Consider the following 72,089-nt stretch of genomic DNA (forward strand, 5'->3'; position numbering starts at 1 on the left):
ATGATTTTTTATTTAAATGTGTTACCTCTATTGGTTATAAGCTTTTGAGCGCATGGACTGTGCTAGACACATAGGTGGTATTTGATTAAGCTTCAGTGATTGGCGGAGTCTATATCACACCCCAAGTTCCAAAGACACGAGGAATTTTTTCCTTTTTTGTTTTGTTTTCTGAGATCATCAGTGCGTGCTGAGGCAGTCCCTAATGCTTCACTTGCTACTTTCCCTTTTTTTTTTTAATCTCCCTACCCTTTTCTTCAGCTACTAAACACTCCTCTCACCTCTCACCATGCCTCTCTTGCTTTCTGAACGCCAGACAACATTTTTCTTCCTAGAGAGAATGTCAGGAAGACAAAGCGGGGCCCATCCCTGGGGAAGAGGTGGTTCCGCCTCATCCATCTGCTCATTTTCAGCCAAACCTAAATATAAACCATGCTGTCAAGGAGGAGGCTGGAAACCACTCGTGTGGAGTTGTAGCCAGAGATAACGCCGTAGAGCGAGGAGTAAGAGACATGGGGGTCAAGCCCAGAGGTCCCAAGGCCAGGCCTGAGTATGAAGGTTGCTCCTGATGTTGAGCATCTAGGAGGAGAAGAGAAGGCCTCTATGAGGTCACTGAGTGACACACCTGGCAATGGGTGGGGGAGCTGGTTGCCATGAGGGAACATACCGTGAACCTGTTCCAGCCCAGGCACAGAATATGTAGTCCAGGGATAAGAAGGAGGTATTTCTGGGTTGGGTTGGGTTGATGAATGGTGGGGAGCTGGCTGCAACTGTTCATGATGTAAGGACTCCATTTTTAGCACGTGTGACTCTTTGGGTTGCTTGAGACAAAACAAAACAAGACTCAAGCCCCATAATCTTGTAGAATCCTAGGAAGGATGTGAAGGGCATGGTACTGGCCATACAAGGGAGCTGGGATATGGGAGTTTCCCATCTGGCTGCAGAAAGGACCCTCTGTGAACGAGGCTCACAGAAAAGTAAATTTCTCTTGAGTTCAGCCGCCGTCAGATCCAGCCTCCATGTTGTGTGACAAGGAATGGGGAATCTTATCAGGAAAGATGGGTATGTGTCAGCCTGGTACTGAGACCCTCCTTCTGTTCTCAGGGATGTTCAGTAGGCAGGTCCCCTAGTGAGATCATGGCCATCTTCAAAGGAACACAGTAGAACCTGGGCTTGGGGTGCCTGGGTGGTCGAATTTGTTAAGCGTCCAACTCTTGATCTCAGCTTGGGTCTTGATCTCAGGGTTGTGAGTTCAAGCCCCATGTATAAGTTCAAGCTCTATACTGGCCATGGAACCTACTTAAACAACAGCAACAACTAAAGAAGAAGAATTTGGGCTTTACCAGATACTCTGGCTTGTGGGTTCTTCTCGAATATCTAGTGCTGTTGGGTTAGCTCATTAATACCTAGAATTCATAGACTTGGAATATCAACTAGGGAAAGACCACTGTTCTACCACAAGCAGTATGCAGCTTGTCACTAGTAATTAAGAGATAAGGGAATTAAAGGCTTCAAAGGTCAATAAACTTGCATAATTCTCAGACCTCAAAAGCTTAAGTGGGGAGTCTAGAATCCCCCACTCCCCACTCAATTATGAATGAAGCTATCTTAAGTATAATTGGTACACATTTTCTAAGTGGATAGCTGTAAAAAATCCACTCCATTCTGGACCCTAGAATCCCAACTCAACCTCCCTCAGTGTCCTTGAGCCCCAAAGCCTCCAGGGCACAGTCAGGTTTCAGTCCAATTCACCCCGGGCAGTGTTAGCTCACAAAGCAGCCAGACAGAGACCTTCATGGGCTTTTCCCAAGTCCTTTCCTCTTGCCGGAAGTTGTTCTTACTGAGACCCAGCTCTGTTCAGGAGCTTGGTACTGCCCTATTTCCATGGCTGCCCTAGGCTTCCTTACAGAGTTTTCTCCAGAGGTTCTGTTTTCGTTATCTATTGTTGTATAACAAATCATCCCCAAACATAGTGGCTCAAAACAACTATATCTTATTTGTCCTAGTTCTGCGATCAGTAACTCAGGTTGGGTTGGGTGGGCAGTTCTTTTGTGGGAATTGTCTGGGCTCACACATGTCACTGCGGTCATTTGGCAACTCTATGAGGACTCATGAGGGTAAATTCCCCTTATTCACATGTCTTGAGATTCGGTGCTGATTACTGGCCTGGTCTTGTCTCTGTATGGTTACTCTGTATGGCAGCAAAAGCATTCCAACAAGGGGAAGCTGGAAGCTTCAAGACCTCCTGGGACTGAGCCTTTGGAATTAACCCATCATTTCTGACATATTCTGAGGTCAAAGCAAGTTACAATACCAGCCCAGATTTCAGAGATGGGAAAATAAACTCTAGCTCTTACAGAGAAGAGCTGCAAAATACCATGCCCTTGTTTTCCAAATTCCCATAGCTCCCCACTGTACTTAGCATGAAGTTCAAATTTCCTCTTGTTTATGGCCCTGCATAACGTAGGCCCTGCCTCTCTAAATTGATCTAAAACCCACCTCTCCTTGACTCGCTACAAACAGTTCTCCTTTTAGGGCTTTCATATGTGCTGTTTCCTCTGCCAGGGATGCTCTTGTCTCAGATCTTTGTGAGACTGAATTCTCTTTTAAGTCTAAATGTCAGCTCCTCAAGGAGACCTTCCCTGAGTACGTCTCCCAGTTCCTTCCTACCACATTACCCTGTCTTATCCTCATGTAGCCATTAGCACTATCAGAAACCAGTCATTCATTCCTGATCTTCTCACTAAAATTTAAACACCATGAGAGTATAGCTGTTGATTCTCGGGTTCACTTTTGTATCCCCAGTGCCTAGAACAGTGCCTGTTGGCGTGTAGGTGCTTAATGTTTGTTGAATAAATTAACTATGTGGTGAAAATCTGTATCAGCTTAGAAGATAGGACAAAAGAGGGAAAAGAAGAATCTCCATTCTCAAAGTTGAGATTTAAAAAAAAAAAAAAAAAGTGGGTTCTTTTCCTGTAATTAGCATACATTGCCACCAAGTGGCAGTAGATGTCTTAAGCATCTGGGGCAATTTACTGGTCAATGTTTTTCTTTAGATTCAAATGATGTTTGCCCAGGTCCAAACTAACAGATTAATAGTAACTTATTTTCTAAGACTTTTTAATTTCATTTTAAAGATTGACTTTTTATTATTTGAGAGAGAGAGAGAAAGCACGAGAGAGCATAGGGGAGGGGCAGGGAGAGGGAGAGAGAGAATCCCAAGCAAACTCCCTACCCAGCACAGAGCCCAATGGGGCTCAAGCCCATAACCCTGAAATCACCACCTGAGCTAAAATCAATCGGATGCTTAGCTGACTGGGCCACACAGGAACCCCTTAATAAACTTTTTAAAATTGCTGACTTAAAACAATAGACAATAAAGCTATTTATCCTTAGAGAACAAACATTTTTCTTAGAGAAGCACCTTTTTGCTCTATTTCATTAGTTACCAATTATCATTAAATAGAACTCTTCTCCCATAGCCACATCCTGATTATTATGTTCCTTTTACTTTATTACAAATTCTACCTTACAGTCACTGTGCCTCAGGGCCGACATGTGGAGCTGGACCTTCAGGCTAGATTTATATTGCAAAGTTTTATGGCTTCTCTCAGCGACTAGCTCTATCCTCATTTAAAGCCTGCTGATGGCTTCGTTCCCCACGTGTTTCAACTCCCTTTTTCTCAACCCTAGCTCTTTTATTTCTCTTCCCTGTATCAGAATTAGGAAGCGAGAAAAATACACCTGTTCCTTTATCTTGAACACATGATTCTGCCCCAGGTTCTTCCTAATACAAAGAAAGTAATTTCCACTTGTCCTTAAATAAGAGTCAAATATATCCCTCTATTCAGTTTTCTCATTGGGAGTTCTTTAAACTAGTGATTATGTACAATAGGACTTATCTTAGCGAAGCCATTGCAATGGTTCCACAAGAGGCAGTTTATATGAAGTGTTTTTGTGATAAGAGTTCCTCTGAAACTCTTTTTCTATAGAAAGAGATAGCACTCTTAAACAGAAAAATGAAGCAACATTTAGACAAAGCTCCTGATTGGGCATTTAAGCTCCTCAGAAGAGCGGCGGTCCCATACGGCGGATGGACCTCGTGAGTCAGCAGCCGGGTTCTGCTGTGAGTCACCTTAACATCTCTGGGACCACGTCCTCTCCTCAGCTCACACTCCTTCACTAGGCATGCTAGGGGTACAGTAAATGCTTCCTGAGCTCTGTACAGGAATGACCCGGACCCAGGCATTCCGCAGCACAGCTGCCTAATCCAACCTGAAGAGTGACTTTTTTCTTCTTTCTGCAGCCATGGCCCACTCAGACTTTTGCATATTGCTAACAAAATCTGATCACCCTGAGGCTAAATGTGTTTTAGAATATATATGCAATCAACAGTCATTAAGACAATATTTGTGTGCAACAAATCTTCATTGAATGAATGAAGGAAAATGACCAGGGTTCATAGTGTTAATTTATATTAGCGTCTTCTGATATTTTCGTATTGCATGCCCCATTAGTTAAAAAGTAAACAATCCTCAAAATGTATATTATGTTATAATAAGTTATTCAAATGTACTATTGTACCAATGTTTTCTGTACATAAAAATATATACAAAATATAAACTTTAAAAAGGGTAAGATTAAAAAGTAATGCTTTTAAGTAATGATCTTATTACTGGTAAATTTTTATTCTCACTAAAGTCTTTTACATATCATTAATATTTTTTATGAGAACAACACAGTTGAATATGCTGCTTTATGTTTTAAAATCTTGGTTTAGGACTTTGTGATAAAATCATTCAATGGTCTAGTTCTGAGTTTGGTTGGTTTTCTCACTTGGATTTAATTGCTGTCCCAGTGAAAAAAGATACTTTGTAGCTTCAAATGGAAGCCTTGCACCATCAAACTCTCTTATCAAATCATGGTACTCATTACTCAGTAGGCTCACCAATTATGCAAATGTTTTGGTGGAAAGTCTATGGAAAGGAAATTCACCTTTCTCTGTTCTCTGATCTCAACCTAATTTTCTTACAAAGAATCGGAAAGGGCACTGATGGAATACAGCTATGTTTTCATATTTTTATAAAATATGTTGATGGTTGACTGTGTGATTGATTTTTTTTTAAAGCTAGAAAATCCGGTTTCTTAGTGTGAAGAGATGAAAGATTTCATAAGGTGGTACCTATGTCGTGTTCAACAACATCACATAATGATGATAACTATGCTTTCTCCATAGAACCAGCTGCTTCTGAAGGGCAGTTTCTATTTTTTTTTAAAGAATTTTTTAAAAATTTATTTGAGACAAAGAGCCAGCACAAGTGGGGTGGGGGAGGTTGTTGGCAGAGGGAGAGGGAGAAGCAGACTCTCGTCTGAGCAGGGAGTAGACTCTGGGCTTGAACCTAGGACCCTGAGATTATGACTCGAGCCAAAGGCAGACATTTAACCAACTGAGCCACCAGTGTCCCCTAAAAAGCAGTTACTTTCTCAGTCATTGTTAAATTGTCACTTTTACCCTGAAGAGCAGATTAGGTGTATGTGTATATTATGTATGTATTTATTCTATCGGTTAGGCTGAAATCTAGTAGTTATTTGTCATTTATTTAAAAGGGAAAATATTTGGATGAAATTGTCAATCCCCAGCACATCCTCCTGAATGACCACTCTTAAGGACTTTGCCGGAAGATAACCAGCAAACTTCTCGATGGTGCACATGGATTGCATGATCACTCCACCTGTCATTACAAAATAAATATTTTACTATATTGTAGAGGATCTTATTTTTGTAAAATTAATCCCAAACCTAACATTCTCTATTTCTTTATGGTCTCACCAGTCAAAGCGTGGTTCGTTAACCAATAGCATCAGCATCAGCTGAAAGCATGTTAAAAATGGGGAATTCTGGGTGCCTGGGTGGCTCAGTCAGTGAAACGTCGGCCTTCGGCTCAGGTCATGATCCCAGGGTCCTGGGATTGAGCCCCACATCCAGCTCCCTACTCAGTGGAGAGTCTGCTTCTCCCTTTCCCTCTGCCTGCTGCCCCCCTGCTTGTGCTCTCTTTCTCTCTGGATCAAATAAAGAAATAAAATCTGAAGGAAAGAAAGAGAAAGAAAGAAAGAGAGGGAGGGAGGGAGGAAGAAAGAAAGAAAAAGAATCTCAAGACAAGCCAGAATAACTCAATCAAAATCCGCATTTTAACAAGACATCAGGTGACCCACACATATACTCAGGTTCGAAAGTCCTGCCCTATGAAATTGTGGCTTCCATTTCTTGGTTATAATACCTTGTTTAGGAAAAATCAATTTAAAAATTTCACACATGGGGCAAATCCATAGCCTGACTGGTGAATCTTTTCTTCCTCCAAATCAAAATTCTTTTTTCTACCACTCCTTTGGTGGTAACACTCACTAAGTTTTCAAGAAGTCATTTTCTGTGGACAATTACATCTTCCTCAGCATCTCTTTCCGTTAGTACCTCTCTCTCTCATGCACAACACACGATAGTTCTTACACAGTTATTATTGAAAAAGAACCTAGTAATACCCTTAACTCAGACATGTGTACTTTCACCCCAAGGATAACAAACCTCCTACTCAGTATAATTTGTTCCATACACATTTCTTTGAACCTTCAACCATGTTTCTTAAGCATCTGTTAACATTTGCTGGGGAAGGAATCCATTCTAGTTTGTGGCCGTATTCTCTTCCACATCTGTTTCAGTCATTTTTACCACAGACGGAAGAAGACAGAAGATGTGTGATATTTTGCTTCTAAGAAATCTTTAAAGCTGCTCCTTTACTGCTGCACACGGATGTTTAAAAAAAATACTGGATTGGGTGTCACCCAACCTAAAATATTTGCCAAGGCTTTTGTAGAAGTCTGTGTCTGCACGCTGAATGCTTAACTCTGGGGCATTCTACTACTCCTGGTGCCTTCCTACTCACATGGGGCGTACGGCCAGGTACAACACACACCTAGGGCAAACTAACGATAATTCATGATAGTGGATGTACATATGTATTTTAAAGACTCATCGAGTCCATGTTTCTCATTTGACTGCTTTCACATCAGAAGTGATCAGATCGGGTGCCTGGGTGACTCAGTGGGTTAAGCCGCTGCCTTCAGCTCAGGTCATGATCTCAGGGTCCTGGGATCGAGACCTGCATCAGGCTCTCTGCTCAGCAGGGAGCCTGCTTCCCTCTCTCTCTGCCTGCCTCTCTGTCTACTTGCGATCTCTCTCTGTCAAATAAATAAATAAAATCTTAAAAAAAAAAAAAAGAAGTGATCAGATCCCCACTATTGTGCCTTGCATGGTGGCGGACCCAGAGCCCCTTCACGTGCAGGGCTAATGGTCACCTGGGCCACTTCCACACTGTGTGTGCAAATCTTTTACCAGTTATTTCTCTGCAGGAAACGTTTAAAGCTGAGTGAAAGGAGAGGGCATGCCACGTGTAGACCCCTGATTTATATCAGTGTAAGACTCAAGGGGGACAACCGTGTACGTCTTGGCTAATTGTTTGTAAAATCCACAGCAGCACACTTCAGTCCCGCTTCGAAAGCAGAGGGAGGTATTTGTAGAATGGATCTGCCTGGACATCGAAAGGAGGAAGAAGGGCAGGTGATGGACTGTTGGGTTGGCTGAAGCGGATGGGGACAGCTGCCTCATCCCAGACTTGCCTTCCTGCCCCCTGAGCTACCCCTTCGGTTTGGCCCCGGGGGATCTGACTTTGTGGATCTAGGAGATCATTTCTTGGCCATGCAGGTATAATATGGATGTAACACACAGCGGTCTTGTTCTCCCTTTGGCAAACACTCCTGTCTCCCCACATACACTCTTACCCTCTCTCACAGTTCAATAGTCCTTTCTTGTAAACAAGATTTGGAGAGAATATTTTTTATTTTACCCAAAAGCTGATTCTACCTACTCCGTTGAGGCGGCAGAGGGCTGTTCCCCTATCTACAATAGCAATAAAGCCGACTTTGCTGTCCTTAAGTTTTATATGGTAGTGCTGACCCTCTCACGAAGGATTCTCCTCCAGAAGGCTTTACTCATTAACCAAAGCTGAGTGTTAACCTTTGCAGACATAAATAATACAGCAGCACCTTGGCCTGAACGGAAGAGGGAATGGCTAAGCCTTTAATTTGTCTTTTTTCCCTTGGATACTTGTGAGCTTCTTTTTCTTGTGTTTGACAAAATGTCAAAACAGTATTTCTCTTTGTGTTAAGAAATTCTTCATCCAGCCCTGAACCGGTGCTCTCTGCCATTTAACTCTGCAATGTGTGTGGTGGGGTGGGGGTGGGGGTGCATGTGGGGCTCGAGACCAGGCTCAGACATGATGTACTCTGGCCAGAGGGATGTTAGCAGATGTGACAGACAGGCTGCGCATGTGCACGGGCATGGCGCTTGCTTCCTTGCACCCCTGCGATCACCTGGGGAAAGACAAGCTGTGCCAGCCCAGGGTCCCAGGATGGAGCTGAGGGTCAGGTGGAATAGAGCCCAAGCACGCCCGTCGCTCCAGTTACCACAGACTCATCCCAATGGGCTGATAATGCTGAGAATCAGACAAGTGAGTCCGGCCAAGATCAGTGAGTGGAGCCGCTTAGCTCACCCCAACTTGATTCCAGAAGTAGACACCTACTGGAGAAGAAGACCCCTGGGTTTCCACGGCTGTTGGTTCACTGGCTCTGGTCTACCCTCTTGCCCAAAGCCTGCTCCCCTTGCTTTGCCACGACACTCTGGACCCACGCAAGCCCCCTCATCAGGGGCCCCTCCCTAATCATCATCCCCGACTCCTACTTCACAAACCTCTTCCTTATTGGCTCTCTCTCATCAGCATGGGAATCATCTCAGGTCTCTCCTGTCATTTGGCCCTATGTCTTATCACCCTCTTCCACTCACCAGCTCACCTCCTCCGCAGGTACAGTCTTTTTTTTTTTTAATATATATTTTTTTAAGATTTTATTTGTTTTTGTCAGAAAGAGAGAGAGAGCGAGAGTGAGCACAGGCAGACAGAGTGGCAGGCAGAGTCAGAGGGGGAAGCAGGCTCCCCGCGGAGCAAGGAGCCCGATGTGGGACTCAATCCCAGGATGCCGGGATCATGACCTGAGCCGAAGGCAGCTGCTTAACCAACTGAGCCACCCAGGCGTCCCCGCAGGTACAGTCTTGAAGGAGAAGCTTAGCCCTGCTTCCAGGCTCCATTCCCACTTCCCATTCTCTCTGCGGTTGATCTCCTGTCCTATCACGGAAACGGCTCCTACCCAGGCCTTTAGCGATGCTCTAGTTGTTGAATCATGGACCCCTGCCCTCCTCCCCTCCTGTACCCTTCTCTCCCTCCCCCTACTCCTCTTCCCCCTGCTGTCTACCCTTCCTTCTTTCCCCACCCCTTCCTACTCCTTCGGCCCCCTCCTCCCCCTCTTTTCTCTTCTCCTCCCCGCCCCTCCCCCACCTACTCCCTCTAGCATCGTGCTTTCCTAGGTCCACTTCTCTGCTGCCCCTCCAGCTGCCTCGTGGGCTTCTCATCCTTATTCCGGCCTGCTTGGTTCCCTCGCTCCTCAGACCTCTCCTCTCTACCCTGTCCTTAGAATCATCTCATCCCATTCTCATTGTCTCTGATACCAACAATAGGCTGGGGACTCCCCAATTTTTTAAGTCCTGCCAATTCCCTGTACTGAGTTCCAGAGACATAGGTCGAAGGGTCTGCTGGATATGCCAGAGATAAATGTGAGATCTCTAAAATGTAATGCACTCTTGTCCCCCTTACACTTCCTCTCTCCCCCGTGTCCACCATGTCAGCCAGCAGTACTACCCCACCCACCCAGTAACAGAAGCATTAGCCGCAGCTTCTCTCCTGCTTCCTTTTCCCACACTCACCTCATTCTCAAGTCCTGTTAATTCTACCTTCCTAACACATCTTCAGTCTGTTCGCTGCTCTCTATCCCATGTCAGCTACCTTAGTTCAGGCCATTTTTAATCCTTTGACTTGATTACTTTTCCAGGCTCCTAACTTGCCTCTTAGTCTTCACCTTTCCTGGCCCTAAGCCATTCCCATACTGCTACTGACACCATCCTTCCGAAATGAATATTTGGTCCCCTCATTCCCCTACTGAGAAGCTTTTAATGATTTACCATTGCCAGGAACCACGGAAGGCTCATTGTGATGGGGATCCTGGTTAACCTCTTGGCGTTCCCTTCCTCAAACCAGTGGAAACCACCGACAACTACTCACAGCTGCTCAAGGACAACCTGCTTTCTCCCTCTTGCAGCTTTTGTACTTCTAGCTCTGCCTGCTTGGGACAGCCCAGGTCAAGTAGAAGCATCCTGTATCCCTCACATGCATGGGCACATCACCCCCTGCCTTTTCTAGCACTTACCCCCTCTGCTTGCCCTCAGTGGCCTCCTTCCTGGTCTATCATCCATATGCAAGTCCTTGAAGTAGGGACTGTGTCTCATTCATCCCCATATTCCCAGAATCCACCTCATCTGGGAACATGGTAGGCACTCGGTCCGTGTTGATTGACTGATTTGCGTGAGGAAATAAATGATTAAATTAACACAGATATGAGCCACAGACCTTTCACCTTGTATACCGGAGCGGGAAGACCTTTTAATTCCTCTCACCTATCATCTACAAATGGGTTTCATCCTTATTCTATTGGTGATATCTTCAGGTCCTATAAAAATGTCTTCAATTCTTTTACTAGCTATCTCGGAGCACTATGCCCCTCAAGCTTTCCCTGTCTCTAATGGTTGCCATATGGGGACAAGAGACACTAATGCTCGCTTCAATAAGCCGAAGTTATTGTTAAAACAAACTGAACTACCTTTAGCTCACCTCCCATTCTAAAGGGCCCACTAAAATTGATTCTGTGAAATAGGCTTTTAAAAATATCCTCCTTAAGGAGAAAATATAAACAGGGGAAGGCTGTTGGCTCAGCAAACACAGGCCTCTTTGGGGGCACAGCTTGTTTCCCTTGAGCGCACAGGAGGAGGTGGTAACACCATGGGCCCAGCGCCCTCTGTGCCTGTTCTCATCCACACTGGTGGACCCAGGCTTCTCAAGGATCTTGAGGACAAGAGGATACCAGATTCAGCTCTGACTGACTTAAGGAATGACCCAACTATGACCTGCCCACAACTCATATGTCTGTGGGTAGATGGAGAACAGAAGCCTGGAAGCACAAAATTTCTTGTTCATTGTGTCATGGGTTCTCCATATTGATAAACCAGACTTATCACAATTCTGCATCTAAAAACGTTTCTTAGGGGCGCCTGGGTGGTGAAGTGGGTTAAAGCGTCTGCCTTCGGCTCAGGTCATAATTCCAGGATCCTGGGATCGAGCCCCGAATTGGACTCTCTTCTCAGTGGGGAGCCTGCTTCCCTTCCTCTCTCTCTGCCTGCCTCTCTGCCTACTTGTGATCTCTGTCTGTCAAATAAATAAATAAAATCTTAAAAAAAAAAACATTTTTAAAAAATAAAAACTGAAAACGTTTCTTAGGACTTCATGAAATCTGTGCATTTGACCAATTTATACACACACACACACACACACACACACACACATTTTATAATATTTGTTGTCTAAGCCTTCTGTTTACTATCTTCTAAGACTGTAAGCTGTAAATAGCTCCAGACAGCATTTTCTGGCAGTATGATCCATTTGGGGTCATATTGTGAATCAAGGGTCCTGGAATCACCATCAGGAATGTACTTCAAGACTAGAACTCAGTGGGGGTGCCGGGGTGGCTCAGTCAGTTAAGTGTCTGCCTTTGGCTCAGGTCACGATCCCAGGGTCCTGGGATAGAGTTCTGCTTTGGGCTCCCTGTTCAGTGGGAAGCCTGCTTCTCTCTCTCCTACTCTCTCTGCTTGTGTTCCCTGTATCACTGTGTCTCTGTCAAATAAATAAATAAAATCTTAAAATTAAAAAAAAAAAAGACTGGAGTTTCAAAATGGGGAAGAAAGTTTTGACTCTCTAACTCCTGCTGGTAGACATCCTTGGCAGTGGTCACTTGGCTAGGTGGTTTCCTGAAACTCTTATGGCTTGTGTCCCCTGCCAGGGTGAACTGTGTTTTCAGAATCCTGAAAACACACCCCAGACAGAGAGTAAAGAAGGACAGGCTAAGGAAATGCATCAAGGAGAGCTGGAGGAGCAGTGGAAGCTCAGAGCAAAGAGCCCCAGGTAAGGTACGAGGAGGAGAACCCGTGAGAGCTCTGAGTGGGACCGGGAGCTGTCAACTGCCTTTGGGGGTGCTGAGATATATGTATATGTCATGTCAATTCTATTTTGAGTCAAAAGGTGTGGAAGAACATATGTAGTAGAGAGCACTGTTAAGATGAGAAACTACAGGGTATAGCAGAGGAGCAGAAATGAGTTTCAGAGAATCAGGCTATCCAAGGGTCAACCACAGTGTCCCCACCTTGGGCCTAGCAGGCACATTCCCTGCTCCAACTGACACAAGGTGTGTTGTCATAACCCATGCCAGACCTTCTGGTTTTGGACAAAAGTAGAGTTCGGTGTGTGCAAAGTTCTGAATGAATGTTTTCTCTCCAGCCACGAAAATCATAAGAACATAGAGAATGGCTCCCAGGGGCTTCAAAAGATAGTAGAGTGTCTCAACCTTCATGACTATCCAACCCCATCAGGTTAAAGATGTATATTAGTTTATTAATAGATTGCAAGCATGCATTACTATACTAATATAATATGCACGTGATAAACTATATACAAAAAATAGAAACTAAGCAATATATGAGATAAACGTACAGACCTTTTAACACCATACTTTCTTCCCACGTGATAGCAGATTGCCGTTTGTGCCTCCTGTTGTGGGGAGGGTGGGTCCCCGCCAACAGTGAAGAGCTTATAAAAGGAAGATCAAGAGAGTGAGAAGCCGGCAAGTTCTTCACAGAGGGGATGTATGTGTTGATGAGGACTTCCATTTCTGGAAATATAATGGACTAGAAATCCTGACAGCCTTTCCATTCCAAAATAATAAGCAAGCAAACAACAACAATTTAAAAAATTGAATAACAATTTAAAAAATTCAGAACCCTTGGGGTAGTGGATAAAGACCCAGGATGTAAAAACAAAGTGACGAAGGAGGTAGCAACTGCCCTCAAGGGTTCGTTGCCCCCCGTCATCCATTCCAGTGTCTTGGGTTTTGTCACCATGCTGGGGATGCAGGGAGTTGGAATGACAGGGATTCCCCACACATTACACTCTCAGCAAAAGAATAAGAGGAGGGGTGTGTGGGGGGTGGGGTATTGCTCTTCCCAAGGACACAAACAAGGAAACTCGTCTGAAGTTGCCTTGGCCCTAGGAAGAAGAACAATCTCTCCTCAATAAATATCCCATTTTCCCTATTTCCATACAGGTTTGGAGCTGGAATTCACACTATCTTTACAGACCAAAAAGTACGGACATTAGTTATTGGGAAGTTAGTTCAGAGCAGTCCAATGTTGAAAGCATCCCTGGCAGATGGAAGAAGCAAATGTAAATTCTTTCTGGGGGAGCACACTTCAGCCCCAGTCCCCTGTGATTCCCATAGATACAGGCCTGAGAGATGGAAGCATGGAGGAGAGAGGTCAACCACAGACCCAAGAAGAGTGCATATAAAATGGGAAGAGCCAATATTGGAAGAGTGAAGGCTGAGGACTTTCTAGAGATGGAAACATAGTAAAACCCAAGCAGGCTAATAAAGAAAAAAAAAAAAAATCCAAACTCTGACACACTGTAGTAAAACAGCTTTCATACCAAAGTCAAAGAACAGATCTTAAAAGCAGGCAGAAAGGAAACTTAGATCATAGGAACAGCAAGTGACAGCCACAAGCCTCCTCCACAGCAACATGGAAGCCGGAAGTAGAGGGATCCCAGACCCAAAAGGCTGAGAATCAAAAATGCTATACACTGTGAAAGTGTCTTTTGAGAATACAGGAAAGCATTTTCCAGACCAATGTCCAGAGAGTTTGCCACCAACAGAACCTCCCTCGATAATCTCTTACTTTTGAGAGATCCCTCCTCATTCTCTGAGAGCAGTTCTCTCTGTGCTGGACCCGAGACAGGCAGGAGCAGTTTCTACAGGAGACCACTGTCCCCTCCCTCCCTCTCGCCTCACACTTCCTCTCAAGGCCCAGGCCCCATGTGTCCAGAGCTACTGGGAAGGGTTGGGTGTATCTCTTCTCTCTCCACTCTTACCACCTTGTTGACAGGACCTGAAGGAGCCCCTGACAAGTTGTTCTTTTCCTTTCCACGATTGGGCTGTCTACACCAGAGGTTAGAAATCAGCTCCTGCCCAAAGGTCAGCTAGTCTGACATGAGGCACTTCCTGGGCCCCACAAGTCAAGGCCAGAAGGGCCTACTTAGTTGACCCAAGGAAGAGAAGGCTCATGACCTTTGGTTTCCAGTCGGCCTGCACTTGTCCCCACCTACAGGAGTGCAGTGTGCTTGTCCCGGGCAGTATGCGGGTGACGCCAGCTGCACTGTCAGGGCAAGTGAGAGGAACGCAGCGGAGAAAACACCAGGAGGCATAATTAAAACGGAGCACTAATAACTCTGCCCATCAAAAAGCCCCTTTCCTCGTGGCTCTGAGCACAGTTCATTAAGCAGAGCTGCCAGCTGTTAAGGGGCAGGCAGAGCACGTGCCAGGGTGGGCCTTCCTCGTTCTTGAGGCCCAGCACACAGACCTGCTCCCTGAACCCCTCCAGGCCCAGCCAGCGAGACAGCTGGTGGACTCCGCATGCCACTTTGAGCCCCTCATGATGCCGCACCTCATCCCAGGGGAGAGCGACGGTTCTGCAATGAGTTCACTCCACAGTGGAGCCCTTCAGGGTCCCAGGAGCTGGCAGAGGTAGGACTGGTTGTTCTCGGAGAACCTGACCATCCTCCACCGCAGCCCTAATCGCAGGATAGAGGAAGGGTCCTGGAGGAGGTTCATGTGTGAGCCGGGGAGGCAGGCAAAGTCCAAGTGTCTGAATAATTGTATGACTTCCAAATAATACCAACGTTCCACTGTTCTTCCCAGAGAAGGAAAGCTCAGGCATCATTCCTGCTTCATCTGCTGCTTAGAATGAACTTGGTGAGACAGAGGTTACTGGGATTCTGACTTCACAGATGGAAGATGCTGAGGGGAAAGTGAAGAGGCCAGCACCCTGTGGCTGGGAAGCTCAGAGCCCTTGTCCTCTCTACCCAAAGCCCACGCTTTCTCCAACTAAGCTGGTGCTCCAAGCCTGAGATGTTATGGGAGGACAGAAGACATTGTATTAATACTTACTGAGCTCCGTCCTCTGGGCTAGGAACCCTCACAGGGTTATATGTGTGTTAACTCATTTAATCCTGACAGGGAGTAGGGGGAGGCACTATTTTTACTATTCTACAAAATTGGAAGACTAAGGCCCAGAGAGGTTAAGTTTCTCAAGCAAGGTGCTAGAGCTGGTAATGTGGCTGGGATCAAGCCCTCCAGAGCCTTGGCTCTTAATCCCTCTTGTGAGTGCCATATTCTTGCATTCTTCTTTTCTCCTTCTTATGGCTCTTGTCTTCCCCTTCTGTCCCTAAATAAGGCTCTGGGTAGGTACTGAAATGATAGATCAATATAAAGAAAATGTTCATTTTTTTTTTTTTCATCACCAGTGCTGCTGCCTAGTAGCTTCTCAACCTGGAGTGTGTCTTTGGCTGGTTTTTTTGAGGGAGGGGTCAGCATTATTAAGGCATCTGCCTCTTAAACCCAGTCCCTCTTGAAGCCAATGGCACAAGGGATTCTAGGCACTGTATCGCCTGACTGGCCAGGACTGAGCCCTGGCTTGGCAGCCTTAGCCACCGCTCCATTTCTGTGACCTAACCCAGGGCCCCATGTCTCAGGGCTGGCGTCCACACACACACACACCCAGGTGCTGAGGCCATGCTGGCTTCCCCGCAGCCTGAATCAGGTACTGTTCCGGAAAGGTTAGCACAGCAGGCCTGCTCTCCTCACTACGCCTCCCCAGAAAGCAGGTGTGCAAGAGGGCAAGCCAGCCGATGAGGGGGGGCTGCCCCCCTGGTGTTATGTATAAGGTTTATTAAGCTGCAGAGCCTCAGAGCTTCATCTGTGACTGGCCAGTCCTCAGCAGCCTGCCTTTGTCATTCGTGTCACCAACCGTGTTTCACTGCCGCAGCTTTATTAGAATGTGGTGACACCTGCAAATGCTCCTTTGTTTGGGCCATTGACTGGACCATATGCCAGAGTCTCTGCCGATAGAGCTATCGTGTATTAATTAGTGCTGCTTTGGCTTCTGCAGACACTGCCAAACCAGTCATGGGGAGAAAAGGTTACCTTCAGGGACAAATATAGAGACGAATGGACAGATCCAGGTTTTCTGGCCCTGAAATTTGTACAACTGTGAGGGCCTTCTTTAAGGAAAATAATACAACATTATGGATATGAAATTTCTGGGCCCTTACAAGGGTCTATGTGAGTGGGACGGGGGTGCCGATAATTAACCTTCATCAGCTTGATGGTAAGATAATCTCCTGTATCAGGTGAAGGCTGGAAGCAAGCCTGCCACATCTGTTGTTGCCATATGGATAGACCTCTACCGTGGCGAGTCTGGGGGGTCTATCGATGAAAATTGGTCTTCCTCTTTAGCGGTCAGCAAAGGAGAAGAATGCAGGAGGAAGAAAAAGACACAACTCCCAACATGACTTCAATGGTCTCACCTAACAGAACATAAGGCAAAGGGACAGAGAGAGTGGAGAGAACCGAAATTTTCAGAGAGTGACACACTCACTCACTGGACTCCCAAAACTCATCAAGAAATGCTTTGACACTAGTTTGGAAACGGGTTGGGGGAGAGGGGCTGAAGTAATGAACTAAAGTGTCTTTCACTCATCCCACTAACCAGTCTTGCTGTTGTTGGTAGGTAGAATCATCACTACGTTGGGTATCTTCTATTGTTCCCCACCTGTTGCCCCCTTCCACTACTTCCATACACGTCTGCCTGTCTCTACTTTGCTGTTTGCCCAAAAGCTACCTCTGTATGTGGCATCACCCAGTCTTCCTTGTCCTCTAGCCCACAGTTGGTCTTGGCCATTGGGAAGCACCAGCGGGAGATCAGAAGGTGAGAGGAGAAACAAAGACTGAGGTCTTTCTTCCCTGTTCCTCCCTACTTCAGTGCCACTGTTCTGGTAGGGGCTGAGCCACCATGGCTCCATGATCACAGTTCTTTTTTTTTTTTTTTTAAAGATTTTATGTATTTATTTGACAGAGAGAAATCACAAGTAGATGGAGAGGCAGGCAGAGAGAGAGAGGGAAGCAGGCTCCTTGCTGAGCAGAGAGCCTGATGCGGGACTCGATCCCAGGACCCCGAGATCATGACCTGAGCCGAAGGCAGCGGCTTAACCCACTGAGCCACCCAGGCGCCCCCATGATCACAGTTCTAATGGGCTCTGGTCAGAGGCCTAGAGGTGGCCACGACTTCCCACTGTTAGTATCTAGGTGCCCAGCATACAAAGGACTGTCAGCCTGTCCTATAAGGCCTCTTACGAAAGAAAGTCATGATCAGAGGGAGGAAAAAGAGAGGGACACACAGAAACAGGGAAACAGGTAGAGAGTAAGACAGAGAAAGAGAGAAACATACTTGAAATGACTAAATGAGAGCTCTCTTCCTTTGCTAAACCCAGCACGGCCATTCTCAGTCAGGATCTCTGAAAGACCTTTGAAACAGAGCCTAATGTAAAAGGTTGAAGATTTGTAAAAGCAGCAGGGGACTCTTATGTGGAAATGAAGGGGAAGAAGATCACACATGGTCTTGAAAGGAGATCTGTTGTTTTGAAGTTGGAGGTTGTGCTAAGGGTGGCCCTTCAGCAGAAACATTTCTCTCAAGTCTTTAGAAACTGATGAAGAGTAAATAACAAAGCAAAGCCTCCATTTTTCCTTTGGCTGCTGGTGGGTCAGAACCATCTGGGCTAGAAGAGCCTGCTGGAGAGCTGAGATCTTGACCCGTGTAACCCCAATTAGTCATGGAGCTCGAAAACATTCCTAAACTCCAGTGAGTCCATTTCCTTCTCTGTAAGATGGAACTGATGATGTCTACTTCCCCAGGCACATTTCATGAATGGAAGCTTGAACAAACATCATACTGGACAGACATGCAAAGCACCACATCAGGGCTGGCTCCTTTTATAAACAGATGACACTTGGCCGAGAGGTTTTTTTTTTTTAAAGATTTTATTTATTTGACAGAGACCTAGCAAGAGAGGGAACACAAACAGGGGAAGCAGCAGAGGAAGCAGGCTTCCTGCTGAATGGGGAGCCCAATGTGGGGCTCGATCCTAGGACCCTGGGATCATGACCTGAGCTGAAGGCAGACACTTAATGACTGAGCCAGCCAGGCATTCCCAGAGATGGTTTTAAGTAAGTATTACAACCAGATAGGTTTTCCAACATGTTGGAAAGAATCCCAGCAAGAAACAGAATTCAGTGAGGAAACTCTAACAAAAAGCCTTCTTCCTAGGGTGTGGGCAGGGTTAAGAGAGACAGCAAGGCATGCTGAAGCACCCAGAAACTATCAAGAGTGGAAGGCCATTATTACCTGGAGGCTTGTGACCAGAACCCAGCGAGAGCTAAAGCCATGGAGGAAGGGTCACTCAGAGTTACTTTGAACAAGGAACTCAGCCCCACTTTAAAAACAGAGGGTAGGAGCTGAAAGTGCCAGCATAAATCTCTTGGTGGTTTTCCCTGAAGCCTATTTTGGAAGTAGGAGAGGGTTTCTATTATAAATCAATGAACCTAATGGGTAAACATTTTTACTGACGTAACAGGATTTGTTAACTTTTGTTCCAGGATAAATTGTCTAGGACTCTTTAAAGAACAAACATTCTGGCTTATTAAAGAATAAACACTCACTTAGAGGGGTTTCTGACTTGCCTTTGTTTTGGAAAGTTAAACATGTCCATGACTAGATAAATATACGTGGCAAGAAGCCTTGGCCCACAGATTTTCCACCGACCACTGGCTCTTCTCTTTGGTGGCAGGGCCATCGGCCCACTGCCCACTCGCCCATTATCTGATATCAACTTCAGCTCTTGAGGAAGGAGGCCCAGTGGTCCAACTGGCATTTCAGCGTTGCTGATTCAGCTAAGAGGTTGGCCAGAATCTTGCCATTCTCCTATATAGAAGCTTCCTCTTAGCCGTTTCACAGTTCCTCTCTCACTGCCCCAGCTGCTGCCCAGGGAAAGGCTCAACCTCTGTACCTTGTCCAGGAAAATTAATGCAGGACAGAGCCCTTCACATTGGCCAGAGGGTCCCTGGGGCCTGTCTGTGCACCGAGATTTTTCCACAATAAGAAATTGATTCCCATGAGCTGCAACTAAAAAATAACTTGCTATTGATTACTTTCCTGCATCAAGGAAGAGCCAAAAGACATCAAAATCTTATGACCAAGAGAAGCCAAATGAGCAGATACCCTTTGCTCTGGGTCATTAGTTTCTTCCACCCTGCTAGGGATTCTGTAAATCACCCAAAACACACAAAGGAAAAACAAAGTGAGGACGAGGCAGTGAAACTGACCACAGAAGGACCACTCGACCCAGCATACTCCTGATCTGACAGCGTCTTTACAGCTCCATGCCTTGAGCGGGATGCCTGACCAAAAATCTTCCCCCAGGCTAAAAGTCTCTACCTGCTGAGAAGTCAGATGATGAAAACAAATGGGAAAATAATTGAGCCAGGGCTCCATTTGAGTCGCAAAATTTCAGGGACGAGTTCCCTCAGCCCAGCTCAATATGAAGAATATAACTTTATTGCCCAGCATCTTTTACTCTAGACCTGAAAATGCTTTTCAGAGCAAATTCACTTGTGATTTGGACAATTTAAGACTTTCAGGCTGAGGAGACTCTAACGTCTTTAGGTGATATTTGAAATGAACTAGAAATCCAACGAAGCACAGATAGGGTCCTCCGGAGGAGGGTCTGAATGAATCCTGCTGCCTCAGCTTCAGGACCTCCTGCGCTGGAACCTACCTTAACTATCCATTTCGTTTTCCATTCTCTGCTATGTCTTGGCCTCTCTTCCCTCTGGCTCCACCTGTCTTCCCTCAAGCTTAGACTACACCTGTCTGAACTGCCCTCTGGTCTCCCGGTTCAGGTCACTCAGACTCCAGGAAACTTCGGGTTAGTTCAGGAACTGCCCTACTGAGTCTTTCTCAGGGAACAGAAAGTCAAGCCATTTGTTGCAAAAATGAGGGGATGGAAACTAGGAATAGGGACAGGGTAGAGCGACTAAGGGGAGTGGTAAAGGATTACATTGGTCATTACGGAACCAGACCAAAAAGTTCCAGATGCCAAGAGGTTGGCATCCATAATGCAGTAAGGATGGCTCCATGATAGGCTTCCCAGGCACCACTAAGTAGCAGAACTTGAGGAAGTGGGTGGCTGGATTTCCAGAGTGGGATCATCAGAGCGCTGATTGCCAAGGGAAGGGTGACACTCAGTAGGCACAGGAGGGTAGTGGGAAGAGTGTTAGTGGAGTGACTATCACTGAAAAACAACAGTAGAAAAGGAGGGATCCCCAGAGCCCCAAGGAACTGGGAGGCCCAGCAGAGTCAGAGAACTGTGTTTGGTTGAGACTGCTGACATGTGTGAGAGAAATAGAGAAACGGCCAAGAGTGAAAATTCCAAATTTCAGACAACATGAAGGGAGAGGGAGAGGGAGTGGGAGTGGGATGGCATGGTTCAAGGTGTGGTCATGGTGGTTGGTGGACAAAGGGAGTGAGGGGTCTGGACTGGGCTGATAGATGACAGGTCCTTACGGACCTTGAGGTCAATGAGCCTAATGGCAGGAAACAGATCGTGCCAGAGGACACGGAACTGGTGAATAGCAGGGCTGTGACTGGAGCTCGGGCCTCTGGGCTACCATCTTTGTGTGTTCCATGTTAATAAACACTGCCCGCCTTTCCTGCTAACTATTGTGCTAGTAGCATCTCACACCAAAGAAAGCTTCGGGAAGCCTCACTTAGATCTGGAATTCTAGGTGTCATGATGGCAGCCCCTTTCCTGTCCAGGAAAACCCTGGGATGTGTCTATGAGGCTGAGAATCCTGACTCCTAGCTTACCTCCTCACCTTGCATTATGTCCTTCAAAGTACACACCTAGTGGTTAGCCTAGAAAAAATGATGAAATGGATTTCTTTCTTTTAAAAATGAGGTTCTTGGGGCGCCTGGGTGGCTCAGTGGGTTAAGCCGCTGCCTTCGGCTCAGGTCATGATCTCAGGGTCCTGGGATAGAGCCCTGCATCGGGCTCTCTGCTCAGCGGGGAGCCTGCTTTCTCCTCTCTCTCCGCCTGCTTGTCATCTCTCTCTGTCAAATAAATAAATAAAATCTTAAAAAAAAAATAAAAATGATTCTTGTCTTCTGGTGAGCTCTTAGTTCCTGAATGACCCTGTGTGTCAGTGGGAGATGTCACGAATGCCAGCCTGCGAGCAACTTGGAAACAGCACCTCAGCATTCATTTGAGTTCCAACTTAGCATTTCTGGCATCCAATCATGGTGTTAGTTTTTGGTGCATGTTCAAAAGTCAGTACCACTACCAAAAACAAAATCAAAAGAATTGGAACAATGGTGTGTGTGTGTGTGTGTGTGTGTGTGTGTGTGTGTGTTTAATGAAGATTTCCTCTTAAAAACAAAAACTGAGCTACTAAGAAATACCTATAAGCTGGGAGACAGGGACACTGTGATCCCCTGTAAGTCACACTGCCTCCCTGGGCTTTCTCATCTGTTGCGGTATCTGAGGTCTCTTCCAGCTTTAAACATCTATATGAATCGACCTAAATAATTAAATAGCTTTTATAGACCCCAAAAGAGAAAGAAAACGTCTAGTTTAGTTGCTGTTGTATTTTTTTTTTTTTTTAGAGCCGCCAATAGAAACCCTGCACCAGTGTTGTTCCTGCTCACTCCATCTTTTCCTTTTCTTTCATTACATATCTCATCTCAGCAGAGAGTTTATCTTCACTCTATTTCCCAAATCTCCCATATTATCCTCATGGTGTCTGTGTGACTCTATTCACTGTATTGAAATTTGGAATACTGTTTTCTTGAAAGATAATACCCAAAGCCAAATTCTTATACAAGATTGTCGTTTCGGTTTGAAGAGCAGAAATGAGTTGGCAGCAAAGATAAGGCCCTCCCTTCACGTTAATAGCAAAGAATTCTGAAATGTTTAAGAAGCCCAATTATTGACTGCATACTTCACCGACAATGCCAAAATAGATACATTATGCTTTACAGTAAAGAAATATCACCTTTAGCAAAAGGCAGGGACACAGGTTCCATTTAATCATCATTTACATAAGAACTTGGAGTCCCAGCATGACTTATCCCTTATCACTTCAAATATTACGTCATCTATTCCCAGCTCAGTTCAATTCCCTTGTGTTGGATGTCTTCCTTTCCTGAAATTGATCTTTGTTAATACCAGGCATAATGTGCTCTTCATTTCTTAAAGGAAACCGATGGACTCTTGCCATGACAGGGGATAACTGGAAATCTATATACTCCGGACACCAATTCCCCATCAATACACTGAAATGTCTTTTCTTTAAAAATAACTGCCCTGCATGAATGTGATCACTTTCCCAAATTAGTGTAATTGATGCACCCTGAGACCTTAATGATTCAGAAAGTGCATACTCGAGGGATATTTAAGCAGCTCTTTTGTAAGGAGATAAAATATGGGCCAGTTCACCAAAGACACATTCCTTGAGTTTAGGTAATACTTAGAGCTTGGCGGAGAACTGGACCGTGTGTCAGGAAGCCTGATGTTACATGACAAAGAGGGCAAGTGGCATTGGACCTGCAATATTTCGTCCTTTTCCAGGCCTTCAGCAGAAGACTGTGCGTTTGAGGACACGTCAGTTATTATAGCCGGGATTATTAAACCAGGTATTACCCAAACCGAGATGAATCTCACTTTTCTATCCTGAAAAACTGAAATGACAATAATTTTTATTTCTTGGGGATTGTTTGCAGATTTGAATCTAAACGAAGTGCCAAAGCATGCTGGGGTCTATAAAATAGCTCTGAGGGTCCCTGGAACTTCTTCCCGCATCCCTTCCTGTCTCTCTCCAGTGCAGCACGCTGCCCATGGAGGCTATTCTGGGAATGTTGAATAAATGAATATATGAATGAGTAAGTGGCCTCCGCCAACACCCTACCAGCAGGCTCCAGCTGCTTGTCAGCTGGAAGGAACTGGCTGCATTCCTTCCAGATAAAAGGTAGCAAGTATACCTCACTCGGCATTTCTAAGCCATTGGCAGACATAAATAATCACAGCATTCTCCCCAAATGTGGTCTTCAGACAATTTCTCAAGACAATGTTCCAGGCAGCCATTACCAATTGTTCAGAGGTGATACCGGAGATAATATCCATCTGAAATCTCTGAGGCTCTCCAGATCAGTGTCGGGGCACCCGAGGCTCCCCTGGAGCTGACGTTAGAATCACTGATTCGTCACAGCTCCTGCCCTAGACTGTGAGGGCTGCCCCCAGCACCAGCCAGCTGCCCTGTGCATGGGCAAGGTGGGAAACCAAAGTCTGTTCAAGGGAAGACCATGCTCTCTGCCGAAGGGTCCTGCAGAGGGACTGACTGGTTTTATTTTCTCCTGGCAGTCCTCGATGCTGCCCACCCCACTTTCCTTCTCAAGGGAGGCAGCCCTTTGTTGATAACCTGAAGTCTCTGGGCTTCCTGCCCTTGGCCCAGAAATCCCTCAGAAGTAACCTGGTTTAATAACAAGCCCCATTCTTGTTCTTTACCTGTGTGTCTATCACCCTTCTCCATTGCTTCTGACCTCATCTGGCCCCGATCCTTGCCTGAGACCTTGCTTCTTGCTGCTCAAACCCTCATCTGAATCTCCAAAGTTCTGATGTCTGCTTGTCTCCTTCCAGTCGTTGGATACTTGTCCGCAGTTCTGATGACCCTGGGCAAGTGTCAGGAACATGATGCTGGATGCTTCTCAAGGCTGTCAGCCTCTACTAAAGAAAGATCCCACACTCATGACCTGCTTTTCTTGCCAGTCTCCTTCAACCCATTACCTAATTTAATTTTCAAAACAAAGGCAGGAGGTTGAAACAACACCATTATAACCTATATGGGACTAGAGATTTAGAGTTGATAAATAATGTGTCTACGGTCACAGGCAGAGCTGGTGAGTGGCAGAGCTGAGATTCAAGATCCGGCACTGCCCATTGACTACACTGCCTCCTGAATTAATGCATGCATGGCGGGCTTTCGGTAGGGGGGTTCACACTACAGGGAAGTTACCTCCTTCCACTCTTCTCTCCCCACCATCTTTAGTCTCAGCGCAGCTCATCAGAACAACTCATACCCACATGACTCATGGGAGGGGAAGGAGAAATAACAGTCTTTCTGGGTACAAGAAACCCAATACTGTGATTTGTGGCGTGGGGCCTGATAATTAACTAAATAGCATCTTTTACAATGAGACAATCTCACTAGTTTTTATTGCCACATTAAAATGTGAATCTTAAGCAAAACAAGAATATAAATCTTATTGGAAGATGTTGAGGTTTAAAACAATATATACTCAATTCAGTTCTCAATAGAGAGCAGTCTTTATTGAAGGCTATAAACATTTCTGCATGCCAGAGGGGAAATATGACCATAAAACTAGTTTCTATTTAGTGATCTGGTAAGTGAATAGAATGTTTGTCTAGGTCCCAGCAGGATTCTTGGGGGCCGTCATTAAAGCCCCCAGGCAGCCATTTCCACCTCTGGCTCCCTTCACAGTACCCCACATCACATTCTGTGGATCAATGTCACCAAGTGCAACTTTGCTCCCTGGGGGTGATCATGGTATTTGGGAGAGGATATCTTCCTTTTGGGGGACGATTTTGGGCAATGCAGGACATTCATATCTTTGGGAATAGAGTCCTTCCCATTCCCAAAATGACTTCAATGCATTCCCTAAAGAACCCATAGGTGTGGCACTCCTCTCCTGTCTATGTGAGCAAACCAGAACAGAAGTGAGCAAACCAACAGTAAGTATTCACTTCTCCAAGCCCCAGTTGTTTCCTCTGTACACGGAAGAGAGTGTCATCTGCTTCTGACTTACTCCAAGATGTGTGACTGTTCAGAACAAGAGAACAAGAGAAAGTGGTCAGAGGAGGAAGAATAGAAAGGAGTTTAATGTTTCCATTTTATTGAAGGTAAAATCTCAACTCTTACACAAATATTAAATGAACATGTCACTATTAATGAGGGAACTAGTAAGATGTTACCACTAGTTCAGAGGAGGATTCAAAATCACACACATACAATAGAGAGCTGAAAATAAATACAGATACCAAACTAGTCAATACCTAGAAGGCAACAAACACCTGCCTCTCTGTTGGATACAATTTGCATTTCTATGCGCAAGAATCACTTGTATGGCTCTCAGGATAACACATCCTGGTAGAGCTGCAACATAGTTTATAGACAGGGAAAGATGAACCACAAGGGTGCTAGAGGAAGGGCACCCAGCAATCAATTTTGCTTGTTTCCAAAGTGTTTCACAGCTGATATGACCATAGCTACATCTCTCCTGCAATTCTCTCCAATCTCTCTTCCTTCTCTACACCCTGGCTATACAGTCCTCTTTTACTCCATCAAACAGAACAAACTCATTCTTATTTTGGAAACTTTGCACTTTTGTTTCTTCCTCTTGAAAATCCCTTCCTTCAGATTTTTTCATGGTGGCTTCCTTCGCATCATTCTGTTTCAGCTCAAATGTCATGTCTTCGACAGAACTTTCCACCTCTGGCTCCCTTCACAGTACCCCACGTCACCCGTTCTTAATTTATTTTGTTTTTGTGCCTACAATGTGGCTCTTCCCTCGACAATGTAATCTCTGAGGGCAGGGACTCTCAGACCTGTGCACTGCTGTCCCCAGTCCTTGGGTTCTGGGGGTACTCCAGAAATAGCAGCAGGTTCCCTAGTTGTTTAGGCAGCCAAGCCCTTCTCTCTTGTGACTGAGTGGCACAAGTGTGACTCTTATATTTGGTCTCTTAACTGGGACAAGAAGATGCCCTTGATGGGTCCAGTATGAATTGTAATTGCTAAGGTCCCCAAAGGAAGGGCATTTTGGGAAATGACAGTTTGTGCAGGTACCTCTACAGCCAACTCTTGATATCTCAAAACTCTGTTCATTCTCTCGGCACACAGCCCATGCCAGGGAAAGTGGGTTAAGGAAGTAACCCTGAATTGACCAAACTTAACCGAATTGGTAAGACTGTGTTTTGTGCTACTCTGTGGAATGGAACACAGGTAGAGAAATTTAAAAATGAGGTTTTAGACACTTGGGATATATGGTCTGAAATTATTTTCCTTGTTATACAAACAAGTCTCCAGGCTAACCATAAAATTTTTGTTAGGTCCTGAGTATTTCATATCAACGTGTGTAAAAAGCTCCCAGGGTCAGAGGAGGAGAAGGTTGAAAGTTTTGCTTTTGCTAATGTACCCAGCTTCTCTATCATCATGAACTGAATAGTCTGTGTCTTACTGTGTTTGTTGGCTTTGCCCATGTAGTGAGGACCAAGATGGGAAGGAGGTAGGAGGTGGGAAGAAAAGAGGGTATGTCTAATTTGTGTCATTGTCACAGGAACTCTGAGGGCATCTATTCATGCTTTCCGCACAGACCTGAGTGTCTGCACGTATCAGGCCCTACTCTAGGAGCTTGGGACAGAGTGAATAAAACAGGTAGTCAAGTCTGCCCTTGAGAATCTTGGATCCTGGTAGGGGAAGAGAATAATAAATAAATAATAGATAAGTAAGTTCCACGGCAGGTTAAAAGGAGATAAGTGCTTAGGAAAAAAACAGATCACTATGGAGAGGATCTGGATTGGGTGGCAAAGGGCAGGACAGGTTGAGGGATTAAACACTGTTGTCTGGAGAGACTCCATTGGAGCAAATTTGAAAGCAAAAAAGGACCGGAGCATCAGCTCAAAGGAGCAAGCAGAGCAAGGATATTGGAGAGTCGGGATCATGGTCTGTTGAAGGGCAAGGTCAGGTGAGCCCAGAGCCAGGGAGGATGGAGGGAGGGGTAGGATAACTGCTTTAGCCTCAAATGCCCTCTGGCCCAGCATGGGGGCAGAGGGGGGCCTTCTTCCCAAATCACCTGACAAACAAACAAAAAAAAACAAAAAAACAAAAAACTACCGGACGGAAATAACCATAAACTGAAAGGGTCAAGTGAACATTTGGGAGTTCATAAAGGGGTGTGATGGTTTAGGGGGTTTAGGGGCTTGGTCAAAAATTCAGAGCCATGGTCTCTCTGCTGGTGGGGGGCGGAGGGCAGCCAGAGCAGAGAAGTAGAACAGAGATAATGGCGGTGAGTTATGAGACTCACTTGGGGTGAGGCTGCCCTCATTCGGGGTCACTCACCTTCTAACCAGGAGGGAATTAGCCCAGCCCCAGATTCCATCTTGCAGCTTGTTCTACAGAGAACAGATACTCTGCCAAGAAGTCTAGCCTCATGCAATTTGGCCAGACCTATTTTGGAGGTCGTGTGACCCTTGCCAGTGTGGGAGAAGGAAACAGGAGAGGAAACGGGAGGGACTGATGAATGTGGATGCAGCAGGCCCAGCTGCTGACATGTGCAGAGGAGAGGAGCGGGGGGCATATGCTGAAGGCAAGCTCCAATAATCCTCCACTTGACTCCTCTCAGAAAGCTGGCGTGAGCTGTACTTGAAATTATTTATTCAGACCCATCAGCTCTGTTTGAGAAGCCTGACTAATGTTTGCAGACAAGTGTGGAGAGTCAAGGAAGCCACAAATCAAATGTTGTCATGGCTTGCACTTGCCTAGCCCAAACACTGCCACCCCTGACCCCAGGCGCAGGGTCCCTGAATGGACTCCCTCCTCCTCCTTTGCGTCATGGTGAAAGAGAGAAAAGGGCCTATTCTCAGAGACCCAGGCAACTCTCGGACTATCCAAAGGGCAGGTTTGTATGCTATTAACACCTGTACTTCCCAAGTAAGGAAAATGTGTCATTTTTAGAAGCACCCCAAATGGAAGTTAGAGTGAAAAATGGTAGCACTTTGATGTAGTCCCTACTGGGTATGGGGAGCGCTCATGACGTAGGCAGTCGGGTCATTACCCATGTTCCACTGGGCAGGACATGTGACCTCCCAGCTTCCACATTCTCCTTAGTAAAATAAGAGAATGAGATCAGATGGAGACAGTTCTTTTCTTCTCTCTTCTTTTGCCTTCCGTCCTTCCTTTCTTCCTTTCTCTCTCTCTTTTCCACTTTCTCTCTCATTTGCTTTTGAAGTACTGAACAGTTTTCTCAAATGAAGAAAATAATTTCACAGGTATTGCTTTTGCTTGGTTCTTGTTCCTAGCTTTTTAGGGTGAAATGATCATTGACAGAGTAATTTATGGACAATCTGTGGTACATACAGAGGTTAGCAAATGTCCTTCAAGAGCCAGAGAGTAAATATTTTAGGCTTTGTGGGCCATTTGAGCAAAAGCAGCAATTGACAATAGGTAGACCCATGGGCATTACAATAGGTAAACCCATGGGCATGTGTTCCAATAAAACTTTATTTCAAAAAATAGGTGACAGGCTGGATTTTGCCCAAGGGCTACTGTTTGCCACCCCCTCCCCACCACCACCCCGGGTAGCTCTGCCAGCAATCTCCTTCACTTTGAACCTTGTTGGAAAACTGCGGAGTTAAACTGAGTGAGGGAGGGATGGAGATCAAGGAACTAGATCACCTCATTTTCCTGCCCCTAACCCAGTAGCATCCCTCTTACAATGCGGTATAAGGAATAGTTTGCATTTGGAAATAAATTGCTCCACATTCATGAAGAGAAAAGAAGTGAGAGACAAAAACCCCAACCTGCTGTTGACTTCTGATGAGGAAATTGGCAACCACTGCCCCACCTAGCCAGTGACAAGCCCAGAGCTGGGTCCTGGAGTCTAGAGGGTCCTGCCACCTTCTTCTACCACAGCTGAGTCCCCTACAATAGCCTGTAGAATGTCACTCTCTGCTTGCATAGTACTGCTTGTATCAATAGCTTCCAAAAAGTCCCAGGGTAAGGTTGTTAATTATATAACTAATCTGCCTATGTGAGGATAGAGATTCCAATAAAACTCTCAGGTCTTCACTGTTTTATAGTAATAGGGAACACCTCCTAGGTTAATGGCCAGTCCTTTTTTTCTGTGTACCATTTCTCCCTACCTCCAGGAATCATATCCTGTATGATATGTGCCCAAAGAAGGCCCCAAACCCCCTTTTCCTGCCTCAGGACCTTTGCACATGCTGTTACCTAGGCCTAGATGTCTCTTCTTCCAAATCTTTCCCTAATTAATTCCTAGTTATCTTTCAGGTCTCAATTTTATATATCATTTCCTGAGATTTACCTCTCCCTGCCCTCCAATATAAATTGTGCTCCTTCATTATTCTTAGTATCCTATTCTCATCCTTTATCACATTTATCATGTTATTATATAGTTATTTTTTGTCTTTTGGTTTAATACCCATCTTCTCCAAAAGAATTTAGAGGGAGAAGATGAGGGCCATAACTATTTTGTATAACACTGCATCCCCAACATCTCACACCATGCAGTAAATTGGCACTTAGTTCACAGTTGTTGAGTGAATGCCCCATCATTTACTACTGTTGTAAAAGTAAGACTGACATCTCTCCAGTGGGCTGGAGTCCAAGCCCTCTCTCTACTCTGCAACTTGGACTGAGGTCCTGTTATGCACTGGAAGTCTGTGTTCCTTCAAACTTCATATGTTGAAATCCTAACCGCCAAAGTGATTGTATTTGTAGGTAGACCTTTGGGAGGTGATTTGTGGGTGGAGCTTCCTGAATGGGATTAGTGCCCTTAAGGAGGTCTCAGAGAGCCCCCTGCCCCTTTCTACTTTGGGAGGACACAGTGAGAAGTCAGCAGTCTGCAACCAGGAAAAGGGTCCTCACCAGAACCTGACTGAGCTGGAACTCTGATCTTGAACCCCAGCCTCTGCAATTGTAGGACATAAAATCTGTTGTTCATAAGCCAACTAGTTTATGGATTTTGTTAGAGCAGCCAAGCTGACTAAGGCAGTTTCTTAATAATCACACAAAGAACCACGCACAGGACGGGTGTAAGGGATGCACCCTGGACACCTGCACCAGCCAGGAAAAAAGAGGTGGAGAAAGGAAGCTGGATGAAAAGTCATCAGAGAACCAAGTTCTTGTTTCCACAATGTTAAAGGAAGCTTTAGAACCCTACCCAGATGGACCCATGTCATATCTTCTACCTCTTGTGATTTTTCTTCTCCCTTGGGGAGAACTGCCTACTCCTGGACATTTCCCAGACTTATGGTGACCCTACTGCTGTCTCTACTCTATCCCCCACCCCCAACACACCCAGGAACTTAGTCTACACTTAACCATGGCCACATAAAGTCTCTTCCCTGAGAATGCCCGCTGGAAACAGAGATTCAGTCTCTCCCGCAGGTCAGCTGAGTGACCATGATCTATGGAAAGCAGAAGAGATTTGTCTGCAGCTAAAGAAGAATCAACCAGTTGTAAAGGGAGAGCCTGAGTGGAGACATGGAGAGAGAGCCCTGGTGGATTCCAGTCCCTGATTCCAGTCCTTTCCTGAAGTCCTGTAAATCTGCCCTCCGGTGATTTGAGAAACTCACCTTTTTTATTCTTTAAAGATTCATTTTTCATTTTTTGTTTTTGTTTTAGAGAGGTGGGGCGAGATGTGCAGAGGGAGAGGAAGAGAGGGAACCCCCCAGCTGAGCATGGAGCCTGATGTGGGGCTCGACCTCACATGAGATCATAACCTGAGCCAAAATCAAGATTTGGATGTTTAACTGAATGAGCCACCTAGATGCCCGAGAGAAACTGGCCTTTTTGATTAGACAAATTACACATGAAAAAGGAATTCTAGATAAATATAATGACTTCACACAGTTTATTCTGTTTAGTCCTCCTAACGATGTAGCAGACGAAGAATTGCTATCTCCATTTTGTGGATGTTGTTTGGTTACATGAAAATTAGTCCTCGGCTTGAAATTCTATCATAACTATATCATCTGACACAAATTAACTTCTTTCGGCCTCGGTCATTCTCAAGATGCAATTTTAGACTGGTGTGAAGGGTCTAGCAAGCAGTTAAGCAAGAATCCTGTGTGTAATTTATGAAATCAATGGCCCTGACCTAGAATATTTTGAAAGGGTAGGAGTTATCAATAAGCGTGGCCTCAGTCTCCTCATTCCTAAGTGCCTAAATTGGATTTACATAATATCTAAGATACTTCTAGTTCTAACAGTCAACAGATTATTTTTTGGCTCCAATCACCAAGAGGTTCACTCTTAATCATGAAAGAGCTGCAAATGGCTAATAAATTTGGTGGCACATTTGGGCAACACAGTTATAGACCCTGTATCTGTAGTAATTCTTTTTTGGCTCTGAAAACCTTTGAAATATTTTCCTTTTATTATGACTGCATGGATCATTACTTGGCAAAGAAATTTTCCCCTAATATTGATCTATGAACATAAAGAATTATGTGCCAGCATGAAAGGATATAAAAATAAAATCTATTAACTTATTGAGAATAAAATTCAGGACTGAATTTTCATAAAAAAATTAACCAATAAACGCAACTAGCAAAACTGGATGAGCTGAGAAAATACAAGCTTAATTGACTTACCCTGTGTCAGTGGTTTTCCAGTTCTGGGCCTCCAAGCTTTTCTTAAAATTGCTCAATGGGGAAAACTGATCCTCTTTTTTTCCTTGTCAGTGGTTGGCTCACTGAGAGTTGCAACCTTGATTGACATCTTCCTCATTCTAGCAAGGCTCCTCATGGGCACACTCACTAGCATTCCTTGGATGAATGAAATACTAGAAAACCAAGAATCTGAAACCTCACTAAAATAGAGGAGAAACACAAAAACAGAGCCTACTAGCATTGGAGCTGAGTTCCTAAATGGAAAACCCATTAAAATAGATTCTGAGGATGATGGCTTACCAGTTACAGTGAAACCACTTTCCCAAACTGTCACAAAACTTGGAATTAAGTGATAGTCAGAAACTACCTAGGATTTTCACACATACAATTTTGTGAAAATCCAGATCTATTCATAGAATAGTTCCTGGCATATATCAGGCATTCAGTACACGATTTTTAAATGAATAGCTTAGTTTTATGTTATGTGCATCTATCAAAGTTTTTAAGTGTATATACACATAAGATGTTTATATTTCAGGACACAGAAAAGGCCAAAATATTTTGTTTTGTTTTTTAAAGATTTTATTTATCTACTTGACAGGCAGGGATCACAAGTAGGCAGAGAGGCAGGCAGAGAGAGAGGAGGAAGCAGGCTTGACCCGAGCTGAAGGCAGAGGCTTTAACACACTGAGCCACTGAGGCGCCCTCAAAATGTTTCTTTCTTTCTTTTTTTTTTTTTTTTTGTATTAGCTATCTGTTTAATTCTTTACCTTATTTTGAATTTCTACACTTTGCTGAGCCATTCCAAAGTATCTTTTGTATTTCCTTCTGAGGATCATCTTCTGACCTTTAAGACCTCATCTCCTGATGCTTAGATGAGAATGAGGAAAGCATGATTAACTGGGCCACATCCTTCGCCTACCTGAGACATATAACTATCATATGCCTCCCCTTGCCACACACACACACGGATATGGATACAGATAGATGATGTACAGACATAATCTACAGATTACAGATGTAATATATAGATCAATGATATATGGATACAGATGGACATAGATACACAGGGATCTATGTCAATAGGGATGAGCAAGGTATAAATGGAAATAAAGATATATACTTCAATTTTACCTGCCTCGTAGAGCACAATAAAAATCCCAAATTCACCTCTTTCCCTGCTCCAAGCAGCACACGGTGCTGTGGACTCCTCTCTCTCTACCAATGCTGTTCCTCTCCATTAGATCCTGGGGTCGTTGGCCTTCATTAGCTTGCCGCAGCCTCTCATTTGATTTGCATTGCCGGCTCCCCATATAGGTAATGATTCTAATTTAGAAAATCTCCAGAGGTCACAGCAAAGAAGTTGGGCCAGAAAGAAAGATGGACAGAAATGACAGGGAGGTGCCCTCCCTCAGCCTCACTCTGTACCCTCTAGAGAGAGGACAGCCACAGGCTGCTTGGGACTGTGGAGCTTAAGAGTTATGCTGGTGTTTCTTCAGTCCATGGGCGCTTGTAGTTCATGCCACAGAAAACCTGATAAAGGGAAGACAGAACCTTAGCCTGAAATCACCCAAGGCTTTTAAAAGGCACCAGGTTCTCTTGTGTCCTGTTTTCCTTTCTATACTATACAACAGTAACAGCAACTCCCCACTTCCTTTCTTGTCTCAGGGCCTTTGCACATGATGTCCCTTGGGCCTGGATCTCCCTTCCCTCAGTTGGTCCCTGATACATTCCCACTTATCTTCAATTTGCATACAGTTTCCTAAAAAATACCTTCCTTGGCCCTCCAATCTAAATTTAGCTCCCTCTTCTATTCTTTTTTTAGTATCTGAGTCTCCTCCTTCACCACACTTATATTCAGTGTTATAGATGTATTCACTGTCTTTGCTTTAATGTCTGTCTTCCCCAAAGGAACTCAAAGGGATACTATGAACTGAATGTTTGTGTCTCTCCACCCCAAATTCTTGTGTTGAAGCCCTAATCCCCAGTGTGATGGCATTTAGAAGTGGGATTTGGGGGAGATAGTTAGTTTCAGAAGAGTCATAGGGATGGAGCCTCCATGATGACATTGGTTCCCTAGGAGGACATGAGGAGAGCAGTGTTCGCACTCTGCCATGTGAGGACATAGCAAAAAGTTGGCTGTCTACAAGTAAGAAGTCTCCCACCATAACCCTACCACCTTGGTGTTCTGATCTGGACTTCCAGCCTCCAGAACTGTGAGAAGTAAATGTTCACTGTTCAAACAATCCAGCCTGTGGTATTTTTGTTACAGCAGTCCGAGCCTACCTAGATGGGGGAGAAAATGCCATGAGTTGGCACTTACTTCCTATTTGCTGACTGAAGGACCATTATTTGTTGCTGTTGATAAAGAAAAGGCTGGCATCTTTCCCATGGGTCAGAGTCTGAGAAAACTCTCCCCCTGTGACCTGGGTCGAGACTCTTACTGACCACACACAGGGCTGCTCATAGGACACAAGAAATGTGCTTTGGGCACTCGCACAAGGTCCTTGTTTCTCAAATGTTAAAGGACGCTTTAGAACTCTAAGCCTATGTGGGCTTGTGCACCTTACATCTCATGGGGGGTTTCCTTTTCCCTTGAGAACTATGAACTCCCTGACACTCCCTGACTACATCTACTCCACTGCTAAGCCCAGATGCCCCTCTGGCTTTGGCTTGAGTTTCTAGTTCATCATTTTCTCTCTCAGTCAGGCACCACCCAACCATGTGCCTGAACCAGAGGTGTTCAGTCTCACAGTCAATAATGCCAACGCATTGTATTAGTTTCCTATGGCTACTGCAGCAAATCACCGCAAATGAATCACAAATTTATGATCTTACAGTTCTGAAGGTCAGATATCTGAAACAAGTCTCACTGGGCTAAAATCACTATGTTGGAAGAGTTGTGTTCTTTTCTGGAAGCTCTCAGGGTGAATCCCATTCCTTGCCTCTTCCCCTTTACGGAGGCTTCCTGCATTCCTGGGCTCATGCCCCCTTCCTTCATTTCTGCTCATTCTTCCATAGTCACGTGTCCATCTCATGCTCTTCTTGTATTCCCCCCGCTTCCACTCTTACGGATTCTTGTGACGATATGGAGGTCCACTCAGATACTCCAGGATAATCTCCCCATCTCAGGACCTTACATAAATCACATCTGTAAAGTCAGTTTTGCCATGTAAAGTAAAACACACACAGGTTCCAAGGCTGGACACGTGAACTGTTTTGTGGGGACTGCATTATTCTCTCTCTTGCTCTGGTAAATTATTCCCAGGACAAGTCTCAAAACACAGGTGAAGATGTTGTAGCTCCACAACTCCCGGTTCCTCTGAGGACTCAGAGAACACAACAAGAAAGCCGAGAGGACTGACTGGAACATGGATTAATAAACAAAAGTAGTGGCAGACTCCTCATGCCAGTGAGTACTGTTCTCTAGCGTATCAGCCGCTGCAGTCAATAAAAGCCAGCTGTGACAACATCGTAGGCCTGAAGAAAACTATGTTAAATAATAGACTGGAGTGATGGGAAGTCTCTGATATTTGCTAACAACAAATTTGGGGTTGTCTGGGGTAAATTTCAAAGCTATTTGCGTGTATTTCAGCTGCAAATTATGCAATAACTGCAGATGAGCGGCTTAAGCAATTTAATTATTTAATTATTTCTGTAACAGAAAACTCAGAGGTAGGTGGCTCCAACATGGGGGCAGCAGCTGAGGGTCGGCAGAGATGCAGACTCTCTCATCTTTCTGCTCTGGCTTCCTCAGGAGATCAGCCATATCTCCCCTTGTGATGGCAAGATGGAGGCCACAGTTCCAAGAATCTTGTCCTTACAGAACAATATTCCAAGCACATGGGTGAGCGTGCAGAAGAGGACCCCCTTTCTCTTCCTTTTGCTCTCTATTTCATCAGACATGAAAACTTTCCCATGAGTAGCCAGTAGACTTCACCTCAGATCTCACTGGCCAGTCAGGTCACATGCCCATTCATAAGCTATTCCCTAGCAGAGAGGAATGGGATACCATAACTGACCTAGACTAATCAGGAGTCATCCCTCTGGGGATGAGCACATTGCCCCTCTGCTAAAACAGAAGAAGGGGACTAGCTGTTGGATTGGCAACCAATGGTGTGTGTCTCAAAAATGTCAGACGCTGTTTATTTTTCAGTGTGCTAATACATAAATAGGTAGATTTCCATTCGGTACAAAGCAAGCTTTTTCTTTAGGTCTGAGATGCTTATCAGACTAATCTTCTCATCAATTGGACCAGAACAATTATGGTTCTAATATACAGAGTTACTCCAAACTTATCTAATTTTGTGTTAAAAATAAACAAAGACATTAAAATTTGTATTCAGAAATAGATTCTGATGCGGTAATCATCCATTACAAGTTTGTTTTTTGGGTTTTTTTTTTTTTGAAAGAGAGTGAGAGCATGAGCGGAGTGGAGGGGTAGAGGCAGAGGGAGAAGCAAGCTCCCCACTGAGCAGGGAGCCCAACACAGAGCTTGATCTCAGGACCCCAGGATCATGACCTGAGCCCAAGGCAGAGAATAGCCAACTGAGCCACCCAGGCATCCCCATTATAAGCAGTTTATTGCATATGTATGATTATCTCTGGCATAGTAGCTAAGGAGTAGGGAACAAAGGGGAGGATGATGTGTTTTGTTATGTTGAAGTTCAGACAAATTTTGGACAGAAATGTAATACAATGTGGCAGGACCACAGCAATTGGTGGTGTGAGAAGAGAGAGAGAATAGAGTCACACCATGAATTTACACTCTCTTTCCAGGACCACGAGGAGTTACAAAGCAGATGTGCCTATCAGAAATCTAGCTGCAGGGTAGAAAATGGGTTAGAGTGGGCCAGTGGTGGATTACATTATTGGCTCCGCTGCTTACTGCTCTTCCCATACTCATGCCTGCATTCACGCCCTTGCCATGACCTCATAGTGAGCAGAGGGTGCTTCTCCAACTTTTCACTTTGGGTCAGGCCATGTGACTTGTTTTGGCCAATGGCATGTGGGCCCAGGCCTTAAGGGGCCTTGGGTGTTTCCCACTGCCCTTTTGTACCTCTACCTTTGCCTTGCAAAGAATGTGCCCTGGCCAGTTCATTGGGCCCAGGAGGATGAGAGGAGACAAGTGCAGCAGACCCACTCCAGCTGCTGCAGCCTAAAGCATTGCTTGCTCAGCTGCCCCACACACTCACAAGAGAGAAATTAACATTTTTGTTTTTGTTTTTATGGGATATTGAGATTTTTCAATATGCAACATTACTGTGACAACTGCTAACTAAGAGGGCTACACTACAAATGGAGTGGTGTTTAAGAGACTCTTGTAGCTATAAGGAGAAGGCTTATGGTCACCTGAACAAAGATGATGCCAATAAGGATGGAGAAAAACAGAGCCAAAAGATATGAGAGAACAGATTTGCTATGACTTGGTAGATATAAAGAGGAGTTACTTATGAAAGTCGTCTAGGGTTCTTCCTTGGGTAATTATTGACTGACATGGGGAACACAGAGGGGAGATGGTATGTTGAGTTATGTTGAATTTGAGGCAACTGTGAGGTGTCCCAAGGGAGAGATCCAGTAGACATGGGTCTAGAGCTTGGGAAAGGTCTCACCTGGGCCATAAGTGAACATACAGGTGATCACGGAAGACATAGGTCTGGACAGAGACTCTTAGGGAGAAAGTAAAGAGCAAAAATGTGGAAGATAGAATTCTGAGGAACCTGCATTCAAGGACAAAAGAACAAGAGTCTTCAAAGAAGACCAAGGAAAAGGACTCAAGGAGAAAGAGAAACACCCAGTGACAGTAGTGTCTGGGAGCAAAGAGTCAGAGGACTCTAAAAAAGAAAGTGTGGTCTATTGTGCAGAAAACTGGCGAGCAAAGAGGCAAAGAATAATAAGGAACCACCAAGAATCTACCTAATTTGCAAAGAAAGGAAAGAGATTTTTGGCCAAGAAATTTCAGACATTCCCATGGTAGATGAGTCAACAAAGCCTTAACCCCAACGTCAGAGATTCACTGAGATGTTCAGAAAGCGAGCAAAAGCAAGATTTGGTGCATTTTGCATCATTGTCCTTTCCTGGTCCCTCTGGGTGAGTGGGGCTTTGGAGCAGAACTTTGCTTTTCCTGCAGCAGGTCAAGTGACCCATGCCACTCCTCCCAGAGGCCTTGGCAGCCCTCACCAGTCCACAAGAAGCCTAGTCTGATAGGCTCCAGGGCTGCCTGCTGCCCCTCTGACTCATTTCCCATTGATTGAAGTGAATTTTCTGAATGCCTTGGAGGCCTCTCATCCACCCAGTCTGCCTTCTGCCATCAGGACCCAAAGCGGTTCCTTCTTTTAATAGCACAGTGGGCTCTGTCCCTTTGTGTTCTGGAGTCTAAGCTCTACAGACCTCCTGTGGGCTGAAATATCAACACCCCTCTGAGGGAGGGTGGAGGGGTGCGTTGGAGAAGAGGTGAGAGCGTGTGCATGCTGAGGAGTGCAAGGTTTTCACAGAACCTACACAAACGCCACAGCCACAGTGCCCAGCACAGGATTTGCAGGGGCTCTCAAACAATCACCGCATTTATGACCTCAGTGATTGCTCAGGCTGGGGAACGCCAGACATTTGAAGTCTGTTTTCTTCTTCAATTGGAACTGACATTTCCCCATGATTGGATTACTTTGAAATCGAGGAATAGCAGCTCGAATAGTTCATAAATTTATTTCTGTTCTACCTTGTAGCATTTATTTCAAAGACTGATCAGCCAAAGAATATGGGTTTTCTGCTTTATATTTCCTGCTTTATTGCAGTCACCTTTTAAGACAGGGGGGTGTGGTTATGAGGGTGGGGGAGGCTGGCAGGCCATGGGTAAGCATGGGACTGAGGAGGAGAGAAGCTTCCTGTTGCTCTCAGGGACTCCATCTGTTGCCTATGCCAACCAGCCCCCTGGAGGAAGGGTCTGGAAAAAGATATCAAGCATCCTGGGGGAGAAAGGTGTTGAGGGGAATGGGTTAAAAGGTCCCAGAGACCGCACCTCCCCATTATCTCCCACCTCCACTGGCAGCAGCCATCTTGGAGGGCAGGTATGGAAATGGCCATTGGTCAGAGGGTTCTGGAGTGGCATTCTGGGATTTGGGGGAGCCTGAAGGTTTTAAGTCCTTGTGTGCATATGTTGGAGGGATACGAGAGAAAGACTTACTAGTTATATAATTGTTTACCTATGGTTGGCAGACCTTGGGTGAAGGCCTGCTCACCCAACATTGAATTGTCCCTGTCCTCCAGAAGCTCCCAGCCATGTGGGGTCCCTGAGCTGAGAGCCAGAACAGGGTGGGCCCAGGGTGCCACAAAAGCGAGAGTGCTGGGAAGAGTTTCCTGGGGGAAGCAGAGGTTTCTGCTTGGAGGGCCCCTTCGCTATGAGACCACAGCCTTCTAAGTTATTAGATCCCGGTTGCAGAATAGGAAAGAAGGCAGGGCTGCAGGGTCAAAGCTCATTCTGAGATTAGTTGTGTATTTGATGTTTTAGTCGGGTGGGAGAGTCCTTCTGGGTTGATCTCCTGGCTCTGTCATTTGCTAGCTCTGTGGCTATGCCCTTGTTGTGTCTCTGTTTCTTTCTTTGTAATAACTGCATAAAAGTGACTTGCCTCATAGGGTTGCTGAAGGGACTGAAAGAGAAAACCCAGTTAACATTTGAGGATGGTGCTTGCCCACCTGGAGCTCTCGGGAAGTGCCAGCTTTCCATGGGGTGGGACATGATGTTATGTGTGAGTTTCAGAGGGGACAGGGAAGGCAGAGAACATCAGGGGGCTGCACCTTAATTCCTCGGGCTCCATTTACACAGGTGGCTGACCCCATCAGCATCAGCCCGAGAATTAACGCACAACTATTTTAAATGGAAAAGAGAGAGCAAAGATTTTCTTCATTGATCATATGCCTTATTTGGGGTTGAAGCACCAGCTATAATCCTCGTTCATTTCCTCATGAACTAGATGACAAGGAGCACAGTCTATTTCTTCTAATGGGGAGAGCAAAACCTCAAAATTGGTCAAATAACTCATCCCAAATCCCACACTGAGGTTATCGAAGAGTAGGGGCCTGAACTCTGATCCTCTAAACCACCAGCCCAGACCTTCTAATAAATCACAACGCTCTCTGTCATCTACTCCCCGGCCAGATCTGCCCTCCACTGTTATGGAGCTGCTCACACAAGGTGGAAGGATTTCATCGGTCAAATCATGCTCAGAAACAGAAAATGTTGCCTCAGACATTTTCTTGGATGTTTGATTTTAATATTAAAGCTAGTTCTGACCATAAGGAGTAAATACCAATTGACAGCCTCTCAGGTTTCTCAGACAGCAGAGAATGGGGGCTGAGAAGCAAGCCTGCATTAAAGGGTCAGCAGAAGGGGATGGGGGGTACCAACTGACTTTTCTTGGGGTGAGTGGGAACTTGACTTTGCAGTCCAACTCTGCTCCGCTGTTCACCCAAAGGAAGACGGTGGCTGGCAATTACAGAAAATCAGTAGCTAGAATTATTAATAATCGCAAAAGAAGCTGTTTGCACAGTAAGTAATTTGCAGTAATGTTTTGTAATTGATAGTCATTTCTATTATTTAAACACTAATTAATTCATGGACTCAGTAATGTATTGACTTTACTTACAGTGTTATGGCAGCCCTCCTCACTTAAAATCATTCATCATCATTTTCTTTAGATCATTAAAATGCACTGTTTGTTTGCTCTATTTGGGAATGTTTATAGGGCTGCACCTTCTGAGAGAGCTTTATGGGCAGTTTATATAAAAATGACCACTCATAAGCTCTGGTTCTTCTAAAGAAGGTCTTCCTAAAGAAGGCGGGCCTGATGTTTTCCTTACCAGTAGGATTCTCAGAACATCCCTTGGTAATTGGTCTGGAAGTCTCCTGTGGTTGGCTCCCTTGTAAAAGGGAACTCTCCTGTGGTTGGTTCTGTTGTAAAAGGGAAGTCTCCTGTGGCTGGTCCATCTGTAAAATAAGAAGGGGGAAATCTGTGAAAGCAGCCACCATCTTCAGCAATGACCTGGCGGGTCTGGCTTCTCTGCGGACAAGTTTCCCAGGCAAGTCCCTTCCCCTCCCCAGGCCTACAGGCCTCCTCTCTGGGCTGCAAAATGAGGGAGAAGGAAGTGGTCATCGTAACAAGTGCTTGAATCTCTAAGTTTGACTCTGCTAAGAGTATCAGTTAATGTGCTTTCTTGCAGGTATATTAAAGGTTCTGACTGCTGGAACCCAGGGAAAAACACTGGGGCAGATGAACAGGCCTGTGTTACTAGAGGATTCACTGTGGACAGACACGAGCTGCCTGTTCCTATTTAGTATCTCGGCGTCTTCCTGAAGGCCGAAATTTACTATGTGACTCCTATTCCTTTAAACCATGGGCTGCACATAAAATAAAATCTACTTAATCTCAACTATGGTTCTCGGCTGATGTTTTGTAGAAGAGATTCCAAAATATGTTTCCAAGTTTATTTACAAGATGGGAGTCTTTACACCCCATTTATTGGACATATTAATTTTGGTCTTGTTTTTGTTTTTATCTCAGAAAGACAGAAGAAGGCATTTATAAACATCCAGGCCTCACCTCACAAGGTCAGAGCTGAAAGGCGTAGTTAGGAAAAAAATCAACTCTAGAATGCAAATATGATGTATCCTTACTGCTGGCCTGTGGTGGTGAAAATTAGTTGGTTTCAGCCACCTCCAGAGATCAAGATCATGGATTAGCATTCTTGTGATTGCATTAGCTTTGTTCTGTTCCATGGTTTCATACTGTAGTCCTAACTCCACTTGGCTCTTAACAAATATGGGTTAGTGGTTGTAAGAAGCATTTGCTCCAAACTGAAGATTGGTGCTGGGTTTTGGTTACCTATGGATGGAACTTCTCTATCTTGGACTTACCAACATTGAGCACCTTCCTGAATCACACCTGGAAAGTTTAAAACTCTTGTCATGAGAAGTCTTGCCTGCCTGGTTGAATCCTGCCTTTCAGATGGCATCCTCCATCTCAACAGCAATCTTACCTCTCTACTAAGCAGATCTACTATCAGGCCTAACCCTTCCCCAACACTTCTTTGCCCAGCCTTGAGTAAACTATCATGAGCCTTGCCAACTGATTCTGAGATGCAATGATGCAACCATGGACAAGACCTCTTGGGATTTTACACGACATTTGAAAGAGGTCAAACAAGTAGACATGATTACATTTTAAGTAAGGAAATTGTCAGAGAACCAATGGGTTGCCCAAGAAATTAACTTTGGACTTTCACTTTGCTGGAATTCGCTAAGAAATAATGTAGGTGAAAGCAACTAAGCTTGTTTTTTTAATAAAATAAAAATAGTGAGGAGGGACATGTCCTAGACTTTAAAATATACTTTTAAGTTGAAATAAATGAAATAAAAAAATACATAAGCATTTTGGTATAATTACAAAAATAGACATACTAAGAAGATATAGCCTACATATAGACCTTGATATTTATATCTGATCTATACTAAAGGAGAAACTAGAAAGTCAACAAATGGATTTGGAGAAATTTGATGTTTGAGGAGGCAAATAATTAATTTAGCTATTCCTCTCATAATATTTTGCAGAATAATTTCAAATGAGTGAGATGGGGGCACCTGGGTGGCTCAGTCAGTTAACTGTCTGCCTTTGGCTCAGGTCATGATCCCAGGGACCTGAGAGCAAGCCAGCATCATCAGGCTTCCCGTTCAGCAGGGAGCCCGCTTCTCCTTCTCACTCTGCGGCTCCCCCTGCTTGTGCTCACTTGCTCTCTCTTTGTGTCAAATAAATTAAAAAAATCTTTGAAATAGATGAGAGAAGTATATATATACACACTGAAACTTAAAATATCATAAGAAATTGTAAAAAGGTTTTTATGTAACATATAAAGGGCAAAGGACTTTTTACACATAAAAATAACAGTGGAAGATCAAACAGATTTTACTAAAAATGTAAAACATCTGTATGTATGTAAAAAAAATTAATGTCAATATTCAAAGACCAACTATGAGAAATGGTTATCAAATGAGGGATTCTGGGAAGAAAGCAATGACAATGACCTGGTTTTTAAATCTCCCAGAATTCCCACACAAACACAGATGGTACAGCTAGACAGCAAAAAATTAAGCAGCCATGGACAACATTTACAACAAGTTTAAGTGACAAGTTATCCCCCCCAACCCCAAAACACAAGTAGGCAGGACAAACCACCAATAGCGTCAAGATTTGCCCAGTATTAGCAAGTAAATCAGAGGAAGCTGAAGGAGGAAGGAGGAATCTGACCGAAGTCCAGTAGACCAGCTTGAGGACAGCACTTGAATTTGAATTGCTCAATCCAATAGCAGTGAGTGCAACGGGGTTGGGATGAGATCTCGAGGGGGCCCTAGAACAGTCTTTCCACTGCCAACCCTTGAAAGTGACCAGTCAGAACTCTTCTCTGGGAGATTTCTCTGTAATTATATAGGTTGTCACAATTTTTGTACTATTATTCTGAGGCTGTTTGTGTGTGAGAGATGAGATAAAGCAAACGAGTAATTATGGAATATTCTATCACGCCCTGCATCCTTGAGAACCAGGATTTGGGCTGGGAGGAAAGGAGATAGCGATGTACCACAGATGATGTTAAGCAAGTAAAAATCTAACAGTCTTGAAACAGAATTGGAATTGTCAGTATGAACTCATGAGGTGTGTGCATGTAGAACATGACATATGTGCTCCAAAGAATTACCGCCGTACGAAAAACCACTCGATGAAAACCACAAGGCTTATGGCAAAAAAAAAGGAATAGGGGTACAACCCTCCAAAACCTCAGCAGTGACAATTTTTTAAAAAGGACTGACATTAGCATAATTCTATACATGTTAAATGGGTAAGAAATACATAAATAATGACAATAAATATGGCACTTTGCCTTGGAAAGGACCCGAAGATCGCTTGCGGAATTGGGCAGTGGAAAGGTGTGGCTTGTTATTGTAAAGTGGTGAAAGGACACTTACTGGACATTGGGTAGAAAGTTGGAAAACCTGCTGTGGGCGGCTGGCTCATTATCCTCTGCTGGGCATTGGCGCTGAACACAAGACTTACAAGATCTTTTGTAGCCTTAAATTCTGGGTCATGCTTTCCTGCCTTTGAGACGGAGGCCCTCTGAGACATGCAGAAATGATACCTGTCTCATCACCATCGATAATGTTACCCGGAGCATAGCTTCTTCGGTTAGCTTCTGTGTCATTGCTGGAATTTCTTTTGCTGCTTTCTCATCTGCACCTGACAGCCGAAAACTCTCGAAACTGTAGATATTTGAAACCACCAAACCAGCCACTCACACTTGGCAGAAAAAGGTGCTACTTGGGCTGGATTTGGCAGTTTGGATTTAAGATCTTTGTAGATAGATGTGCTTCCTCTTCAGTTGTTGGAAAGATGATTCCTGAGATTTTTTCCACTGTTTTGTGTATTCTTAAGCAGCTCGGATCGGCTGGGTGCAGTTTTCTGCCTTTACCTCTTTTTTTCTCCTGTATATGAAATCACCCATAGCCAAACACAAAATCTGTATTAGGCTCAAACCATTCCTTAATATACCAATTGTGTTTGAACAAGCTTACATTTTCAGAACAAGCATTATAGAACTGTCTATAGATTCCCCTTCCCCCTCTTAACTCGTTAGGTCTGTCCACTGAAAGGACTAAAAACAATGACTGATATTGTAGCAAATTAGCAATGAGAACCCCCAGCATCATATCCCACTAAAAAGAATCAGAGCTTTTTGGGGGAAGGGCTGGTTTCAGGTCTGGGGCAGAGGAAGATGAGCCTTGTCACCCCAGATAGCAGGGAAGGTATCAGAGACTTAACGGGGCCGTGCTCACAGCACTCGGGAACCAACCGTAGAAGCTCCCACGGCCAAAGATGGCACAATTTATATTTAGTAGGATAAATAATTGTATTAATGTATTTAAATCTATCAAATATGTTTAAAGCCATAGATTCCCAATGATATCTGAAAAAACTTAATTGATCACTATTGAAGGATGAGAAGCATTTATTCAATAGCTTGAAAACTGATACATAAAGACAAAGAATCGATCACTTGCTTTGTCTTTCCTTTGTGAATTACAGCACCGGATAACCAAATTGTAGATGAGAGGAAACATCTCTTTGTGGAAGTATGCCAACAATAAATGACAAAGAAATGATGAAACATCACCATTTTGCCACCCCAGTGAATGAGTGGATCTAGGCATTAACCATCAACAGCTGCCAACATCACATAAAGGCAACGTGCAGATACTATGTGCCCCCCGATGAAAAACGCACCACATCTATAATCTCGCCAAAGAGATCAAACGTAAGCCTAATCAAGCCTTTGGATCCTGCTACTAATTTGCTGGAAATACAGTGCTTGTTGGAACATACTGAACTCTTCCTTGAATATGCAATCAGCAAAATCCAGACTGTGGGAAACTTGACAGGTTAAAAGGCTCAGGTTCTCAAACAGAAAATTTATAAAAATAAGAGAGCGTCTGGGCGGAATTTGCAGGTTAAAATGATCTTAAAGACATGGCAGTTTTAGAAGCTGGCAAGGCTTCCATGGTAGTGTTTTAAATAATATATATATATATATATATATATATATATATATATATATTTAAAGATTTTATTTATTTATTCGACAGACAGAGATCACAAGTAGGCAGAGAGGCAGGCAGAGAGAGAGAGAGAGAGAGAGAGAGAGAGAGGAGGAAGCAGGCTCCCTGCTAAGCAGAGAGCCCCACATCGGGGCTCGATCCCAGGACTCTGGGATCATGACCTGAGCCGAATGCAGAGGCTTTAAACCACTGAGCCACCCAGGTGCCCCCCTAAAGGATACATTTTTTAGCGAGAGGGCGATCAGAAAAAACACAAGAGTGTGGTTGCTGCAAGAATCAGGAGAATCAGTAATTAAGCTACAAGAAGTAACAGAAACCGTATTCCCTGTGCACCTGGGTGTGTGGACTCAGGTTTGTGCTCAGGTTCTGCCTTCTTGGCTCTGCCTTCCCTCATGGGCCTGGTCTCAGGATCCTGTGTGGGTTTTGCCTCTCGAGCTGGATTGGATTGGCACCCCGGCGGGAGCAGCCTGGGGGCTGCACACGACTGGGCTTGAATGGTCCTCTCCACGCCGCCGAGCCCTCGCCATCCTCCTGTGGGCTGAGGCAGTTCCCTGGGTGGGGGAAATCAGAGCCGCTATGCGATCCCGGATCTCCTCTCTAAGACTGCAAACTCAGCGCTTGCTTTTCTCCTTCATCCATCCAGGAAAACAGCAAACACAAAGGCTGGACCTGTCTGAGTCGTCCTCCCTACCGTCCCTGCAAGAGCCTGTGAGTCCCACTTGGGGGTTTCAGGACAAGCCAATTAGATCGCTACTGTTAATCAGAGTAATGAAGGGAGAAGGAACTTGAGGGAAGGGAAGGCGGGAAGGGACGGGAGGCAGAGGCAGTCATGGAAGACCGCAAGCACTGCCCCCTCCCCGCTCTGATGTTTTATTCAGGCTATTTGCAAACGAGCCTGTGGAAACAGCATTAACAATAAATGAGGCGCAGGATGCTGTGGAGAGGAGGGAGGGAGGTTGGAGCGGCTCTGCTCTGCGCCGCCCTCGGGGCTCAGGGGCACCCTGTCTTACCCACCAATGTGGGCCCTTCTTGCTTCTCACCTGGTGGGCCCTGCTCACCCACCTGCACTCAGGCCTTCTGAAGGCACTCATATCCCATTCAGCAAATAGTATGAAGATGTTTCTAGCACGCAAGAGCCAACCCAAAAGATAAAGCCAATACAGCAAGTGCCTGAGGACAGGAAGCCTTTCCTCTCAGCCCCAACACTGAAGTTGTCACACCTCAAGGATCTGTTAGGTGGTTGTCCCACTTGATTAAAGTGGCTAATATTTGATTTGTGCTCGACAATTAATGAAGCACTTAGGCATGCATTGTCAAGAGTGTCTCATAATAACCTTGTATGGTAGTGGTTTGACTCGTTGTATAAATAAGGAAACCAAGCAAGGCTACTCAGGGCCCAGCAGCCCTCACTTTAAAGAATTCAGGTGTCTGGGGCACCTGGGTGACTCAGTCGTTGAGCATCTGCCTTTGGCTCAGGTCATGATTCCAGGGTCCTGGGATCGAGCCCGGCATCGGGCTCCCTGTTTGGTGGGAAGCCTGCTTCTCCCTCTCCCACTCCCTCTGCTTGTGTTCCCTATCTTGCTGTCTCTCTCTCTGTCAAATAAATAAAAATCTAAAAGAAAAAAAGAATCCAGGTGTCTCCGTCATTCTTTCCCTCTGGAAAAGTACCATCAGCTCAGATCCCCCCACCCACTAATTTACCTGGACTTGTGTAATTCTTTCCTTCCATCCAACAAATAGGAACTGATGTCTCTGAGGGCCAGACTCAGAGCTGGGCGGAGAACAGGAAGTCCCAACAGCTAAACAGTCCCTCTGTTTTATTCTATAGGCTATCAGCCTGCTCATTTCCCTCTCATTATGGATTCTGATTCTGACTAGTCCTTCCTGTTAAAAAAATAACAATACCTGTCATTCATTATGCACTCACTAGCAGCCAAGCACGGGATGAAAATGGTTTACAAATGCTATTTCATTTAAATAACAAAGCCCAGAGCTCTTGCTTTTAAAGGATACCCTGGAACACCCAGTTCTTTTACAAAGGGGAAAATTTTACTTTTCCACACTGACTCCCTACACTTTGTACAGCTTCAGTGAGACCGGACTCCCAGTAGAGAGACTCTGTCCACCTGTCTGAGCTGGCAGCATGATTCTGCCCTTGTGGACATACCCCATCACACTCTGCTTTGCTTTATTGCAGTTCGTGGACGCTGTGTGTTTTACAGATTCAAAGTTGGTGGCAGTCCTGCGTAAAGCAAGCTTATCAGCACCATTTCCAAGAGCATTTGTTTCTTTGTGTCTCTGTCACATTTTGGTAATGCTCACAGCATTTCAGAGTTTTCCTCATTCTATTTGTTACATGCATACTTATATTTGTTCAGTAAAAATGACTTGCTGAAAGTTCAGATGATGGTTAGTGTTTTTAAGCAATAAAATATTTTTAAATTAAGGGATGCCTGGGTGGCTCAGTCAGTTAAGCACCTGCCTTCGGCTCAGGTCACGGTCCTGGGGTTCCTGGGATAGAGTCCTCCATCCAGCTTTTGCTCAGTGGGGAGCCTGCTTCTATCTCTGCCTGTTGCTCCCTCTGTCTCTCTCTGACAAATGGGCAAAATATTAAATTTTTTTTCATTAAGGCATACACATTGTTTTTTGGTCACTATTATAGCAGATATTTAGCAGACTATAGTATAATGTAAACATAACTTTCATTTGCACTGGGAAAACAAAAAATTTATTTAATTTTTAATTAGCCTAATTGCAATATTCACTTTGTAGTGGCAGCCTGGGAACTGAACCCACACTATCTCGCAAGTATGCCTGTATATCTCTTACGCTGTATTTCCTCTTCCCCCCTGTCAACACTCTGGGGAAGGGTCTTTTCAGCAAAGAGGGATAAAAGAAGGCCAGGTTTGCTTCTGAAGCTGAGATAAACACTCCCTGGCATGCAGACATTGGATTCCTGTTGGCTACCCCAGTGAGACCTTGGAAACTTAGGTGAGAATGACCCTCCCTGGCACCGCCTTCTTTCTAAGTACATGATCCTCACCACACCAGCATGGGTACCAAGCTCTATCCCAACCTACTTGATCAGAGTCTACGCTTCAACAATCACATAATGAGGATACACAGAGAAATCAGAGCGTGTGGGGAGGCAGCGCAGCATAGTGTGGCCATTCTCAAGGTGGGGTCTCCACAGACCAGCAGCATCAACCTCACCTGGAAACTTGATAGAAATGCAGGTTCTCGGGTTCCACCATGACCAACTGAATCAGAAATGTTGGAGGCGGGGCCCAGCCATCCGTGTTTCCTAAGCCTTCCAAGTGACCATGGTGCACACTGGCTTAGACAATTACCTCTCCAAGCCCTGGCTCCCTTCCTCCTCATACACATCATTTCTTAGGCTACAGTCTTGGCTGGCGCTTGGGGGTTAGAAGGAAGATCTTGTGTGCTTGGTTTTCCCTTTTCTATTTTATTACCCTGGGGAGGATTTTGAGAACTCCAACTTCTGAACAAAACCTTTTCTGCTTGTAATTTAATCCATCATTTGCATTGCCAATAATGTGGGAGGAAAGAAGTTCCAAGATAACAACTGGCTTTTAAGTGCTTTATTGTATGTGCTCAGAAGCAGGCTCAGGACTGGCTGGCCCATGTTCCCCGCCCAAGAATAAGCAAGGGCTTGGAGCTACAAGGTTGAGGGGCTCTTATGGTCACAAGCTGGGTGTGTGTGCAGGCATGGACACGCCAACAATAGCACAAGACAGAGCCAGATTTTGGGAGCATCTCTACAGACAGAAGAGACAAGAGGATATGAATATCCCCCAAGTCAGAGAATTGCTGGCTGTCAGAAAACAATCTAGTCTACCCCCTGACTCTGGAATCAGTGCCATGTCTACCTCTCTCCAGATCCCAGACCTCCATTTCTTCCATCTGGGAAGGTGCTGGCACCACTAGCTGATATTAAAGAAAGAGCATGATAGCATCCATTAATTTTTTCTGCAAATCTTTTTCTTTTTCTTTCTTTCTTTCTTTCTTTCTTTCTTTCTTTCTTTCTTTCTTTCTTTTTTTTTTGAGATTGTCCTATATGCTAGGTACACAAAGACAGACTCTACTCCCCATCTCACATGGTATACAATCTAGTGGAAGAAACAGGCATCAATCTCTCAATTAAGTGTATAATTACAGCCCATGAACAGGACATGGGAGTGTGCAACAGCGACTGGCCTTGTCCATGGGTGGGGTTGGTTGGTTGAGTCAGGGTCTAAAGGAGTCTACTAGGCAAAAGTAGGTGTTGGAGTGGGAAAATCAGAGGCAAAGGCACAGGGCATGAGCCGAAATGGAACATGACAGGTCTGAGGCTCATAAAGAAGACCCAAGAAAGGGACCCAGATCATGGCTAAGGGAGGCATGGCATCAGATGATACAGGAGGGTTGGGTAGGGACCAGGCTGTGCAGGCTTATAAAGCTTTGGGTCTTTATCCCAAAAGTGAGGGGAAGCCTTTGAAGTGTTTCAAGCAGAAGGGCATCAGGGATAGGATCATAGTTGTAACTCTCACTCTGGCTGTGCCATGGAGAGGGCATGGAGATGGCAGGAGAATATGCCAGTTGTGAAGCGAGTGGAGTGGTCCAGGGGGTCCTGACCAAGTGCTGGGGGTGGAGGTGGGAGAAGAATGCAGAGTGGGGAGACTTAGATGAAATCCACCCTCCTTGGGCATGGCAATACATGGGCCAGAGGAGGAAAAAGCATCAAGGGCGTCTCCTAGGTCACTAGACAAGGGCTGTGTTTTGGGTGAGGGCTGGATGGGGAATTCGGTAGAGTGGATCAGCTACAGGGGCAGAAGTGGTGTGCCCAGAAAGGACAAGCGATCTAACTGGAACAGTCTGCAGTGGATAAGCCTCACTAAGTGTTTAATTAAAGTCGGTGTCCAGTCCGCTGTCAGTATCCATGGTGATCTCAGGTGTTGATTAGGTTCCCTTCCTCGTAATGGAATCTCTGGGCTTTGTTCCCTCATGTCTTAGCCAGCCGGTGGAAGGAGAGGGGAAGGGATGGGGTGGGGATCAGGTCATGTGGATCTGGGGGAGAGATGGGCACTAAATGTCCCCACCTACCTGGATTCCCTTTTCATGGTGACTGCATAGCTTATAGAACAGCAATCCTCTCCCTGAAGGGCAGGGCTGCCTAGAAATGCAATAATTTACATCGCCAGCAACTTTCTACAAGCATCCCCCAATGAATTAGTCAAACCATCAAGGCATCCAAATTGGTTCCTGTGATCCTTTCATCTTCCAGGTTGCTTGCCTTTAAAGTTTAAGATGGAATTAAAGAGTATTTACAGCAGTGAGAGTTTTCTATGAGCCTGGAGGAAGGGGTCTTCAATAAATATACACTAGAGAATTACAGAAAATGAACCCCTCTATTGGGGTATAGTAGGCAAGCCTGTAATGACTTGTGCTGTGTCTTGGAAAGGTGTGTGTCTTGGAAAGGCAGCAGCCACCACTGGGCTTGGAGACTGCGAGTGTGGCAAAGGTGTGTTTTATTGTCAAAACAACAATAAAATTTTAATTATACATTTGATCTGCTTCAGGGTGAAGACTCCAGATAGATTTAGATTTCTGCAATAGTCAGGGTTGGGGCAGGGATCAAACAGTACACTCAGAGAGATGATTGAAGAGAAGTTAATGAAGGAATAAAGGAGGCCAACACAGGGTAGTGAAGCACCCAGACTATCTGGAAAGCTCTCACACCCCAAGGCATGAAAGGGGAAGAAGAGAGTGTGGTTAGTCCTTCCTATAGCTGTAGGATTACCCTGAATCTGCAAAGAAATGAAGCTGCTGCCAGCTGCAGCCTGGCAGGGAGGGAGCCTGGGGAATAAATATGCAAACTTCTCTTCCTGCAAGTACTTCTCATCAGTCTATGCAAACCAGAAACCAATGAACAAGGGACTGTGACTCCTCCCACACAGGCAACCTTCCTGGGCATAAAGCAGGGCAGGGAGAGGTAGAGAGTGGATGAGCAGGAACAACAGGGAGAACCCAGCCCATGAGCTGAGAGACTGAGTCAGATTTGCAAATTCATGTGGATCCATAGATTTACGAAAATCTTTGCGTCTCACTGCCAAAGCGCTTCCAGGTTCATGATGGTACAGTTAATCCTACATTGATAGTATGAAACACACAAACAACAGAACACCTGCTAGCCCAGGATATGCCTGGGGTGAAATGGGGTGGGAACTAAACTGAACAGCGCTATCTGTCTGTTGTTTCCTCAGTTTCCCCTCTGAAGGAGCCAGGGCTTGCATTATTGATGGAATCAAAAAGGGGAAGTTTGGGCATTGCATGTTCCATCCTGCCTCATGTTTCAGTAAATAACAATTCCTCTGTAAAACTTGAGCTTTCATCTCAAGTGTGTGGACCAGACTTAAGCAGACATCAAAGCTTGCCTTAGAGAAAACCCTCTGTGATCCCAGCTAACTTTGATCTGTTCTCTCCTAGGTGTGGTCATAACACACAGAGTACACCAGGACACTCTCCCCTTGGCCCTGTTTTATTTCCCGCTGTGTAGCACACTCACAACAGACTTTGCTCCTGGTCTTTTCCCCGACTAGACATATTTTCTTTTCACTGGCACTTGGTAATTTTAGAACAGTTAAAATGTTCCCTTTGGTCAGTCAGGGAACCCAGGAGGGCCCCAATACAGGGAGGCAGACCGGCTCAGACACTGCCCTCTATTGGAAACTGTTACGATTGCTCAAGTCTTCTGTGAGGGTTGAGTTAGCCAGTTCTGAACCTGATGGTTCAGAACTGGCTAACTCAATCAGGGCCTGAGCCTCCTGTCTGGGCTGTGGCTACACCTGCCACATAGATAATGTGTTACTTACCTAGAAGACGCCTCTCAGTAACAACCTAGATGCAAGGAAACATTTTAAAATGATGCAGGAAGATTTTTTTCAAGACTTGGTATAGAAAAGGATTTCTAAACAAGGCACAAAACCACATAAAAGACTACAAATTTGACTACATCAAAAACCAGAACTTCTGTATGACAGAAGACACCATAAATAAAGCTAAAGAACAAAAGGAGAAAATACTTGTGACAAAGGAGCAGTATCTAGAATACATAAAGAATTTCTACAGATCAAATAAAAGCCAAAAAATAATCCAGTAGAAAAATACTCTAGATATAAAATTCTAATTCATGGAAATATAAATGCTAAATATAACTATAAAATTTTTATGAGATAAAAATGTAAAATATAAATTAAAAGAAATATAAATGGCCCCCAAATGGGTGACTAAAATACTCCATTTTATTGGTAATCAGAAAAATGGAAATTAAAACATGAGGGATTTTTTTTTTTTTTACCTACTAAATTGGAAAAGGTGAAAGAGGAAAAAAAATTCCATGCTGTATAGGTGGGATTCTAAACAGGTATGATCACTTTGCAGAGCAATTTGACAGTATCTGTTAAAGTGAAAAACATTCATGTACTATAAGTCAGTGATTTGGCTTCTCCATATCTCCCCCAGAAAAACTATTATCCATGTGCTCAAAAGGCAGACCCAGGGATGTTTGTGGCACCTTTGTTTGCAAGAGCAACAAATTGGAGATAACAAATGGCCATCAAAATGGGATTGGCTAAATTAGGCGTAGGTCATCTACACCATACACACATATCCGTATAGCAGTTTTTAAAAAATGTTCTATATGTGCTGACATGGAAAGATCTTCAGGACCTACTCTGGTGTGTACAAAAACCAAGCTATAATATGACACATAATGTAACAGCTTAGGATAAACACACACATGCACATTAAATAATATTATATTTTTTTCTGTGGGCATTCGTTGCATGGTAAAATGTGTAGAAGATGACACATCAAACTGATGGTAAGAGTTTCCCCTGGGGTGGAGATGAGGGCTGGAGATGGTGTGTGAAGGAGACATCAGCCTTTTCTGGAATGTTTACTTTTTAAAAAAGAGAATATATTCCTGTATTACTTATAAAATTAAAATTAATAAAATCTATTCTTGTATTAAAAAGAAGGAAACTTTCCTTAATCTTCATTCAGAAAGCTCCTGGAAGGGCCAGGGAATCTTTGAGCTATAAGCAAAATGGTGCCTTGGGTGATTTGTCAAGAAACCTGCTAAGTGGAGGTCACTGTGGTTGTCATGGAGATGGCTGTCTTCACTGCAAACCATCCTGTGCTCTGTCTCCCAGTTAGAGTCATGCTTTTAAATCTTGGCTTACAAACTCAAGAGTAACAGTGCAGTCCCTAACACTTACAGAGGGCGTCTGACATTAAAATGTAATATCTTATTTAATCCTTTATTTTCTCCCTCTCTCTTTGTCCAGATGAGTTTACATTCTTTCAGAGATGTAAAAAAGCCTGTCCCAAGTCTGTTGACCAATACGTGGTAGAGTTTGTTCTAAACCCAGGGGCCATACTTCCGACCATTTAACTGTGTTACGAATTCACAAACATCTTTGTAGTTTTGTTAACTTCAGAACATCAACTTCCTGTCAGGAGCTTTCCTGGGTTTCTCTGCCCCACAGGTCATGCCTACCTGACACACTGCTCTGTGACAATGACAGCTGATTCATTCTGGGAGAAAAATCTACCACAGGATGAGGAATTATTCAAGCCAGTGCAACCAAGAAGCTCAAAGACGGAAACACATGAAAGGAATTTCTGAGAGATTAGGAAAAAAAATCATTAATTATATAAGACTACTGCAAATATTTTTAAAGTTGATTTTAGGAACAAACCCAATCAATAATAGCAAAGGTTAAAGTCTGACAATAATGTAAGCCTTGCAAGATTCTCCCAGAATACAATGTGCTCCATCTTCTAAATTCTGGAAATTAAAAAAAAAAAAAAAAAAAGATTTATTTATCTATATTAGAGGGCGGAGGGGCAGAGGGAGAGGGAAGGAGAGAATCCTCAAGCAGACTCCACACTGACCATGGAAACCAATGATGATTTGATGACGAGGGCCTCAATCTCACAACCCTGAGATCATGACCTGAGCCGAAATCACAAGTTGGATGCTTAACCAACTAAGCCACACAAGTGCCCCTGGAAATTTTTTTGTATCAGAATGAAGCAATTTCCAGTGATACAGGCCTGCTCTCATAGCTGAGCCATTCCTGTCAGGCAAAGAACACAACTGAGCAACATTAGGGATTGCAGAGGTATGCCTCTGGGCAGAGGTGCCCCCAAGAGAGCTCTTGGGGCTCCCCTTTGGAGAGGAGGCAGCTTTTTGCTATGGAGAAAAAGGCTTTTGAGAGATGTTTTGGGAGTAGCTTATGGGTGGAGGGGGCAACAGGTTTATAAACTAGAGCTGTGATTCCTCATCTTCCAATTAAAAAAAATTAATAAAATAATCTGTATTTGGTTTCCTTCTTGAGAACAGGTGTGTGTATGAATAATACATAGATGGGCAGGCCACACATGGGTCTGAAGGCCCAGAAGTCTGAAAGCAAATGAGACCCAGACTGTGAAGATTGCACAGTAGATTTTAAGTAGCATCACGTAGGCAAGAAAAAACCTGGGAGAGCACAAAACACACTCTGGAAATAATAAGCACATCTAAGCCCCTGGCTATGTACGCAAACACATCTCCTCTCAGATAATGGTAATTGCAAGTCACCGGGCTCCCATTTGAGGAGGGGGGAGATCAATCAAGGAACACAATCTAAAAAAAAGATTGAAACATGAGGGTTTTAATGAACGATGTTTCAGGGCAGAGAATTAAGGATATTTAAATCTTCCTATCTGGGTTAGAACTGCAGTTCCTTAAACTCAGCAGGGATGAACATAAGAGAGCAATGGTTAGGGCAGCAGACACAGGATGGAGTGAGAGGCGGCAGAACTCCCGGGACCATTCCAACATCTCACTCCTGGTCTCCAACAGCTTTCCTTGGACAGGTCTGCCCGCCAAGGCCAAGATGTGTTGTTTTCATTTGTTAAACATGAGATAATGCCATGGCATCATATGGATTAGGGAGATTAAACGCCAGAAAAGCCTTGTGATGTAGGATTCCTAACCAGCAGGGTTTCAGCCTAGAGCTCTCTTGGGGAAACAGAAAGAAGATGTTCAAAAATGTGCCCCAGGCCGGCCTCAAGAGCATGAGGAAGGATCTCCTATGGCTTGATTTGGTCCTTCAAAGACCTACAGTGTTCCAGATAAAAAGGAAGCCTTGGGCGCCTGGGTCGCTCAGTGGGTTAAGCCTCTGCCTTTGGCTCAGGTCATGATCTCAGGAGCCTGGGATTGAGTCCCGCATCGGGCGCTCTGCTTGGTGGGGAGCCTGATTTCCCCTTTCTGCCTGCCTCTCTGCCTACTTGTGATTTCTCTATCTGTCAAATAAATAAATAAAATATTTAAAAAAAAAAACAAAAAAAAGGAAGCCTTGAGCATCACTGAGATTCATCTCTCCAGTATGGAAGTACTGCTGACCAAGGAGGGGTGGTTTGAAATCTCAACAGCTTGAATGTTGCACCTGCATAGGCACGTGCATGCGCATGCACACACACACACAGACACAGACACACACACACACACACACACACACACACACACACACACACACGTGCTTCTTATCAGCTCTGTTGAGCAAAGCATTTTCATAGGTAAAGGATTTGGGTGTTTATCTTGTCCAAATCCCTTCAGGTATTGTCTCGAGATAGGACAAGTCCCTTTAACCTTGCCCCATTTGAAAATGTAACAAGCGACATATTATCTCCTGTCTACCCCCAGCCCTTAAGTAAAATGGCCCGCATTTATGAGCAGAAGATATTTGGAGCTGTGGCAGGAAGCAGATTAATATGGAACTGAAAACAGACAGATCCCTTAAAAGTCTGCCCACAGTGCAGAATTGGAAATAGATGAACCTCTTTCCCATTACAGCAACAATACCACAAGGCAGGATTTGTTTGCAAGAGAATAAATTGGCAAACAAGCTGGGACTAGAAAGCAGGTGGCTCCCACCTCCCTCTGCAGCCTGAGCAGGGCTGAAGACCAAGGGAAGCCCAAGGCAGTGGTAGGCTCCCAGGGGAGGGGAAAAAAGAGGCTGGACAGACGACCACACCCCATTATCTCTCTCCTGACGGCTTGGCCTTACAGATGGAACCCCCAATCCAGTCACTCATGGTTGAGCCAGTAGGGTTGGGTTGGGTCGGCAAGTAGCTTGCCCTTTGTTCTCACCCTGATGGGATCATTTGTCATGGTGACAGAGGCATAGTGGTGGAGGGATAAAGGGCAGACTGCCATACACAGTCCTATACATATGACTTGATACTCTGGTTCCATTGTGCACGAGCTGTGTGACCTTTGACAAGGCAGAATATGGCGTGCCCAGCAGATGGGTGAGAGTAGTAGGTAGGAGCCCCAGAAAGAGCTTCAGAGCCTTGGATGCCAAGGTAGGGGTGGCCCTTCATTCTGGGGGCACATACCAAGGGTCCTTGCTGGGAAACCCTCCTTCTGGCTCCCCAGCCCCAGCCTGACGGTCTTTGCCCTGGGGCCTGTGAGTCACTCTCTAACACCTCTCTCCTGACACTTCTCCCAGCCCTCCCACACACCCATTTAGCACTGCCCCAGGCATGCCACCCAGTCACGGTCACACAGGCCTTTAATAGCAAGTGAAACAGTAGCAGGTGTCAGAGCTGAGAGAGGAAAAAAAAAATCGCAATCCCCACTGGAGGGCAAAGATCATTTTCTGCATTTCCATTTAAAGGGAGAAGTGAAAAGCATGAAATCACATGCCAACAGGGAGAAAGAGTTTAAACCAGAATAACCTTGACAGGAGCAGGCACCAGCAGCTTCCAGGTCACAGTTCCCAAAACAGAACTCCTGGGGAGAAATGGGACATGCATGCAGGGAAGCACAGGTAGAAGTCACCCAGGCTTCCAACCTAAGCGCCAGCCCTCCACCTGCTGGCCTGCCTGACCTTTCCACTTGGCCATGCCTCAGGCTCTTAAGCTCACCCTGCTCCAAACTCAGCTTGCCATCTGCCTTCCCAATTTGTTCCTCTTAGGGGTCCCTCATCACATAATGACTCCTACCCAAATCAGAAGTCCGAGAGTCTCCCAGAACTGCTCTCTCCCATAACCCCCACCCTCCTGCACCAGCCACTCAGCACCTGAGCCCAGCTAGTTCTGCCCCAGCCTCCTCCATGTCCATGGCCTTTGTCTGGACATATCATCTGCAGCAGCCTCCTGCCAACCCCCAAGCCAACTCTTTCTCCAATTCAGCCTCTGTTTTGTTCCCAATATGTACCCCCATCTTGAAATGCAAATCTAATGGTGGAACTTCCCTTCCTAAATTCCTTGAGTAGTTTCCCTCCACTATCAGGATCAATTCTAAGCTCAGGCTAGTGAACATGGCTTTCCAAGCTTTGCCCCTGTCTAGTGGTCCAACTTCATCCACTCATCTACTCACCCATCCCTGACCCCATTCTCAACTCGAGCTCAGTGTGTTGGGCTCTTTTACACATCCATGGCTTAGGAATGCCTGTCTTTGCCTTGCTTCCTGGATGAAGTCTTGCTTGTCCCTCCAGGCCTGTGCACATGTCTCCCCTTGGGCCTTTCCTTCCATCACCTCATGCGTGTCCTCTGTCACACCAGTGCCGCTCAGCCACCTTTTGGCCTCCCTCACTGGTTCCTCAGAGCAGGGACTCTGTATTGTTCATCTTTGGATCCTTAGGCCCAGGACAGAACCTGACACAAAAGTCTAAACAAATGCCCATGGAGAGTGTGAGTCTGTGAATGGTCCCTCCTTATAGAGGGGAAGACTTTGGAGCGAGACTATGAACATATGAGGCGAAAGAGGAAAGAGGCTCTTCCTCATCAAGGGCCTGGAACCCTGCCTGGGACAAGTCCTGGGCCTCCAGGGCAAAGGGGCAAACCAAATGCAGACACCGAAGTCCCTCAGAATAACAGATGAAGTATAAAAATATTACTATCTGTCCCCATGCTGTCACAGGAGAGAAATTATTGCCACTCCTGGGATCAGAAGAAGGCTGATCTTGCATTTTGTGCTATTCTGCAGGAGGGTCCAAATGTGGATGCAAGGCCACCAGGCTTCAGGATCTGTACCAGCCAGGATATAAGGACATGAGAGACACCACTGCTTCTCCAGGGAGCCCTATACCCACAGGAAGCTGAGAGTTGATCTCACTCACTTTTTTTTTTTTTTTTTTCATTTGACAGACAGAGATCACAAGCAGGCAGAGAGAGAGGAGAAAGCAGGCTCTCCTCAGAGCAGAGAGCCCAACACGGGGCTTGATTCCAGGACCTTGGGATCATGACCTGAGCCGAACGAAGGCAGAGGTTTTAACCCACTGAGCCACCCAGGTGCCCCTCACTCACTTTTTTAAAAAATTGAGAAAAAATTCATATAACATCAAATTCACCATTTAACTATTTTTAAGGTATACAATTTCATGGCTTTTCTTACATTCACAATGTCGTGTAACTATCACCACTGTCTACGTCCAGGACATGTTCATCAGCCCCAAGGAAATGTGTACCCAATAAGCAGTCACTCCCCCTATGCTCCTCTTCCCAAACCCTGGCAGCATCTGATCTACTTACAGTCTCCAGATTTTCCTCTTCAGATTATTTCATAGGAATGAAATCATGGAGCACCTGGGTGGCTTAGTCAGTTAAGTGCCTGATTCCTGATACTCAGCATAGGTCTTGACCTCAGGGTCATGAGTCTGAGCCTCACATTGGGCTCCATGCATGGAGCCTTCCTAAAAAAAAAAAAAAAAAAAAGGAAAGAAAGAAGAAGAAATGAAATCACATAACAAGTGGTCTTTTGTGTCTGGCTTCATTCACTCCGTATGATCCTTTCAAGGCCATTCACATTATGGTGCGTGTCTGTATTGCCTTCCTGTTTTATGACTGCCGTACTCTGGTCCTGCATTTTTCTATCCATTCATCAGTTGATGGCTATTAGGTTGTTCCCACTTTTTGGCAATGATGAATATTTGGCTGCTTTGAAATTTGTGTACAAGTCTTTGTGTGAACATATGGTTTCATTTCTCTTGGGTATATAGCTAGGAGTGAAATTGCCTCATCAAATGTTTAACATTTTTTGAGGAACTGCCAATATGCTTTCCTCAGCAACTGCACCAAATTTTACATTCCCACCAGTGATGTATAAGGGTTCCAATTCACTCACTTTCTAAAATCTTCGCTGGCTTCTAATTCCTCAGATTGGGACCTTCCTTACCGACCTTGCAAGAAATACAACCAACTGAATAGTAACAGAGTCAAAATCTCAAATCTGAAATGGGGAAACGGGCTCCAGCTGAATGTGAGCTGACGCCTGACACCTCCAGTCACACACCCTCCAATACGGGCTCCCTGTGGCTGTCACCGAGGCAGGGCTCCTGTGACACCTAGAATTGCAAGGACATCGGAAAACGCCCCTGTCCTCGAGGTCTATCAGGTAAGAATGTGCAAGCTTTGCCTTCCGAATCAGATGAGGAAGAAAAGGTGAGTCTAGACCTCACTGGAAGCAGGAAGGAGAGGAAGTGGGCCAGATTCCAGGGGACCATTTTATTAACCAGAAGTTAGAGCTTCCTTCTGCAGAAGCCAGAAGACTCTGGGCCAGGGCAGGTGGGTCAGCAGCTGGGCATGGAGTGGTGGGCTTCGGGGCAGCTGCGGCCCCATCTGAGATCAGGTGATTCACAGAGGTCCAGGGAGGTGGTCCGGCACAGCCCCCAGGCACAGGCCTGAGGAGTGGGGCCAGGCCTCTGTGTGACAGAGAAACACCAGGTGGGGTCCCGGCAGGTCCCAGAGTCTGGGCCACAGGATGGCTGCTCCACCTTTCCTGCTGGGCTCACCTCTCCTGGGCTGTTGTCCCTTCCCCCCTGCATCTCAACAGTAAAAACAATGCTTACCTCTCGATCCCCGGACATGGACACCGCTTCACCCCTTGCCATCACTTACGGCATTTGCTCCCTGAAAATTTACATCCCCACCCCACCTCTAGAAAACTCCTATGTATGCTTCAGGTTTCAGCTCAAGCCTGTGGCTTCTAGGACACTCCCCCGCATACACAGGCTCCATGAGTTCTGAGGGCCGCAGAGCCTCCTTCCCCTACATCCTTTGCCCTGTGGCGCTGCACCACCAGGCTCTCTTCCTGTCCTGATTCATGGCCGTCTCCCAGAAGTGGTGAGCAACGTCAGGGCAGGGACAGACACTTGGCCCATTTGTATGCCCAGTCCAGTGCCCTAGGCAATGATGGGCCATTTTGCGATAAGTCTGCTCCTGGGGAACTGGACACGGAATGACCAGAATTGGTGACAGAGAACCAGGCTAGGGGTTGAGGGCAGGAACAGTCACTGGCTGAGGTGATGACGCCCAACCCAGGGTTGGACAAACTATGGCCCATAGGCCAAATCCAACCCACTTCCTGTTTCAGTATGACCTAAGAGTAAAGATTGGATATCACATTTTTTAATAAAGATCTTATTTATTTATTTATTTGAGAGAAAGAATGTGTGTGCATGCAAGACTGGGGGGTGGGGAAGGGGCTCCCGCTGAGGAGACCAATGTAGGCAGAGCTCAGGACCCTGGGATCATGATCTGAGCCGAAGGCAACGCTTAACCAACTGAGCCACCCAGGTCCCCTGGATTTTGCATTTTTAAAAGCCTGAAAAATCAAAAGAAGAATAATGTTTCATGATGTGAAAATTATATCAAATTCAAACTGGAGTACATAAATAAGATTTTTTTTAAAGATTTTATTTATTTATTTGACAGGCAGAGATTATAAGTAGACTGAGAGGTTAGGCAGAGAGAGAGAAGGAGGAAGCAGGCTCGAAGGAGGAGCAGAGAGCCCGACGCGGGGCTCGATCCCAGGACCCTGGGATCATGACCTGAGCCGAAGGCAGAGGCTTTGACCCACTGAGCCACCCAGGCGCCCCCATAAATAAGATCTTTAATTTTCCTAAGAGTTTATGGGAATTTGTCTTCTTATTATATGAGTACCTACATAATAGTCTTATTTATTTATTTATTTATTTATTTGACAGAGAGAGAATATGAGAGAAAGCGCACAAGCCAGGGGAGACGAAGAGGGAGAAGCAGGCTTCCCACCCAACAAGGAGCCCAATTCGGGGCTCAATCCCAGGACCCTGGGATCATGACCTGAGCCGAAAGCAGACGCTTAATGACTGAGCCACCTAGGCACTCCACCTGTAATAAATTTTGCTTCTTGGTCCATAAAGATTAAACTATTTAATATGTGGCCTTTTACAGAAATGGTTTGCTGACCTCTGCTCCAAATGGTTAGCCAAGGACCCTTTAATCCTAACATCCATCCTTGTCCCCACAACCCACCCAAGACCAAGCCTGCCAAATCCCCTTCTGTGAATGGTAGCATTCTCTGTGGAGAAGGATTCCATCCCTCCCCATGCTTAACTCCATGCCCTTACCCACACGTACTCTTATTCTGTTATCATCAAAAGGCTTTGGAAAATACACAGCAATTCTAGCCCACAAAAATATTCACAACCCTCCCTGTGATAGTGACAAATGTGGGGTGGTCCTAACAGCTCATGTTTACTGAGCACCTACTACATGCCAGGCACTGCATTCGACATTTTAAAGAACCTGAACTCTACCCACTAGATAAAGGCCAGTAACACCCCTCCTTCAGCTGTGACCACCAAAAATGTCTCCAGACACTGCCAAGTGCCCTTCAGGGGTGAGAGTGAGCACAAACTGTCCCCAGTTGAGGAAAATTATTGTGAATGTTTTACATATAAACTCACAAAAACTCTATGAAATAGGTCTTGTTATTATCTTCATTTTAGGGATAAGTAATCGATGGTACAGAAAGGCTAAATAACTTCTCTAGAGTCACACAGCTGGTAAGTGATAGAGTGGGAATTAAACCCATTTAGTCTAGCTCTTGTATCCATGCTCTTACTACTGTCGATTTTATCAAGTCTCAGAACCCACTGAGCTGACCCCACCTAGAAAACTGTAGGGCCCACCCCTTTTGCCCTGGTAACATAGAATCAGAATGGAGGGCCTCCTTGCCTTGACCACAGGGAGCATCAGCAAGATAAGCCAGAGACTGGGAGAGGGAAAGGGGCTAGAAAAAAGGAAGTAAAGAGAAGGTTAGGCGAACACAAATCTCCCAGGCATCCGTAGAGGCTGACTCTATGTGGCCTGAGAAAGGACAAGTTCTGTTTTGTACCACACTCTGTGCTATGGGTGTTCATGACCAGCTGGGAGAAATTTCTTCCCTGTCTCTCTCCTCTTTTCCTCTCTTCTTCCTATTCTCCCTGCCTTGCTCCTTCTTCCTCTTTTCCTCCCTCTCTTCCTTGCTTTCTCTTCCTTCCTTTAATGCTGGTAATGGCTGTGCACCTGCTTTTCCAGATATTATGAGATGTAACTTGAGATAAAGAGCAGATAAGTTGATTGAGGCTCCGAGCTTAATGAGGTAACACGCAGACCCTCACTTGAGGGACCTACTAGAACAGCTGGGATTTTCTATCAATTACAATTGCTATGGGCTGCAGGTAAGAGAAACTAGACTTAGAGTGGCTTCACTAAAAGGGGGATAATTATTCTCTTTCCCAGAAGGGTCAGATGTAAGCCCTCCAGGAGTTCTGGACGGTTTTACGATGCTGTTGACATTCCAGGCTCCCTCTTTCAGCTTCTCCATCCTTGACAATATGGCTCTCATCCTTTCGCTTACGAGAAGGCTCCTGTACATGTGGGCATTATAAGCAGGGGGAGGGGACAAGACGGAGGAACCATGAGTGCCAGCCCGGTCTGTCCTTTCGGCTTACATCTCATTGGTCAGACTGTGTCACATGTCCACTCTACATGCCAGAAAGTCCGTGGAGGTGTTTATTTGCAATTGGGCATATCATCATCCTGCAAAAAATACTGGGGTTCAGTGAGTAAGGAAGTAGGGGAGAATGGGTATCAAGGAGGCAGCTAGCAGTATCTGCCACAGATTCCAAAGGCAGCATTCATTCCAGTAAAGAATGCTGTTTCCTGAGAGCCAGCGGTCTGGGAAGGAAATACAAACTCTGGGGTTGGTGGCTAACCTTAAATCCTGGCTCCCTTACTGTCCGTGTGACCTTGGGCCAATTGCTTTATCTTTTCATATCTCCTTTTCCTCATCCATAAAATTCACGGGGTGGGGGATCCCACTCAATTCACAGTATTGTCATGGGGATAAAATCAGTTAGCACATGCAAAATGCTTAGAATAGTCTCCAGCGCATAATAAGTTCTCGATAAATATTAGCTATTTTTAGTTGTTATTGTTTACTGAATATCTACTATATGCCAAATGCATTAAATTATCTTCTCTAATCCTCACAACAAATGCCCCAGGGGAGTCAGTGTCCACCCACATAGTATGCGTTCAGGAGGGGCTCCAGGCCCCAGTACTGTCATCTTGCCATTTCATGGAAGATTTGTAATCCTGGAGAATTTCTTTAATGAAAACATCTCTAAGAATGGTCTCCGTGCTCTTTTCAGCAAGAAGCTTAGCAGCTGACACCAGGCCAGAGATCAGTAGCATTAGCCCCTCAGGATGTCATAGAAAGCCTTTCCCTGGCACTTCTGAGAAGGGCTTGCCCTGGGTTTAGTTCCAAGTTCTAAGGCAAGATTTAATCTAATTTCTCTTCTTTTTTGCTTGATCTGCAGATTGACTCACCCATCCCAGACACTTAAAGATATGTGATAATGGAGCTCTGGGAATCAAGCAGGCACTGACGTCCTCAGAGCTTCTGTGGTCAATTAGGACAGGGAAGCATCTATAGAAATGCTGGAATAGAGAAGTGTGGGGGGAGAGGGGAGGCCAAGGGTCACAGATTTCATCAGTTGGCCCCTGGGTAAGGTCAGGCTAGGCCAGAGAACTCTCAAGTTCTTGCTCCACACCCTGACATTAGGGAGATCCCGGGCTCTGACAGAAAGCCAGCCAGCAGGAGAGAAGGCATCCATTCTGCAGTGAAGGTGAAAACAGACATGACCCCCATCCTGCAGCCCCCAAATCAACCATCACATTGGGGCTGACTCCTTCAAGTTCAGTGTAAATAAAATCGTATGTTCCTGGAAGTACTCTGAAAAATTTAAAGACTTCTATCTTCTTAGAATAAACTCTACTTCTAGGAATATTTTCTACAGAGATAATGTGCAGAAGGATTTTGCACTGAGGCACTGTTTATAATAGTGACAAAATTGGGATCAGCCAAAGCATCTATGAGTAAGGGACTAGTTAATTTGTGGAATATATATTTTAAAAAAATGTATGTCAGAATTTATTAACTTGAAAAGTTATTGCTGATACGTAGTTAAGTAGGAAAAAGCATGTTATGAGACATAATGGAAGGTAATACCATATATATGAAAATAAAAAATATATGTATATGTTCATATACATGTATGTATTTAGAAAAATATTACCAAAAAAGCAAGAACATGGAGCAAAAAAAAGACAGCAATCTTTGAGAAAATTTTGCCAAAATGTTAACATTGTTTATCTGTATAAGAGTTCCTACAGAACCAGATTTCTCACTGTTGGAGTGGAAATTTACAGACAGGCGAGGGGAGGAGGCTAGAATAATCCATATGGTAATAGATTAGAGTTTGAGGCATCAGTATGAACTCATGTTAAGCTTAATATAGACACAGATGGTGGCACATAGAATATTTATAGATATGTGTATACACACAGGTTAATATACGTACACATGGTTCTTTGTTCTATCAGCTGTAGGGACTAGGAGAAATGACATCCAGTAGCAGCAGAGAACTCACCTCATGCCCAGATATTTATTTATTTATCTGAGAGAAGAGAGAGAGAGAGAGAGAGAGAGAGAGAGCAAGAGCTGGGGAGGAGAAGAGGGAGGCAAGCAGACTCCACACTCAGCACAGAGCCCAGTGCGGGGCTCTATCCCATGACCCTGAGATCATGACCTGAGCCCAAATCAAGAGTCAGACACCCAGCTGACCGAGCCACTCAGGTGTGCCTCAGATCTTTATTTCTAATACCATTCTCCAATAAAAGGAACAAAGGTTTTCCTTGAAGAAATGGCTGATTCTAGGAATAGGGTGTGAAATATACAAGATGAGCCTAGAGCATCTTCTAATGTGATACAGTAAGAAGGAACTAAAAATAAATTAAAATAAAGTAACCCACACTGATGGGTATGTCAAAGGAGCACAGAATTCCCAATGGCCAATACTGGGAGTATAGTTTGAGCAACAAAATGAATAAAGCAATACTGTATTATAATCTAAATATTAAATACCTATGAGCCCAAGCTAATATAAATAAATTATTGAATGAATTAATAAATGGTGGGGAAAGGAGACAAAACAATTATCTTATGCAGAAGAATCCCAAATAATTTATGTAGATGCTCTGCCTGAGAGAGGGAGGGCATAACTTCTCACTCAGGAAGTGTGACTATGCACAGTGGCCTTCTCATGAATAAGACAGCCAGGAAAGAGGAAAAAGAATAGCTTCAGAGTAGAGAAGCCTGGCAAGCTCATCTCAGTCTGGTGGTCAAGGTCAACAGTAACAATCATGAATCACATTAATGTGATGTGATAAAAAGACACTTTGCCATCATGATCTTACTCCTCAAACTTCAAAACCCCAGCCTCATCATGAGAAAAACATCAGACAGATTCTAGGAGAGGGACATTCTCCAAAATGTCTGACCAATACCCCTTAAAAATGCCAAGGTCCTCAAAAATAAGGAGAAGCTGACAAATGGTCACAGCCAAGAGGAGCCCAAGGAGACAGGTAAATCTAAAACTGCTTAAAAAAAAATTTTTTTTTCTCTTTTTAAAGTTCCCACAGAATGATTTTTCCCTAAACAAAAGAATCAAAGTGAATTTTGATCTCAACCTTTAACAATGCAGAAAAGCATTAAGGGCTTTGAAAATGAAGCTTTTCTTTAAAGGTGTTCCAATACCCTGGATCAAATTCTTACAAGGGGCTTAAGGTCAAAGTTCTTGAGCTTTCTCCAGGAAATTGAAAGATTTTCCCAAATATATTAGTGGCAGGCACAACCCTCATAAGGGGAGGGCCTGAAGAAGGTGGAGGCTTCCTTTCCTGGCCTCTCCATGTCCTCCACATCGCACATGTGTATCTCAGTACACCCTTTGTGAGGTGGCAAAACCCACCAGTTCCAGCGACACTTGTGACACTCTCATCAGCCATCTCCATGGTTGACCACAATTGTCCACAGAACAGACCCAGAGGAGCTTCTCAGAGAGGCCGCAGAGTCTCTGGGTAGAAGTGCATGGGGAGTGGCCAAGTCCTGGCAGTCACATGGCTTCAGGTCCCTGACTCCTGGGGGACCATCTGACACTTTGCCATGAGCACAACTTGAGGACAGACTGGTTTATGAGCTACCCCAAAGATTCCCCCAGCCCCTATTTTAAGTCAGAAAGAAACTCCTGAATCAAGCTGAAAGGGGCAGGCCATTGAATTGTTGTATTTCTTCACATTGGTTTTGTATGTATGCAACTCGACGAAGCAGAATTAGAGCAAATTGCATTCCTGATGACCCAGGAAATATGCTACAAAAATATTTCTTCTGAATAGTCAGAAAAGTCTCTGAAGTTAGCTCTAGGATTTAGTCAGAGAATGACATCTCTGAAAACTGGAAATGACAAAAATCAATATGCAATGAATGGGATTAGTCCCCCCTAGTTTTATTCATCCGCTGTAATTCCTCCACCTCAGAGATGCTTGGCAAACATATCATAGATAAGACTGCAGTGCTCCCAGACCCAGTTAAGGACCCCAGGAGTGTTCTGCACTGCCACCGGAGACTAGTCAATGGACTTTCGCTTATTGAGATAAGCTGTAATTTTGAAAATTGTAACATGCTAATGACAAATGAAAGGAAAGCTCTCCTTGGAATCTAAAGATAGGGGATAAATAGAAAAGTCCTGGTCAGGGTTTTAAAAATAATTCTACAGGAAGAAAAGACACAGCATGGGGAATAGAGTCAATGATACCGTAACTGTTAGATGGTGACAGATGGCAGCGACACTTGTGGGGAATGCAGCATAACATATAGGGATGTTGAATCAGTATGTTGTACATTGGAAAGTAATGTAACACTGTGTGTCAACCATACTCAAAGAGAACACTTTTTAAAAATAGAAATGAGTCTAACCAAGAGTGACCAATTTATGGTTTTTGGTTACTAGAAAAGTATCTTTTCCTGGGACAACTGGGATAACTCTTTAGGTTCTAGTGGAGCTGGTCCTGTGAGACTAGGTAACCCTTCCTTCACTTTCAGTTTTGCAAGGAACTTTAGGATCTCCAGGAAAGACACTGGGAAGGAGGTGATCCAGGTAAGTGTACATGAGTGTCCAGTTAGTAGGAGTCCTGTGTTAATGTGTCTCTAAGTCAGTGTCTCATGGGTCTGGAAAGTGTCCCTCCATACTCCAGAGCTAGCACAAACCTGCATACACTGGGCCGAGGGAGTTCCCCCATCACAAGGCTAAGGACGCAGATGCTGGACTAAAATGTCCTACTAGCAGCTCCTTCATGAAGCCTGTGTAGGCTGTCAGCTGGCCTCATTAAAAAAAAAATAATATCCTATGTCTTAAATTCTGTAAGACTACCTATTTGCTTACAGAGCCATCTTCCTTGAGGACTGTCTAATGTTACCGTCAGTGAAGATGGATGGGTCTGACTTACCCAGATCTTTCTCTAATTGTTGATTTTTCAAATTCATCCAAGAGCAAGAGGGTTGGGTTCTTTCTTAAATGCACTGAACCACTGGATGTTCCCTACCCAGCAGTTGGGTATCAGTGAAGAAACCATGACAAGTCATATCTGGAACTACAAAGCCCGAAGCCTGTACAAGGGTCCTTTGCTCATGCTGGGCACACAGAATTTACCATCCATTTGTACCGCCACCAACTTCCATGGCCTGAAAAACACTACTTCGTGGACTCCACAATTTTCCAGTTACCACTCACAAGAGGGGAAATTGTGCTAGTTGCCTAGATACAGAGCATAGGCGACAGCGTCCTTAAAGAAGTTTTATCCATGGGTTACAGAAAACATATGTTTTAAAATATTTGCCTGTATGCGAATAGAAACAATCTTATTCCCCACTGTATGCTCTTAAAAAACAAAACAAAAACCAAAATCTTAATTCTGCTTTCTGACACAACAACCATCACTTCTCCTTCCCTGCTTTGCCCTCTCCTTTCTGTCAAATGTCTTTTATCACAAAGAAATTGCAAGGCTCCAGGTCATACTCCGCTTTCCCTTGGTGTCTGCAGGCCTCCTTGGGGCACACACACCCCGTTATGATTACAAACATTTGCCAGATCAAAATGTCTTCTACAAGCCCCTCTGTAAAAGAATATTAAAATCAAGGCTCGTGCTGTTATGAGTTTCTGGAACAACAGTCCTCAAGGCAACAGCTGCTCTTATTGTTGTAACAGCAACTCTCTCGGCAGCACTGAGATGGGCTTTTACGACTTCCCTGGAGGGAACCCACTAACGTTCAAAAGTGGCTCCCCCCAATTCCTGCCCTCTGTGTGATCCAGAATACACTTTGCCACCCACCAGCAGCTGAGGCGAGGTGCCGCCCACGAGCCCCTCCTCCTATGAACTACACAAGAAGGAAATGAAAAAGAGAGCATGAGAGAGAGCTCTCCAAGAGCCTGGACGCCATTCCTCTGTGTCTATCCGCCCTACTCTGAGGCAGCTGTTTCCTTCAGGCATGACTTCCCCTCTGGAGTTTCCGGAAGGCCTGAGGTGAGGAGTCAGCCCTTCGCATCCAAGATACTCCTGAGTTTTAACCTCCAGAGGAAGAAGGCAAAGATCCTCTTTGCTGAACAGACTCCAGAAGAGAACAAAAATGGCGCTTGTTGGCAAGGAGCCCGACCTGACAGGTCTCTGGTTTGTTTGCGAAAGAGACAGCAGCAGCTCTCTCAGGGGGAAGAACAGAGAGGGAAGGGGACTCCTGTAGCTGGACAACCTCAGACATCAAAACCAAATCCGATATTTGGGGCAGTGCCACTTCAAGCCCACGCTTTCCCGTTCAGTTCTGGGTGGACAGACAAGCCTGGCTCTCTTCTCGAATGAGCACAAGGCTATTTTCTCCCCTGCTTCTGTCACCCTTGGAAGCCCAGCAGATAAGCCATTTAATAGGGTACAATAATCATATTAGGTATCATTTATGTTTTATATACATTATATTATTAAATCCTTACAATAAACCAATGAAATGAACATTATTATATTCATTTTATATATGAATAACCTAAAACATATTAGGGGATAAAAAACTTACTTGAGAATATGCAGCAAGTGAATGACTGAAGAGGGATTTGAACCAGCTCCAAAGCACATGCTCTTTGTCAGGCCGCCTTCCCCCTCCACCTTCCATGCCCTCCCTGCCTAGGATGGCTGCACCTCAAGCCTCAGACAAGTGACCAGGAGTGTGCCAAGCCCTCAGAAGAAAGTGACCTCCACAACACTCCTCGATGTCCCTCATCTGAATACTCACCCTATCTGCTGAAATTAAAACCTGCATTGGTCTGTCACATGAACTGTTCTTTGTAAATGCCAGCCTTTCAGGGTTGCAAGGCTCCCAAAGAGGCACCTGACCTTCACGTACATCTCAGGAGTTCTGCAGGTCACAGTGTTGGCCCAAATGTTTTTTGCATGAGGAGCAGATGGACCTGCTCAGAGAAATGGTATAAAACACCGGGGGGACTTCCACTAAAGCCTGGATATTGAAAGCATGTATGGATCTTTGCCTCCCATGGAACTATCTCAAAAATGACAATACAGAAATAAATGTAAAGGAGGGGCAGTTGGTTGGCGCAGTGGGTATAGCCTGAGACTCTTGATCTCAGGGTCGTGAGCTTGAGCCCCACCCTGGGTGTAGAGATTACTTAAAAATAAAATCTTAAAAAAAAAAAAAAAAAGAAAGAAAACTAAAAGAAGAAATCATGTGGACAATAAGAATGGATGACAAGATGACAAGAAACAAGGCAAGGAAAGTGACTGGTTGAATGAAACCTGCAGATCGGAGAAAGTTCGAACCCAGCTGCCTTCAGACGAAGGCCAATGACAAGCAAGCAGATGTGTGGCATGGAGCCCCTACAAGCTTGGCTTTGAAGGCACCAGGTACCTCTAAAGGCAGGGATGGAGAGTGGGTCTGGAAACAACCTGATGGACAAAAGCCTTCACTAGGAGCATCTATGCATCTATCCTTTCCCACACCCATGGAGCAAAATGGCCAACTTTCCTCCACTTTCCATGGGAGACAAGAGACATATTCCCTGGAAAAACTGTCCAGTTTCTCCAGAAACAGAAATGCTTCCAGACATGGAGACACCAAGTTCAATAAAGGGTAAAATACTAAATGGATGAATGTCTACATATGGGACAGTGGGGCTCCAAGCCCTATGTCCACCACTCTCCAGAGGCTGGCAGACAGGCGCTTGGGAGAAAATGAACAACAGCAGCTCAAGACTTAACTGTGATGGCATTTCAGGGGTGCCTAACAGAAAGGCACAGGCTCTGATTTACTTATTTTATTAAAAATATTTAAGTTTTTCTCTTTGAAATAATTTGACTTATCAAATTGCAAATGTGGTGCATAGAGTTACAAGTCTCTTTGCTCACCCTTCCCAAATGGTAATGTTTTACCTAAGTATAGTACAAAGATCAAAATCAGAAAATGAACATCGATACGATACTGTTAATTAATGTAGAGGCCCTTATCAAGCCTCACTAACTTTTCTTCTCTGATCTGGGCTCTAACCCAGGGCCATGCATTACACTTAGATGTCTCGTGTCTGAGACTCCTCCTACCATTTAGGACAAATGATTATTATTTCTTGGCTTTGAATGACTTTGACATTTTGAAGAGGACTGGTCAGTTACCTTCTAGAAAGTTCATTCTAAGTGGATCATAATAGGAAACACATGATATCAGTATATCTCATTACTGGCTATGTCAACTTTGATCATTTGCTTAGGGTGGTGTCTGCTTGGCGTCTCCACTCTATTGTTACTTTTCTAATTAATAACTATGGGTGGGGAACAAACTATCCTGTTTCCCAAATATATTTTGACCTGCTAATTTTATCATCCACTGATGCTCTTGCCCGTAACAATGATTACTCTGGTGTTTGCCAAATGGTGATTTTTCAAAAATTTTTATCATTCCTTCTATATTTTTAATTAAAATTCTATAGTTAGAGTTGATCTTCTCCCCAAATAATTTATTTATCTACTAAAGTGTTTATTTATATCAGTATAGATTCATGGATATTTATCTTATTCTATTCTTTTTTCTTTCATTGAAGTGTAGTTGCCACATGAGGTTACATGAATTTCAGGTGTACCACAGAGTGATTCAACAAGTTTATATGTTATGCTATGCTCACTGCAAGTGTAGCTACCATCTTCTATCTTATCTTATTCTACTCTTACCATCTATTTTGTTGTTCCAATTGTCCCACATTTGTACAGTGAAAGCTTTTTTCAGTTGGCTCCTCCCTACTTTCAATACGTCCCTACCATTTTTTGAGTACTTTCTTAGTTGTTGTTGTTTTTAAAATTTATTTGTTTCTTTTAGAGAGTGAGAGAGTGTGAGCAGGGGGAAGGACAGAGGGAGAGAGAGGGAGAAGAGCAGACTTTCTGCTGAACATGGAGCCTGATGGGGGGCTTGACCTCATGACCCTGAGATCATTACATGAGCTGAAACCAAGAGC

At 44.7% G+C, this 72,089-nt stretch overlaps 1 long non-coding RNA gene across 2 annotated transcripts; it reads right to left on the reverse strand.

Annotated features, from left to right (window-relative positions):
• Window positions 1–24,814: 24,814 nt before the first annotated feature.
• Window positions 24,815–47,103, reverse strand: LOC131835368 (uncharacterized). 2 transcript variants are annotated; one of them, XR_009355157.1, is made up of 4 exons: window positions 47,038–47,103; window positions 43,693–44,205; window positions 40,539–40,665; window positions 24,815–25,095 (listed from the first exon to the last, which is right to left on the reverse strand). It is a non-coding gene; the product is annotated as an uncharacterized LOC131835368 (long non-coding RNA). The 2 variants fall into 2 exon arrangements; XR_009355156.1 differs by lacking the exon at window positions 24,815–25,095 and adding an exon at window positions 39,656–40,164.
• Between the last annotated feature and the right edge of the window lie 24,986 nt (window positions 47,104–72,089).

The sequence above is a fragment of the Mustela lutreola genome, chromosome 7 (genome assembly GCF_030435805.1).
Source record: "Mustela lutreola isolate mMusLut2 chromosome 7, mMusLut2.pri, whole genome shotgun sequence".
NCBI lineage: Eukaryota > Metazoa > Chordata > Mammalia > Carnivora > Mustelidae > Mustela > Mustela lutreola.